Source organism: Eurosta solidaginis, chromosome 1 (genome assembly GCF_040869045.1).
Source record: "Eurosta solidaginis isolate ZX-2024a chromosome 1, ASM4086904v1, whole genome shotgun sequence".
Lineage (NCBI taxonomy): Eukaryota > Metazoa > Arthropoda > Insecta > Diptera > Tephritidae > Eurosta > Eurosta solidaginis.
This window is the reverse complement of record NC_090319.1, coordinates 112431129-112497820: the sequence shown is the minus strand read 5'-3', so window position 1 is coordinate 112497820 and position 66692 is coordinate 112431129. Positions and strand designations below refer to the sequence as shown.

Sequence of the window (66692 nt, the reverse complement as noted above, 5' to 3'; positions counted from 1 at the left end):
GGTCAAAAAGTACCTTAAGATACTTATCACGTTTACGTGACCATTCCCCGTTCTCGTCGTTTGTGAGTCCTGGGGCTATGTGTCCCCTTGCTAGGGCTTCTCTCAATTGAGCTGTTTCTCTTGGAGAACGCTATGTCCTCTTCACGCTGAAAATTCACTCCTATAGATGCCCAAAAAATTCCTTAACTCGTCCCTGCACTCTTCGCTTTCTGAGAGCTTTGTCAGCATGAACATTTCTTTTACCTCTCTTCTAAGAACAGTGAGCTCATTGCTCCACCATAGCGGCTTTGCCTTTTTTCGGATCTTCTTAGAGGGCAAGCTCTGTTTATCGTAGTTATAAGCGTCTTTGTTAGGAAGCCATTGGACTACTCCAGTTTCTCCACACTGGCAACCTCTCTTTCCATTGCCCCAGATTTGTTTCCACATGTTTCTGGATTTTCGCCGAGTTCCTTGACCTAGGGTTTCTAAAGGTTTCTCCCTTCTCGTCCATATTTAGGGGGAAGCTGAAGCTGACATACGCATGGTCGGATAAAGATGGACTAGCAAGAACCATCCAATCAAACCTTAATATATCACGTTCAGAGCTCAATGTAATATCAAGAGCATTGCTGCATGTTGGACCAATTTGTAGGGACACTTCCTCTTGTACTAATATCTTGCAGTACCCCGATGATGCCTTGGCAATATAAGGCATATATATGCCAGGATAAATGCCTTCTCATTCTTCTGCTCTACGGTCACCACTGCGAACTCCCCAGTAGCGTAATTGGGTAGCATATATGAACGCAGCTTTTTCTTTACCATGACTGCAGCTCGCCCCCATTCTTCCGTTTGTGTGAAATAAACGCTAAATCTGCGCGCGCTGAGCCCAGAAACCTTTCCTCCCAATGGAAGCCATGGCTTATAGATCAGCTCAAGGGTTTGTAGGAGTTCACTCGGAGCCACTTGACTGTGTTGGAAGTTTATCTGTAAGACTCGTAGCACCATTAGGCTGTTTGTCCCCCTCCAATACCTTCGTCGTGCCGTCCTCCTTTTTGCCCTTTTGACCTAAGGCTTTAGAGGTCCTCTTCATACTCTCCGCGTTTTGCTTATTATGACTGTTATTCTCGGACTTCTTTTCACAAGGCGTAAATGCTGTATTGGATGTTTCTCTGTGTCACTCGCAGCACTCTTTGGCTGTTCGTCCTACTCTTACACCTTTGTCGTGGCTTTCGAAATCTATTCGATCCGCCCATATGTAGCGTGTTAGGATTGCTGTCTTTGGTAATTCTTTTCCTGAGAAGCATATAAATGTTCCTTGTACCCCGGGACATTTTGCCGCTGCTGCGTGTACAACATATCATCCGCCTGCTTGCTTGTTTGTAAGATGTATCATTGAGCCTCCTCCGTAAGCCGGAATACAGTAAGAACCTTCAAATTTTGTGCTGCTATATTCGAGTTCTGGCTTTACAGAAGGTGCAGCGTATCCTCCGTCTTCATCAAGAAAGGTATCCATACTTTAACTTTTGGTACGGTGGGGATCTGCGCTTTATCCACATCCTCAAGCCGTGCGTTCGTGCTTTGCCTTTGAAAGTTTGGAGCAACTTTCTCCAGCCACCGTTAGCTAGCGATGTTTTCGCACCCTATCATCACCATTTTACCATCCCCCTAATAAATGGTTGGAAGGGCTTACTTAGTTTTTCCCGCATCATCTTGAACATTAAGCTAATAAGCCCCCTTTTAGCAGATCTCCACCTTTCAGTAGTCATCAGTCCGCAAAAATAGCTGCGATCAGCCACCGCTACAGTGAATGACTGCTTTGACACATCACTCATCTTCTCGGGGGCAGCCGGAGTCTTGGCGTTATCTCCCTTTATAACCTCTGAGGAAGCCGGAATCTTAGCGCTATCTCTCTTTTGCGTATATTCTACTTTCGTAGTCCTCTCTCTCCCTTGCAGCTTTCGAAGTATTTATTTATCACCAAGCTATTGGTGCCCATCTGTTCTACAGCTTTAAACCCACTTGTCTTGTCCATGTGGCTACCCTGCCTTTTGGCCCTGGTACTGAGTCCTTCCTGCCTCTTGAAAGCAGGCTTGTCGCCTTAGGGCGAACGTTGACTCCTTATTATGCCGTTCGAAGCTTCTTACTCATCGTATCGATTGCAGTACCGAGGTTTGCTTACATCAAAACTCTTGAGCTGTCTGCGACCTACTTTTACCGCCTCCCAGGCCCATTCCACGCGCTCGCTAAGAAAAATGTTCCCTAAAATTAATGAAAAGTTGTATACAAAGATTATAAACTCTTGCTCATTACATTAATTTTCTTCAATTTAAAGAAATTTGTTTTAGGATATGTTTTCCTCTTTTAAGGTATGTACGTGATTTTTTCTAAGTGTAGAGAGAATTGCTCTAACCGACAAGTTAGGCCTAGTGCTGGTATGAAGAAGAAAAATCGCCTTACGTTTAATGATGAGCTTTATGAACTTTATGCAGATGTAAATATACTGCAACGAATATATGCACAAAAGCTTTGCTGGCTGGATTCTTTCACATTTATGCATGAAGATCTTTCCGGGAAAAGTATATATATCAACTGAGTAGTAGGTGGAGTAACACTTGATCTCCAAAATTGCGTCAGATATCGCAGCCAAAATCATGAAAATTAGTTGTTCACGGTTACCTTAAATTCTTGGAAATCGGTTCATATTTATTGTTAAGTGATTTTCTTAAGCTTTTAATAAATTTTGGTATTTTAGTTCTAATCTAAATCCCATTTTTAGAACCAACAAAATTAGCCCAATACCTTTATGAAACTAGTCTCATTATTAAGTTAAATTTTTGTTTAATCCTAGGTATGTATATCAATTTCTTAAAATAATTTAATATTGCTTTTTAAAATAATCTTAACCTCTAAAGCTTACATTTAATAATTAGTGGTACTCACACCGAGCTTTTTATGACTTGAGCAGATACAATCCATCACAGTCGCAACGCATGCCATCTTCCACTTACAACACGTGCATGGCCGAAAGTGAGACACATAATGACTGATGATAATATTCTTCTATTTAGCAATAAAATTGTAGACTTCATTATCAAAATAATTATAGTTGAAAACCAATTTTTCGCAGATGCGTACTATAAATGTCCGCCAGTTAATTGACGTATGGTATCTGTTTAAGCCATTAGATCGTATACTGGATTTACACAGATATCTCTGTCGCGTTGCTTCGAGTGGCAGATGTGTTCAATGTGTGACCGCACCAATATCTTGCTACAAAAAAGTTTGTCTAGTACAAAGCGACTGACTAAGCGAGAAGCAATTTTTAATTTCATGTACTTTACAAGCTTGAAACATTTCTGGCGCTGTGACAACTTTTAAAATTTTTCATAAAAAGTCATTCTCACTTCCACTCTGTCGTCAGCCTTATGGCCCCATTACTGATACTTAGCATAGACTTGACTTGACTTGGCGTAAACTTGGCAACGCGGTAACAGTTCTATAGCTGTATTTCGTTGCTAACTAGTACAATTAAAACACTAGCTAGCTTACCGAATTGCATGGAAAGTAACAATAAAAAGTAATCGAGTTGAGTTGGCTAAGCGCTTTCAGTTGAAACCGCTTAGGTAATTGTCGACCTGATTGATAGTGTTGTATAATGTTGCATATTCAAAAATAGGGCACTATTGTGAACGAGCGAATGAAATGAACATACGAATGTGCAGATAAACGTCAATAACAAAATAAAGTGAAACAAAATGGAGCAAACGTAAGTAAATATGCGCTAGAGTTTTTTATAAAAAAAATATTAAATTAGCAATTGTTTTATAGATTTCAGGGAAAAAAACGGAGAAAGTGGAGCCGGGAACAAACCGCAAGATACCTTGCACGGAAGGAAGAGTTCCTGCATCCAAAAAAAAGAGGTCTGCCTTCTCAAATGTATTGGAAGAAATGGTGTCCATTGGTATTGGGGTATGTTAAAAAATATATTTAACCAGCATATAAATTACATGGCATATCAAATGAATAAACATTCGTTTTAGGATGCGGATATGACACCATTATGCTTGGAAGCGAAAATGCGTACCTACGTTGCTTAACGCATACAAAGCAGCAAAAGAAAACAACCGCAGAACTGGCGCTACTCCATGCTTTACTACATATATGGAAATTATGGACGAGATATTTGGGAAAAGCCCAATAATTTCTAATACCCACACCGTCCACGTTGGCTGCAGGCCGGTTGGAAAACTGCAACTACCACTATCATCAACGTGTCAGTCGTCGGTAGTTTCACCATCGCCTCCCTCATCAACGCCAGAAGTACTGACAGTGTTGGTGCCATCGCCATCACCTTCTCCATCAGCAATACTATCACCAACACAAACAGCTTCACCAATAATGACATCACCAACGCAAACACCTTCACCGATCATGCCATCATCAACGCAAACACCTCCACCAATTGCATCGCCATCGCTAGTGCCATCTGCGTCAGCTAATACATCATCACGCAAAAAGCGTTCCGCACGGGAGCTGTACTATGAAAAAAAATTTGAGCTGAAGAAAAAAATGGCAGAAGAAAAAGTGAAATCGCGAGACGATTCCCTGCAGTACTACAAAGAGTTGGTGAGGGAAAAATTTGAAAAGGATACGCAGATGAAGCAGAGGAAATTGGAATTAATGGAAAAATGGGTGAATAAGTGAGACCATCTCAAAAACGATATGATATGTCTACATTGAATCTTCTAGGTTATTTTCTGCAATCCACCCGCTTTGTAAATTATTATCATTATTTCTAATTTCGTTTATTTCATTTCTTTCTATTTGTATTCGAATTTATAAAGAAATTTGTGTGATAGGTTTGATACGACTTTGTTCCGAATGAAAATCGGTTATCGTAATAACATGTACAAATACGTAATAAAGTTGATATAAACTTAAGCTCACGATCTTACGCAGAATTTGTATTCGAAATACGCATCTTCAGTAAAATTTAAAAATAAGTCACTAAGAATTTTTAGATTATTTCTCAGTATACAGTTTTTTCAGCTGAGTTGAGTATATTCTTTTGAACTTATTCTCTTTAGAGGGAAGAAGTTGCTCTAACTGAGTGGACAAAAAAGGTGCCAAAAAACAGTAGACTTTTTTTGCATTAGGACTAACAATTTGTCATACTTAAATTCAATAACTAAATACAAAACTGCAAACTCAGAAGAATTATAAAAATTCTTAGTAACAAATTTTAAATTTAACTGAGGATTCGTGTTTATAATTCGAATTTTGCGTAAGATCCATGAGCTTTCGTTTATATCCATTTTATGACGTATGTGTTTGTATATGTTTTTATAAAAAAGTAAAATTAGGTGAAAACCGCAAAAGTCATCCGTTTAAAAAAAAACTCTTAACTTTAATTTTAGAAATTTTTTGAAAACGTTTTTCAATGCTTGGATTGCAATTTTCACCTGTATTCGATTTTTCTCATATCGGCAAACAATTTTCAAATCAAACATTATTTATTAACTTTGAACTTTACTGAAAAAATCGATTTTCAATAGGTCAGATGGGACTAATTAATACTTAAGGAATATTAACTTGAATGGATTAACTTTAATAAATCTATATAAAATGTTTTAGAGTTCTGACTCTTTTTAATTTAGGGTGCGATATATACTGAAAATTGAATGATTGAAGATTTCAACTCAGTTAATCTAAGGTTGTAAGACCTACACATAATCTTCGACACTTTACAGCCCCGCGCATCTCAGCACAGTGTGCCACAGACCCTTCTCCTTCCACTACTTTGGAACCGCCATTTGAGCACCCTTGCGCCAAACGTCCACCTCTATTGTGGCCTTAAGATCTCCCTTGAAGCGCAGATAGGGAATCAGGTAGTCTGTTCGTCTTGTGGTTGACGACGCTATACTACTATGGCCGTATAGTCGGCGCTCACGCTACCCCGATGCACCGAGCCTGGTTGAAATGTAAATGCTATGAGAAAGAGAGAGCGATAAGCCCCACCTACACCCCACCATTCTTTTACATGCATAAAAAGCCGTTGAGGCCTTCTCACGCTCTCCTCCACGTTGAGCTTCCACGACAGCTTACTGTCTAGGATGATTACTAGATATTTTGTGCAAGGCTTCTATTGTAGGGTCACCCCTCCTAACTTAGGCCTGGTCCAATTTGGGATCTTGTACCTCTTTGTAAACAAGACCATATCCCTCTTCTTCTCGTTAGCTTTCAACCATAAATTAGATACCCAGGTATGAATATCCCGAAGCGCCCGATCCATCAAAGAGCTAATCGTTGAAGGCACTTTCCACTTATGACAATTCCAACGCCATCTGCGTTTGCCGTTAGTTTTACGAGTCCCTCATCGGATCGCATAAAGCACCTTGGTAATGAGGGACATTTTCTGGCATCCCATTATACTTACAAGCATTGGTCGAAGGAAAATGAACGTGTTATCTTCAGATTTTTATAATAATTTATTCTTCCAAGTCAAAAGGTTATTTTAAATTAAATTGTGTTGCCTTAAATAATTAAAAAGATTTTCCCTTCTATCTAAGTTGGAATTGGAATTCGACTCCTCTATTTCCTCTTCAATCTCAAAGGAAACTGCATTGTCCATTTCATTTTCTTCAGCGTCACACAAATCGTCATGGGTGATGCAAATATTATGCAAAACACACGCACTGACAACGATGTTGGTAATCGTCTGCAAATCTGTTTGTTCCGTAAACTTCATAAGTCTTCGGAAACGTCCTTTAAAAAGTCCAAACGTATTTTCAACAACCATTCGCGTTGAAGAATGGATTTCGTTAAATTTTCGCTGACTTTGAGTCAAATTTCCGTAGTCTTTATATGGAGACACCAACCAATTCGTCGTCGGATAAGCCGAGTCCCCAATTATAAAATATGAACCTGCAAATATTTGTTCGTGTAGTCTGTCGGCATCGTTAAAGCGTTTGGATCTTCTCAAAACTCTGTAGTCATGAAGTGACCCAGGCTCGCCACAGGTTACATCAATAAACTTTTTATCGGCATCCACTACAGCTTGCAGCACTATACTATAGGTTTTTTTTACGATTGAAGTACATTTCTTTTTGATCCTTCGGGCCTTTAATACCAATGTGCGTACAGTCTATAGCTCCAATAACACCAGGGATACGTTGTTTTTGGTAAAACTTTTTCAGTCGTTTTTTGTAGCTGAATGCTTTCTGGCCACTTGATATATTCATCACTAATAGATACAAAATAGCGAGAAACGCGTTTGACAATGGACCATGCGCTTGATGTGGCTACACCAAACAAATTCCCTAGTTGGCGAAATGTCACGCTGTTGCTAATATACATATACATGTAAATGGATTTCTTGGGTGTGATACGTGATCTTCCAACACCAGACTGGTCAGCAACAAAAGAAGATGTGGAATACCTCGCTAGAGAAATCAAATATTTTTTAGTTTATAAATGTATTTACTAATTAAAAAAGCTTTTGTTATTACTGGTAAGATACACCACTGTTTCACGCTTGAGTCTCATGTGCGCTTTGAAGTCCATCCCGCTCATCGCATCAAGCGTGCCTTCGAAGTTGTTACACCTCTCATGCTGTTCATTTTCGCTTTCCGAATCTTCAGAGGATGAACTGGAGCTAGCATATACGGCCTCCAATATTTCGTTCACCACTTCGCATACATCATTTTGCTGGCCAACGGGCAGGGAAACAAATTAGACAATAAATAAACACTCTTTATTTAATATTTACAATTAAATACAAATATTTACCAATGAATCGACAGGATTACTCATTTTCTTCGTTTTTCTTTTAAAATTTTCACAAACACAACATTTATTTTGACACCTGACACCAGTGCTGTGAAGCAACATAATAAAATTGTTTAGCTAGTTGGAGCGTTTTTTTCGAGCTCGCGTAATAAAAAAAAACCCCTTATGTAAATCCAGCTTTAGCGATTCGTTGTCGGAATTTGAATTAACGATTGCGGTATCGACTGTGCTATGCTTAATTTGAACATCGGTAACGGGATGACCAGTTTGTTTAGTTAAAATGGAATTTTTTTCAGTGGCTTCAAAGATATGACCTTAGAAGCCTTAAAATGTTATGACATTGTTTAGCGGCAATATTTAGCTCATCATAAGGAATATCTATAAAACAAAGCAGCTATTGAATACCAAAATGGTGACGGTTATCGATTCACAAAACAATGGCGAGTTTCGTTAAAAAAGCTAATGAATTAACTACAGTATTTGCTTACGTGCATATTTTTTTTGTTAACTAGGGGGTAACGAGTAACCAATTATAAGGCTGGCAGACTTTATTAATCATCGATAGCAGGTTATTTTTTGGAAACAGCTTACTATTTTTTTTATGTAGTTTTGTTCTCTCAGGCTGGATTTTATTACCTTGTGATTGGTGGTTCAACATTTTCCACACCCGGCCGCTGCTAATTTGTTTTAGAAAACAAATTGCGATACACAATTTCACAGCCAAACCTTAACATTTTAATAAAGTCGCGAGGTCACGAATTACATGACGAGCCAGTGATGAAATGCAGTTACTTTTAGCGATGCTATTTATTCAAATTTTAACTACCGATCTTTCGCTTAGATGACGATTGTGCTATTTACTAACTCAGCTTTAATATGGCTAACGAGTCGACCTTTATTATTATTTTAAATGGAAGATAATAAAATGCCAGCTAATGCCGTTGACATTAAAATTATCTTCTATCATTTGGCGGCAGTAGCTAATAAAACTTAACGAATATATTATATCGATAAAAAGAAGTGGTGACTGAATACCAAAATTGTTATAGTCATCGATTCGCCAGTATATCGATCACGAAAATCGTTAAAACAGTTAATCAATTCCACTACTGGTGTGAGATTCACTATGGAAAAGCTCATACAACATACTAATTTAAGACAGGATTTGGCGTTTCCTTAGCAAAAATACATACTATAGAAACGTCTTCACATTTTTCTTCTGTGATCCAAATAGATATTATTGCTGTTAACTTATGCTTCGCTGCGCAACTATTATAGTTGAAGTTATGATTTATTAACAACACATTAACGTCGATATTTCCATTCCTTCTATCGATGTCCCGAATAGCATCTACTTTCCACGATAAATTTCGATGATACGATCTTGATCTACATATTCAAAGATATGGGGTGCGTCCATTAATATACCAACTGTGCCGGCAGTAGTTACGATGAAAAATATGTATAACTGAAGACGATCAATCACCATGGCAACATATTTCCAGTCTTCCCGAGTCTGTTGGGATAAACGAGTTTTAAATGTTAATCAGGTAAAATTTTAAATATTTTATATATAATAACTAGCAGACCCGTCAGACGTTGTTCTGCACTAAATTTGGTCTCTCTGCATACATTTTAATAAGCTTTTTCCGTCTAACTCTGCCCTCCTCCCTCTATTCACTTTTTCTTAATCCTTTCATTCACTCCTACCTCCATCTTTTTCGCTTCATTTATCTCTATCTTCGTCTCACTCTATGTGTTACTCAGCCTCATTCTCCTTTCCTCTCTTTTCTTCTCTCAAGTTCTTCTCAATCTTCTTCATCCCTTATTGCCAGTTCCAGAGGGTGGTATGTATTTTGTTCCAGTCCCAGTCCCACTCCAAGTCTCAATCCCAGTCCTAGTCCTAATCCCAGTCCCAGTCCGTATCTGGTCTACTTCCCGGAAAAAAGGATCGTAAAAACTGATATAGGCAAATTTATATACCAAATTTGAGGCAAATAGAATAGGACATATATAAATAGGTATGTGGGTATTACTACTTCATGTCTTTATTTCGGCTTCGAATGCATATTTATCAGTTTTGCCAGGTTGATGCAACTAAATCGAATATCACAATGAAAATTACTTTAAAGCTCTCAGCAACAGATTTTATTTGATATCCATATTACACACACATTCTAGGGATCCGGGTCCACGTTTTGGCCTATATCTCGAGACACTAGTCACCAGCGGTATGAAAACGACCCAGTACTAAAGCACTCATCAACAGCTTTCATTTGTTATCTATATTATATAAACACATTCTAGGGGTACCCGGGTCCACGTTTTCGCCTATATCTCGACATCCTAGTAACCCGGGGGTACGAAAAATACACCGTATCAGTGTACTAATAAACAGCTTCCATTTGATACCCATATTGTACAAACACATCCCAGGATTACCCAGGTCCACGTTTTGATCTCAAGACCCTACCTAAAACGTGATAAAAAGTATCCTATATCCGTCTCCTGGTTCCATGCTACCTTTCCACCAATTTTCTTCCAAATCGGTTCATCCGTTCTTGGGTTATAAATAGTGTAACTAACACTGTTTAATGGATGTTATTATACATATAAACCTTCCTCTTCAATCACTCTATCAAAAAAAAACCGCATAAAAATCCGTTGCGTAGTTTTAAAGGTTTAAGCATTCAAAGTGAGTCTAACCCTCTTCTCTCTCTATACCATCCTCGTTTCCAATACTCATCATTTTTCTTCTTATTCCCACCCTTCCATTTCGTGTCGTTGGTATGAGGGCTTAGCCGAACTCCATGGCGCCCGATCATGGAGCTGAGCGGTTTGGGGCCTGCATCAACGTAAAAGTTTTGTAATCTTCTCACTTTCCTTTTTTAAGTCGATGAAAGTGCGTTTTTCAGTAGTGATGAAGGCAGCCTGTTCTATGTACCAAGAGCAACTCGGAATTTTTCCGACCACGGGCTGTCATTTCAGTGTAACCCCATTTAAGATGGGCTACATCAATCACTTCAGTTGTATAAATCCGAATACTGCTCTCGTTATCTAGAATAAATTGTCCTTCACATAATATGTATATAGACGGTAAAACCATAACTTTCGCTTTTAACACGCGAATATTAGCTCCACTTGCGTGTTGTGTATGTACATATATATGCATGTATGTAACTCATTTACATATAATAATAAAAAAATTTACGTATACGCACCGGTACCAATCTTTTCGCATGGTACGGATCAGTGGACGGGCGAGATCAAGTGGCTTTTCCTGCAAAGGGCGCTACTCATAAGAAGCCGCCTATGGTCGGCAAAGCAAAAAAATTGCAGGAAATTTTGTATTTACATATCCATATGTACATATGTACATAACTGAAAATTCCTTGAAAATATATTTAAAATTTCGAGTCAATGTAATATCATAAATCGACTGCTGTGTCGAATATCACCCTATACCGGCAACCAGTTTAAAAACGCCCTATCTCAGAATTTTTTTGCAAATGCCCTATCTATCTCAGAAATCGGCTGAAGAAAGCTCTATATAAGATTTTTTTCATAAAGGCCCTATCTTGCGTCAAAATGTATCATCACTATCACTACACTGAACCAAAAATCGTACGCTATATTAATAAAAACTAGTATCGCCTGTGGTCGAAATTCGACCAATGTGTATTTTTTTCAACTCAGTTTATGCATCAAGTGTTGGAAATACAGAAAACTGGTCTAACTTACTTAACTTTTCCTTTAAAATTTTGAATTTGATCTAAGACTTTGTACTTTTTGATTGTATTTTCTTAAATTTTCTACAAACTTTTCACATGTAATTATAACGTTTTGGTATGGAGTTCCTTACACAAAAATATAAAAATTATGCAAAATCAAATGAAATTGACATAGAATTATGGAGAAATTACTTGAAATTGAATTGAAAAATAGCGTTTTCCACACCACCCGGCAGGTCCCCGTTGCCGCGCTGCCGAAGTTAGTTTTGGGAGCTCGGTTCCCCAGTAGGCTTATATCACCCATATACATATATCGCCCATTTACTTCAATAGTGTCAATTTAGTTAAAAACGAAGAAATTTGCTAAAGGAATTTAACCTATTTCAAGCCACCCGTTTAATTTTGTATAAATACATATCTAATATGTAAGTGTGACACAAAAAAAAAAATTCGAGTAGAGCATACCTTGTCAAGTTGCATTTAAATAATAATAAACCAATTTGAAGTAAGAGAATATATAATAAAATAAAATAAGAAATAAAATACATTAGCATAAAAGGCATATAAAAAATTTAATGTTATATTTTTGTAACTTTTTTTTTTTTTGTTCAGTATAAGACGTTCTTTATCTAAAATGAGGATTAAATCTGCAAATGCAAAAACATTTTCGGGCGAATTTGCCATTAGTTGGTATAAATAAATTAGTTAGTTTCAACAAAAGTTAACTCATTATTTATGATTTCATATCTTTTTGAAAACAACTAAAATAAAAAACAATGAATCTGTTAAATGAAGGCTTATGTATTTACGTGTAAGTGAAATTTGTCACAAAAAATGGGCCGGTCAAAAATTAATTCTATTTAAGATTTTTTGGTATGCTACAAATTATTTTGGAACAATTTTTTAGGATTTTGGTAGAGGCTATTATAGGTAAGTGGCAACAATGGGAAACCATATTTGAATGTAGATGAAACATTTGTGCTTTCGAATTTAGCGGAGACACATAAAGGTTTAGGTCTTTGAAGTTCGCATTAGAACTCTTAGATAATTGTTCCCAAAGATGGCGCTTGTGCACGAAAATGTATTTCGATATTTGTATGAATTGTTCGAATTTACAAATAACTTTTTCTATTAATTATAAACAAATAGAGTAATATTGGTTAACAAAAATAGGCCTATGCATTGCGGCTGATCCATACGAATCGATTCATATAACTTTTATATGATTCTACGTATGCTAAGTATGCGAAACTGCCTGTCAATTGATTGTATGGAAATTTTGTTAGCATATTAATATATATATAGTGGGTAATATACTGCCTATGCAATACGGTCGCTATGATGCCGGTTGCCGCTTTGACCTAAAATCAAAAACTTTTTTGGGACGTTTTTTTGTTTCGTTTAATATACAACATGAAACTTTCCGATTCAGTCAAGTTGCATTTAAATAATAATAAACCAATTTGAAATAAGAGAATATATATTAAAATAAAATAAGAAATAAAATAAATTAGCGTAAAAGGCAATATAAAGAATTTAATGTAATATTTTTGTAACTGTTTTTTTTTTGTTCAGTATAGGATGTTCTTTATCTAAAATGAGGATTACATCTGCAAATCCAAAAACACTTTCGGGCAAGTTTGCCATTAACTGTTATAAATAAATTAGTTAGTTTCAACAAAAGTTAACTCATTATTTGTGATTTCATGTTTTTTTGAAAACAACTAAAATAAAAAACAAAGAATCTGTTAAATAAAGACTTATGTATTTACGTGTAGGTGAAATTTGCCACAAAAAATGGGCCGGTCGAAAATTAACTATATTTAAGATTTTTTGGTACGCTACAAATTATTTTGGAACAATTTTATAGGATTTTGGTAGAGGCTATTATAGGTAAGAGGCAACAATGGGAAACCATGTGTTAATCTTTCACCGTGTAGCGCGGACGCTTATGTAGGTTTGTGTCTTAGAGCACTTACATAATTGGTCCAAAGATGGGGCGCTTTTGTGCAAGAAAGGAAATATCGATATTTGGAGAGATTGTTGGATTTACAAAAAACTTGTTCTATTAATTATAAACAAATAGAGTAATATTTGTTAACAAAAATAGGCCTATGCACTGCGGTTGATCCATACGAATCGATTCATATCACTTTTATATGATTTTACGTATGCTAACTATGCGAAACCGCCTGTCAGTTGTTTGTATGGACATTTTGTTAGCGTATTAATATATAGATGATTTATTGATTGATTGTACATAGTCACAATTAACATTTTATTGTCTGTATTAAGTATTTATTAAATATCTATAAATGCATTTATTATTTTTAATAAACGATTATTAAAAAAGTTTATTAAAAATTTCTGTGGCGTATTCTCTGTCTGTCGCTTGAGATACGTCCTAATAAACCATTTATTGTCAGAATTAAATATTTATTGAATACAATTAATATATTTATTGTTATCATAAATAGCTTAAGTATAAGTAAGTGTTCCAATAAATCTTTAATTGTGAATATAAATAGTTTAATTGTGACAATAAATAGTTTATTAAATGTTATTAATTTCCTTATTAAATCAAATTAACACGCGGTAATGACGAACAATGAGAATAATCCTTGAGTGAAAAGCAAACGAAGCAGCAGGAATCAAAAAAACTGAAATCAAAGTGACAAATTAAATAAAAAAGTTTAAAGTTAAATTAAAATTGAAGCCATAATTTTAATTGTAATAATATATAAAACAAATAACAATAAAGAAGCGTTTGTTTCCTAGTACATTGTTGATAAAATGATTTGTTTCAAATGTGCAAAAAAATTAGTTCATGTGCTCTTCTGTTTTGCATTTTTAGACTTTTCGTGGCTTAAAGCATTTTAACGAAATTCGTTGTGTTCAGCCATCATGTGGGCAATATTTTGATAATTTTTCAACATTTAAAAGGCATCTGTTAAAAGAACATTATTCAATATTGAATAATGAAACTTTAAATCAAAGTAAAGAGGTGCCCTGTTTTCCATTTAGTGCAAATGAAAAAAAGAAAAAGGAAATCCAATTACAAATTTTGCAATTCATTCCGCTAAGGAACTAGAAAATGCTACTGAAGCAGAAACTTTAGATTTGACGTCAGTTTTCTTACAGTCTGCATTAAATTTAAATCTTTCCCTTTATAACCAAAATAGCATGCCAAGAAATGATGTTCTTTTGATTCAAAACAATGTCAACAAATATATTATGGAATCACTTTTAAATGTGTTTGAACAATTTGCACAACAAGTACAATACAAATTGCCATCCGGATATAGACTGGTAAGTGTTTTTATTATATTATTTCCTTTTATGAATATTTTTCTAATAATTTATTTAAATTTATATTATAGATTGAGATAGACTTTACAGTCCTTTTTCCGGCAGCGTCTTCGATTTTAAATACTTGGGACCAACAATAGGTGTATGCCGTATTGATGTCAGAGGGCCATTTAAATAACAAGACTATCAAAGATATGCTGAACGACATCGAAAATTTGAATAAAAGTAAAAAATATGAAAAAACAAAAAAATCTGCATCTTATTTTTTTTATTTTCAGCTAGCCAAGAGGCCTGCCTACTCTGGGCGCTGCACGGTTGCCTTGTGCCGTGGTAAAAAATTATTAGAAAAGGAGTAGACGGCAAAAAAACAAGTAACGCGATTTACAATAAAAGATTCGCAAAATGCGTTTGTTATGATACGTCCATCAATCGAGGCTCTTGCAGAGTCCATCAGAGTTGTAACTGAAGAAAAAACCATATTCAGCCCTTCCTTATCATTATCGGCAAGGATATAAAGAATGTGAATGAGATATTTGTCTATTTCGACGGGATAAAATTTCCTTTTAAAAGTGTAGTAAGAGCTACTGACATGTGTTTTAAAATATTTCATGTTTTTAATTTGGAATACCCAAAATCATGCGAAACATTTTGCAAATGCCTGTAAAGTCAAATTTTCCGAAAGTAAACATTTTATGTTTAGAAGAAAAGTTTTCTAAGCGGGGTCGCCCCTCAGCAGTGTTTGGCAAGCGCTACGAGTGTATTTATGCCATGAAAAGCTCTCAGTGAAACTCATCTGGCTTGCAGATGCTGTTCGGAGTCGGCATAAAACATTTAGGTCCCGCCCGGCCAATTTGTAGGGAAAATCAAGAGGAGCACGACGCAAATTGGAAGAGAAGCTCGGCCTTATATCCCTTCGGAGGTTATCGCGCCTCACATTTATTTATTTTTTTATTATTTTTTAAACATTTTATGTAATGCAATTAAAATTAACAAATAATGTAATAATAATAAATACAAATACAAATAATTACATAGTCGAAAATGCAGTCTTTTTATTTATATATTCTCCAAAAAATATTAATAAAATTTACTGAATTCAATAAAATATTAATAGGCGTAGCGAAGTTTTTATTAAAAATTTATTAAATTTAATGAAAAAATGTATTAAATTCAGTAACATATTAATAGGTGTAGCGAACTTTTTATTAAAAATGTTTTAAATTTAATAAAAACAAGTAAGGAAGGTTAAGTTCGGGTGTAACCGAACATTACATACTCAGTTGAGAGCTATGGTGACAACATAAGGGAAAATAACCATGTAGGAAAATGAACCGAGGGAAACCCTGGAATGTGTTTGTATGACATGTGTATCAAATGAAAGGCATTAAAGAGTATTTTATGAGGGAGTGGGCCATAGTTCTATAGGTGGACGCCATTTAGGGATATAGCCATAAAGGTGGCTCAGGGTTGACTCTAGAATGCGTTTGTAGGATATGGGTATCAAATGAAAGGTATTAATGAGTATTTTAAAAGGGCGTGGACCTAAGTACTATAGATGGACGCCTTTTCGAGATATCGCCGTAAAGATGGACCAGGGGTGACTCCAGAATGCGTTTGTACGATATGGGTATCAAATGAAAGGTGTTAATGAGCATTTTAAAAGGGAGTAATCCTTAGTTCCATAGGTGGACGCCGTTTCGAGATATCGCCATAAAGGTGGACCAGGGGTGAACCTAGAATTTGTTTGCACAATATGGGCATCAAACAAAATGTGTTAATGAGTATTTTAAAAGGGAGTGGGCCTTAGTTCTATAGGTGGACGCCGTTTCGAGGTATCGCCATAAAGGTGGGCCAGGGGTGACTCTAGAATTCGTTTGTGCAATATGGGTATCAAACGAAAGGAGTTAATGAGTATTTTAAGAGGGAGTGGGCCTTAGTTCTATAGGTGGACGCATTTTCGAGGTATCGCAATAAAGGTGGAACCGGGGTGACTCTAGACTTTGTTTGTACGATATGGGTATCAAATGAAAGGTGTTAATGGGTATTTTTAAAAGGGAGTGGGCCTTCGTTTTATAGGTGTTCGCCTTTTCGAGATATCGCCATAAAGGTGGACCAGGGGTGACTTTAGAATTTGTTTGTATGATATGGGTATCAAATGAAAGGTGTTAATGATTATTTTAAAAGGGCGTGGGGCTTAGTTTTATAGGTGGACGCCTTTTCGAGATATCGCCATAAAGGTGGGCCAGGGGTGACTCTAGAATTCGTTTGTGCAATATGGGTATCAAACGAAAGGAGTTAATGAGTATTTTAAGAGGGAGTGGGCCTTAGTTCTATAGGTGGACGCATTTTCGAGGTATCGCAATAAAGGTGGACCAGGGGTGACTCTAGACTTTGTTTGTACGATATGGGTATCAAGTGAAAGGTGTTAATGAGTATTTTTAAAAGGGAGTGGGCCTTCGTTCTATAGGTGTTCGCCTTTTCGAAATATCGCCATAAAGGTGGACCAGGGGTGACTCTAGAATGAGTTTGTACGATATGGGTATCAAATTAAAGGTATTAATGTGAGTTTTAAAAGGGAGTGGTGGTAGTGGTGTATGTGAAGGCGTTTTCCAGATATCGACCAAAATGTGGACCAGGGTGACCCAGAACATCATCTGTTGGATACCGCTAATTTATTTATATATGTAATACCTGCCAAGATTTTAAGGGTTTTTTATTTCGCCCTGCAGAACTTTTTCATTTTCTTCTACTTAATATGGTAGGTGTCACAACCATTTTATAAAGTTTTTTCTAAAGTTATATTTCGCGTCAATAAAACAATCCAATTACCTTACCATATTTCATCCCTTTTTTCGTATTTGGTATAGAATTATGGCATTTTTTAATTTTTCGTAATTTTCGATATGGAAAAAGTGGGCGTGGTCATAGTCGGATTTCGTTCATTTTTCATACCAAGATAAAGTGAGTTCAGATAAGTACGTGAACTGAGTTTAGTAAAGATATATCGATTTTTGCTCAAGTTATCGTGTTAACGGCCATGCGGAAGGACAGACGGACGACTGTGTATAAAAACTGGGCGTGGCATCAACCGATTTCGCCCATTTTCACAAAAAACAGTTAACGCCATAAAATCTATGCCCCTACCAAATTTCAATATGATTGGTTAATTTTTGTTCGACTTATGGCGTTAAAAGTATCCTAGACAAATTAAATGAAAAAGGGCGGAGCCACGCCCATTTTTAAATTTTCTTTTATTTTTGTATTTCGTTGCACCATATCATTACTGGAGTTGGATCTTGACATAATTTACTTATATACTGTAAAGATATTAAATTTTTTGTTAAAATTTTACTTTTAAAAAAATTTTTTTTTAAAAGTGGGCGTAGTCCTTCTCCGATTTTGCTAATTTTTATTAAGCGTACATATAGTAATAAGAGTAACGTTCCTGCCAAATTTCATCATGATATCTTCAACGACTGCCAAATTACAGCTTGCAAAAGTTTTAAATTACCTTATTTTAAAAGTGGGCGGTGCCACGCCCATTGTCCAAAATTTTACTAATTTTCTATTTTGCGTCACAAGTTCAACTCATCTACCAAGTTTTGTCGCTTTATCGGTCTTTTGTAATGAATTATCGCACTTTTTCGGTTTTTCGAAATTTTCGATATCGAAAAAGTAGGCGTGGTTATAGTACGATATCGTTCATTTTAAATAGAGATCTGAGATGAGTGCTCAGGAACCTACATACCAAATTTGATCAAGATACCTCAAAATTTACTCAAGTTATCGTGTTAACGGACGGACGGACGGACATGGCTCAATCAAATTTTTTTTCGATCCTGATTATTTTGATATATGGAAGTCTATATCTATCTCGATTCCTTTATATATGTACAACCAACCGTTATCCAATCAAACTTAATATACTCTGTGAGCTCTGCTCAACTGAGTATAAAAATTAATTAAATTCAATGACATATTAATAGTTGTAGCGAACTTTATATTAAACATTTATTAAATTTAATAAAAAAAGTAATTAAATTCGATAAAATATTAATAGGTGTAGCGAACTTTTTATTGAATCTGTGTGAAAAATTAATTTATTTATTTATTAAAATGAACAAATTGTACGTCCTGCCAATAAATACGTAATAGAATTCAAAAAATAAATTTAATAAATAGTTTTATTAAATTCAATCATCGATGTGTATTGTGACAATTAAATAATTTATTAGCTCATTTTTAATAAAATTTTAATTGTGACAATGTACTTTTTTATTGATATTACGTACCTTTTTGGTTCAGTGTATATAGCATAAAACAAAGTCGGTTTTCTGTCCCTATGTCCCTTTGAATGGTTAAAGCTTTAAAACTACGCAACGGATTTTGATGCGTCTTCTTTTATTGGATAGAGTGATTGAAGGGGAAGGTTCGTATTAATAATAACATCAATTAAATAGTGGAGAAATACTGTTATTTTTGAAGTTTCTAATGTGATATATATGTATAAAAGAAAGTGGTGTTAGTTACACTATTTATAACCCAAGAACGGATGAACCGATTTGGCTGAAAATTGGTGGGAAGGTAGCATAGAACCAGGAGACGGACATAGGTTACTTTTTATCCCGTTCTAGCTAGGGTCTTGAGATCAAAACGTGGACCTGTGTAATCCTGGAATGTGTTTGTACAATATGGGTATCAAATGGAAGCTGTTTATGAGTACTTTGGTACGGGGTATTTTTCGTACCCCTGGGTGACTAGGGTCTCGAGATATAGGCCAAAACGTGGACCCGGATACCCCTAGAATGTGTGCGTAATGTGGATATCAAATGAAAGCTGTTGCTGAGAGCTCTAAAGTAATTTTCATGGTGATATTTTAGTCGCATTAACCTGGCAAAACTGATAAATATGCATGCGAAGCCGTAATAAAAACATGGATACATAATACCCACATACCTATTTACATACGTCCTATTCGATTTGCCTGAAATTTTGATAAATTTGCCTATATTAGTATTTACGATCCTTTTTTCTGGGAAGTAGACCAGAGACGGACTGGGACTGTGATTAGGATTTTTGACTGGGAATGAGACTCGGAGTGGGACTGGGACTCGGAATGGGACTGGAAAAAATACATGCCGCCCTCTGGGACTGGAAACAAGGGATGAAGAAGAATGAGAAGAACTTGAGAGGAGAGAAAAGAGGGAAGGAGAAAGACACTGAGAAAGAGATAGAGTGAGACGAAGATAGAGATAGATGAAGCGAAAAAGACGGGGCATGATTGAATGAAAAGATTAAGAAAAAGTGAATAGGGGGGAGGGCAGAGTTAGACGGAGAAATCTTATTAAAATGTCTACAGATAGACCAAATTTAGGGCAGAACAACTTCTGACGGGTCTGCTAGTTGAACATATAATCACATTTTAAAGGTAGGCAAACCATTTTTCCAGGCAGAAAAAATTCTGCTGGGTACACTAGTTTCTTTACAAATATGTAAATTAACAAATAGGGATATTTTGAACAAATCTTGGATGATCTTGTTTTCTCAACCGCATTGGGGGTTGGGAGGTGGTGCTAAGGCAAGCTCACTACGACAGTACCTATATAATTCTTTTATTATATGTGACGCTCTGCGAGATGAGGCTTTTAACTCAAAAGTTGTTGACTTGATACGGCGAGCAGATGCATAGGTACTCGTATATTATAGGTCGGGTGCACAATTACTGTGCACTTTAACTGCTCATAGCTCAGAAGGTAATAAAGATATCTACCGGTTTTACCAATTTCGAGTTAGGGGTCTTTTCTCGCAGAGAGGTATATGTATATACATTAATACGCCATACCAAAGATGTTTAACTATTTGGCTTGGATCACTCGTATGCTTTAGACTATTTGAATAAATTATGCGCCGATTACAAAGTATTGTATGAGATGACCTCCAACCACCTCCTATCGAGAAGAATTTGGGGTCATCGGAGCCTCGCCTGCTAAATATTGCGCTGCACAAATACTTGAATTCCCTGTGCACTGAGAGGTTCTTTCGCCAATGAAGGTAGCATTTAGTCCCTTATACACTCCGATTTTATGGGGGACGTAGTGGTATTTGACTTAACTCATTTTTTTGTGGAGTGGGGTCCAAATCAGGTATCTGAAAAAATCTGTGCACGCTTCGATAAATTAAGCAAAAGCGTGGACCAGAGTTGCGTGCCTCTGTTGAAAAGAAAGTTATCAGACACAAGTGGTATCACAATAAGCTTTAAGAAAGAAGGTAACTGACGCAGTTTAACGTAGCCAAACATTTCAAAATATAATTCTTCTGACTGAACTTATAGCCAACTAACATACCTGAATGTACAGATCTTCATTTCGTAAATGTTCTGCTATGAATTCCACTGCCTCTGTGGCTTTGCTAGCCTCTGGCGAAAGTAAAATCGAATCGGATGATTCACTTTCACGTCGACATTGTTCGCCAATTCCTAGGTCAGCACCACTGTTAACTTTACGATTTATTTTGCAATTGGGATGATGCAAGTCCGAGAGCTCCATAACTTCCATTTTTGATTGTTTCCCCCCAATTGCGCTAGATATAAATGAAAAATTCATTTCATGCAAAACAATAAAAATAAGTAACTGAGCTTATTGATACCTGATATGTTTGGGCAACTCAGCTGGCGATCCATAAGATGGATGTGGATGCGCTGGCATACTCATACCGGGCATTTCCATCATCCAACGCAATCTTGTTTTACGTGGACGTTTCATCAGCAAAAAGGCGGGAAGATAATGAAGAAATACAGTTCGTATCCACATAGGCATGCGATGAGTGCGAGGACCGCGAAAGTTCCAGTTAATGATAATTACTGTCACCAAAATTGAAACCGTATTCATAATGAATGTGAATAATAAATATTTGGCAATGAGTGGCAGTACTAGCGAAGTTGGCGGAAGAATCTTAGATACGAGCAATAGGAACACAACCAATGACAGTAGAATACTAATTCCTAATGTGACCTGATTTGATTGTAAACAAAAACAGTTTAGTTGTTAATTAGCTTGATTGATTTTAATTGATAGCATTGTGTAAAATATTTACTAACATTTTTACATCCTGAATTTTGCTACATATATATAAACAATGGTTGGATATTACCTTTTCGCCAGCCTCAGCAGGTAGATAAAACACCAAAACGCATAAGAATGAGATGAGGACAGTAGGCAAAATTAAATTCACGGTGTAGAATAAGGTTTTGCGACGTATAATTATGTAAAATGTGATGTCTGTCTCCGTTGGATGATTACCATCGCCTTCATAGACATTCAAATAGGCTGGTACCTCAATGATGTCCCATGTGCCCGATTTCCAATAATCAGAAAGATCAACAAAATTCTTATTGTTGTATAGAGCTAACGACACCTGATCGCCATTAAACGTCCATGAACCAAATTTCATAATACATGTCTGTTGATCGAATGGAAAATAGGTGACGTCGATTGTGCAGGAGCTCTGATAAATCGCTGGTGGTACCCAAAGCACTTCACCCGTAGGATAAATTAATACATTAGACTTGTAACGTACTTCGTAGTTGCCATCCGCACTTGTAAATATGAGTTAATAAAAAACGAATAAATTAGTTTTAAATATAAGTAGATTTGAAAATTGTTCAAATTTTTAGAAATCAAACAAAAATTGTTTGTTATATACATGGCATATTTTCTGATCCTTACTGATGGTTTACTCACTTATTGAATAATACAATATCCGGTTTCCAAACCTTATCGGGGGGCAAACGTAATACACCAATACCACCATAATCGGCTTCATCCCATTGTAATTGATAATCGTACCAAACCAAACGTAACCAAACGTTTGATTTCATAATTTGATTTTTCTCATTCTTGGGTTTTCGATAGTTTTTTGTTTTTAATTTGGTTTCAGATTTTTGTTCGAATACATTTAGACAAGTACATAGTACAAATGTGAAGTATAACAATTTGAGTTTCAGAATTCGTACATAAACGTTGAAGGGGAGGAGTGTTCATTAACAATTGTGAGAAGAGATATGTTAAAGTATCAAGTAAAAAAAAAAAGTTTTCAAAAACGTTGGTGAATGAGTTTAAGTATGTAATGTTGCATGTTATGAATATGTGCATGATTAATTTTTGAGGTTTAACTAATTTTAAAAATAATGTACAAAGTTATATATAATAACCATTTACATTTTCATTTTTTTATCTATGTAAATAATTATTTTATACATGTGTTGCGACTTATGAATTATGATTAAAGCAAACTTAATGTAATTTAGCGGTTTGGTTTTAAATGAGCGGCGTGGAAACAATGAATTGCAACTGAATGTTCTGTCTGTTAACGTTCTGTATGTTGTGTACTATGCTATGTTTATATTTATATATGTACTTTATATCAGTGCTGCAAAATGTAGAAGACTGTTAAGGAACCAGCGAAAACTATGTCAGCCAAGAAACAAAGTAGAATCACTCTTGCCAACAAATATATTTTCGACTAAGCATTGAATTGAAAAAAAGTCTTATATCTATAAGTCTCTACTCACAAGAGCAATATTTATGGTCCATCCCAGTGATGTATATGGCTGGATCTATGAGCTTTACACAGCTATGAACATATTGTAATGAAAAAACAAACCAGGACTTTCTTTTGCTGGGAATGTGTAATGCAAATGGATGAAGACGCTGAGGCCTAAAAAAAATTGTATCACCACACGAATTTGGTAGCAGAGGAAGGGGAAGACCCCCATTGAGTTAGAAGAAACAGGCTGAGGAGCGCTTGATCTTATTTGTTTAACCCAAACGCATGATTATCATGCTTTTCTATGAGATGGCCAAAATCGCCCAGGAGTTAAAGAGCCAATTAATGGTGATGGTGTCAGCGCTGTATTAAGACCTTACTTAACTTTGTACTGAATTCCTAGCAAATTTGATACGGCAGGACCGTTAGAACTGAAAGAAGATAAACAGATTTGCAGGATGAAAAAGCTAATGAAAAAGGTAGCATTCATTTACTGCATATACTGATGATATTGAAAAGAAAAACGGATAAAATGCGAAGAGATCGCTGAGCAGCCTAAAGAAAGGAAATCCCTAGGTGTTTTTTATATTGTAGTATAACCGTATAACAAAAAGGTTTTATTCTCATGGATTCTCCAAACTTATTTAAAATATTGTGACGAATATTAGAAACACTAAGGCATACTATCATCTCTAAGCCGATACTAAGCAGTCACTTGTATCTACATAAACAAACCAGCGGCCCGGAACGTGCTTCGCTACGTATAAAGTGAAATATTAAATCAAACTCATTTATTACAAAAAAAAAAGATATTTTATTAGTGCTAGCTATTTTAACCTAATCCAAAACATTTGGATAAACAATATTTTTTTTCCATTTTGAGCATGAATAAACAACCGGCTGGGGGTACCGACTCTGGAACAGGCAACATAAAGTTGGCCATGTGAAAAACATGATTCCCCCAAACTCACACCACACACGTTAAGTGTTTGCTCTTGGGCTTTGTTGATGGACATCGCAAATGATAAACGCACAGGATATTGTAAACGTTTGAATTCAAATGGCATATCAGTTGGAATCATAGGGATATTAAACAAATGTCTCCTTTTGATTTACCAGTTAAGATCGTAGCTTCAATCAAATTTGGCAATCAATTTTTCACTGCGAGTCTGGTGCCATTACACAGTTTTGGTGGATTAGTACTTCGCAATAATATAATCAAAAAACCCACTTGCAGATTCAAACAATGCGGTGGCATACCAGCCAGTTCTAATGAATTTAAAAATTCAGTTGGATAATTCATTGCCTCATATTGATTTATAGCACTGTCAATTGATTTATATGTCGTGACTACACCTGGGAGTTTTGCTTGAGTTTGAAAATTAATGGCATTGATATGAATGTTCTTCGGTGCTAAAATGGCGCGTTCTCTCAACCAATCATGATTTCTGTAATTCTGAAGAATATTTGGAAAAACACATTCAATCAATTCATCTATCGATTTCGTAATTGTACAAAAATTGTTCGGTACTGTGATCAATCCGTTGGTTCTGTCTATTTGTATTTTGCCATCACCAATTTCTAACAATTATTTTGAAAACTCATGGGTAGCTGGATCATTTTGTAGGTGAATATGCATATTAATGTTCAGTGTCAATTTTTGTACATATCTCCAAAGAACTGATGACTTCAAACAGGTATTTATTTCATCAGCAGGAGTTGATCGAGGAATGACAGGCAATGTTTGTCGAAAATCTCCTGACAGTAATATCAAAGCACCACCAAAAAGCTGTTAATTGCCACGTAAATCTTGCATTGTTCGATTAAATGCTTCTATTCGTCATTGTACACCCATCCCATAAAATAATTGACGTTAATCGCAGAACTTTTGCCATAGCAGAATTTCTTGAAATATTGCAAGTTGGAGTTTCAATCACCTGTACATTCAAAGGCAATTTTAATGCAGAGTGTGCTGTCCGACCACCTTCTAATAATGTAGCAGCAATTCCCGAAGATGCAAGTGCCATGCAATTTTCTGTTCCGATCGAATAGTCGCTAAAATCAGTGATATAACGAACGTTTTGCATGTACCACACGGTGCATCCAAGAAATATAATCCACCTGCATTATTGAAAATGGCTTGCATGATTGTGTCATATACATGTTTTTGCTGAATATTCATTTTGGTTATATTCGATTGTACAAATAAACGCAAATCATTAGAATTGAATTCCTGCTAACGTTGAAATTCACGATCAAACAGATCATGCATCTCACGATTTGATACGATCTTACCCAATTGTACTAATGTTTTATTTGCAATCGTTAGACACATATCTTCAATTATTATCAAAGCTTCGTTGTACATTTCCAAAGTTATCAACAAATCAGGATTTCTTGCATGATGACGCATACAAATTAAAATATCTTCTGCAATATAATGGTTATATTTGTTCCATAATTCAAGTGGCTTTGATGGCATACGTGTTGATAATATAATGGCAAATAGCATTCGTATTTGTTGAGGATAAGCCGAAATAGATGCATCATGAAGTGTTGAATCCCAATGTGCATCATCCTCCAACATCTATATCTCAGGACCATAGTCACGGAGGGGCATATAAAATAATCTATACTATAGCAATCATCAACAGCTCCCATTTGCTACCCATATTGTACAAACACATCCTAAAGTTATCCGGGTCCACGTTTTGGTCTATATCTCGAGACCCTAGTCACGGAGCGGCATGAAAAATATATGTTTGATACCCATATTGTACAAGAATATCCTAGTGTTACCCGGGTCCACGTTTTGGCCTATATCTCGAGACCCTGTTATCCGATTCCTAATTTTTCAAAATACAAACCATCTACTAAATAGTCAGAACAAAGCCTAAAAAATTTGGTTTGGATAGGTGAGCCCGTTCTTGAGTTATAAAATCACAACGAAAAATTGCATTCATTTTTATATATATAGATCAATCATTATGTCTACACATATGTACATATAAGAAGCGGAGAGATATGCACAAACACATGCATTTATCTGAGATACTCACAAAAGTATGCAATCATCGGTGGAATTATCACTCACATATACACGCGCATATGGCTATGCGAGAAGCTATAAACGCGCATCGTAAATTCTAGAAGAAGACACGCCTAGATGTATGCGAATGACACAGCAGAGAGTATAAAAGGAGCAAAAGCTGAGTAAGCAGAATCAGTTTGATTTAAGCAAGCTATTGGTTGTGAAGTATCAGTGTTATTGTGAAGAACTTTAATAAAGGCCATTTTGCATTATTGAATATTAGAGTTATTTATTCAACAGTTTAGCGATACGAACATTAGTAGAAGGTGTAAAATAAGCGGATTTTCCCTAAATTCGTTACAATTGGTTTCAGAAGAGGAATTGTTGAATAAATTCCAGAGTTGCAGAGCACAACAAGGACATGGCGAAGTTAAATGAATTAAGGATCCAGCAACTGAAAAAGGAGTTGGAGAACCGTGGATTGAATACAACAGGCAATAAGATCCAACTTCAAGAACGGCTACGACAGTTTATGAAGTCGGAAGGCATCAATGTGGAGGAGTATGTCCTTCAACCTGATGGGGAAGAGACAACAACAAAAATTGAAGAGAAAAATGAAACATCGCAGACAGTTACGAGCACATACTTGAACATGATATTGGCTGCAATATCTGCACAAACGTCTACAGTAACATCCAAGAAGGAAACTCAACTGGAAGAACAGAAGACATATATGTCATCTCAACTGGAAGAACAGAAAACATATATAGCATCCCAACTGGAATCGCAAGAGACACGCATAACATCCAGGATGGAATCGCAAGAAACGCGTATTTCAGAAATGTCGGCACAGATTACATCCTAGATGGAAACACAGCTAGAAAAACAGAAGACATATATGGCCGAGCAGTTGAAAGCCAAGAGGCTCGCATATCTTCGCAGCTGTCCGAACAGGAAGCAAGGGTATCATCAAAACTGGAAGCGCAGGATGCAAAAATTGCTCAATTTCGGGCAGAAGTCGACGATTTAAAAGGTCGTATGGACCAGTTGCAACTAAATCGCCCAGCAGTTTCAGCGAGTAATCCAAAGGTAAAAACACCATCCTTTGACGGTGTTTAAGCTTCAGTTTGAGAAGACCGCAACAGTGAACAACTGCAATGCTGAAGATGAAGTTGCTGCACTGTTCGTGACATTGAAAGGGCCTGTAGCAGAAATCTTACAGACCATCCGAGAGTACGAACGTAACAGTTGTGAAGCATTGATGGGCACACTAGAGAAGCGATACGGAATCGAGCATAGGATACAGATATACTAAATGGAGTTACTGAACAGCTTCCAGAGGCCTGGTGAAACATTGCAAGAGTTTGCGTTGGATGTTGAAAGGCAGGCACATTTAACGCATGCGGACGCACCCGTGGAATATACCGAAAGGTTAAAAATCCAGAGCTTTATTAATGGAATACGGGATATCGGAACGAAGCGAGCGACATCCAAATTTTGGTGCAGTTGTGAAGGCCCGTACAAAGATGTGCAGAAGATCAGTGATACCATCTACCGCATACAAACCATTGGGAAACCCCGAAATAGAAGGGTGGTTCATTTGGAGATGCTAGCAGCTTTTATATCAGGAAATTGCTCTGATCGGGACGATCGGACTTAGGTGGAGGGCAGTGTGATGAATATTAGCAACACTAAGGCATACTATCATCTATAAGCCGATACTAAGCAGTCACTTGTATCGACATAAACAAATCAACCATTATGTCTACACTTATGTACATACAAGAAGCGGAGAGATATGCACAAAAACATGCATATATCTGAGATACTCACAAAAGTATACAGTCATCGGTGGAAGTATCACTCACATATACACGCGTATATGGCTATGCGAGAAGCTATAAACGTGCATCTGTAGTTTATAGCTTGTGAGTTTATAGCTGGTGAACAAGTAGTAAATTCTAGAAGAAGAAACGCCTAGAAGTATGCGAACGACACAGCACAGAGTATAAAAGGAGTAAAAGTTGAGTAAGCAGAATCAGATTGATTTAAGCAAGCTATTGGTTGTGAAGTATCAGTGTTATTGTAAAGAACTTTAATAAAGACCATTTTGCATTATTGAATATTAGAGTTATTTATTCAACAATTTAGCGATACGAACGTTAGTAGAAGGTAGCCTGGGTCAATTTGTATGGACGAAAGTTAACCTATATCGCGCCATGGATTTTTGGTTAGGATTTGGGCTCAGGAAAAAAAGTTCCACTACGCATACCCAAAAAAATAATCTTTGAGCCTGCAAAAAAATCGATTTCTAAATCTCCATAAAAGAAATTTTTGTTTGCAAAAAAATGCATTTACCAATTTTGCATTTGCCAATGACACGAAAAAAAAAATACATAAAAAATGATTTGGAGCCTTGAAAATGAAAAAAATGCATAAAAAATCGTTGAAATTTTAGCGATATAGGTTAATAAATCGCCTCAGTCTAGTAGAAGGTGTAAAATAAGCGGAGTTTTCCCAAATTCGTTACAATATTAAATTAATTCGGGGGATAATTCTTCTCTCTAGTATGATAGAGCAAATATATAAGATCTACATAAAAGTTAACGTATCTGATTGATGTTTTGATTATTACGATCTTTAATAGACGGAACGAATTAGTAGCCAACAGTGTTGGAATAAAAAACAGTGTTGGTAAGCTTACAATCCCATCTTCTCTTCGTACTCGTACGAACATTTCACAGTGGATAAAAACGATATTTCTGCTTTTTTGCGAAGCCTTTTGTGCTGCCCAAAAGCAGGTCCGATGGGAATTTAATTTAATTTGCTCGCTAGTTTAAAAGTTTTTTCAATTAACGCCGCTAGGCAACCAAAAACACACATTGATGCAGCACTGTCATATATGACCAAATCTACCAAACCGTTGAATTTTGAAAAAAAAAGATTTTTAAAACATGGGGAAATAACCTTCCTTTGTAGTAGACAATTTGGAGTAAATATCGGCGTAGCTCATTTTATTGACCGCCTCGAGGAGTTATAGCCAAAAGATCGAAAATACATGGATAAACTGAAGTTGCAAAGTTGTGCTAAAATTTTTTTTAATTCCATACTTATTATCTTGAAATTACAACATCGTGTTCAAATATATGTGGAGTATATTAAGGCCATTTTTGTTGCTACCCGAAAACTTGCTTCAGAGACATCAGTTAACAATAACAAGTAAGGAAGGCTTAGTTCGGGGGTAACCGAGCATTACATACTCAGCTGAGAGCTTTGGAGACAAAATAAGAGAAGATCACCAAGTAGGAAAATGAACCTAGGGTAACTGGTGTGTTTGTATGACATTGGTATCAAATGGAAGGTAATAAAGAGTAATTTAAAAGGGAGTGGACTATAGTTCTACAGGTGGACGCCTTTTCGAGAAATCGCCATAAAGGTGGACCAGGAGTGACTCTATGTGTGTGTTTGTACGATATGGGTATCAAATGAAAGGTGTTAATGAGTATTTTAAAAGGGAGTGGGCCTTAGTTTTATAGGTGGACGCATTTTCGAGATATCGCCATAAAGGTGGACCAGGATTGACTCTAAAAGGTGTTTGTACGATATGGGTATCAAATTAAAGGTATTAATGAAAGTTTTAAAAGGGAGTGAACCTTAGTTGTATATGTGAAGGCGTTTTCGAGATATCGGACCAGGGTGACCCAGAACATCATCTGTCGGGTACCGCTAATTTATTTATATATATAATACCATGAACAGTATTCCTGTCATGATACCAAGGGCTTTGCATTTCACCCTGCAGAACTTTTTCATTTTCTTCTACTCAATATGGTATGTGTCACACCCATTTTACAAAGTTTTTTCGAAAGTTATATTGTGCGTAAAAAAACAAATCCAATCACCATGTTTCATCCCTTTTTTCGAATTTGGTATCTATTTATGGAATTTTTTTTTTCATTTTTTTTAATTTTCGATATCGAAAAAGTGGGCGTGGTCATAGTCGGATTTCCCCTATTTTTAAGACCAAGATAAAATGAGTTCAGGTAAGTACGCGAACTAAGTTTAGTAAAGATATATCGATTTTTGGTCAAGTTATCGTGTTAACGGCCGAGCAGAAGGACAGACGGTCGATTGGGTACAAAAACCGGGAGTGGCTTCAACCGATTACGCCCATTTTCACAGAAAATAGTTATCGTCACAGAAGCTATGCCCTTACCAAATTTCATAAGGATTGGTAAATTTTTGTTCGACTGATGGCATTAAAAGTATTCTAGACAAATTAAATGAAAAAGGGCAGAGCCACGCACATTTTAAAATTTTCTTTTATTTTTGTATTTTGTTGCACCATATCATTACTGGAGTTGAATGTTGACATAATTTACTTATATACTGTAAAGATATGACATTTGACTTTTAAAATATTTTTTTTTAAAAAGTGGGCGTGTTCGTTACTCGATTTTGCTAATTTTTATTTAGTATACATATAGTAACAGGGGTAACGCTTCTGCCAAATTTCATCATGATATCTTCAACGACTGCCAAATTACAGCTTGCAACACTTTTAAATTACCTTCTTTTAAAATTGGGCGGTGCCACGCCCATTGTCCAAGATTTTACCAATTTTCTATTCTGTGTCATAAAGTCAACCCACCTACCAAATTTCATCGCTTTACCCGTCCTTGGTAATGAATTACCGCAGTTTTCGTGTTTTTCGATATCGAAAAAGTGGGTGTGGTTATAGTCCGATATCGTTCATTTTAAATAGCGATCTGAGATGAGTGCCCAGGAACGAACATACCAAGTTTCATCAAGATACCTCAATATTTACTCAAGTTATCGTCTTTACGGACGGACGGACGGATGGACGGACATGGCTAAATGAATTTCTTTTTTCGGCCAGGCCATTTTGATATATAGAAGTCTATATCTATCTCGAGTAGTTTATGCCGTAACAGGGTACCGTTATGCGAACAAAATTAATATACTCTGTGAGCTCAGCTGAGTATAAAAGCTGACTAGCCGTCAAAATATGTTCAGCTTACAATATGGACACCGAAAAATATTATAATGAATGCTTCAACACACCGTAGTTTTGATATCTGCATAATATTATTATTTTTTTGTTAGGGAACCCCAATGTGTGGGTCTGGGTACAGAGTAAAAAAAATTAATATTTTTCTAAAAACTTTTTGAGTTTTTTTGCGTCATACCAAATTAGTATTTTATTTTATTAGCATGTAAATAAAAATTATTTGCAGTATCCAATGTTATTTTTCCAAGAAGCGACAAATTTATCACATACCAGTATCAATAAAAATCGCTATGTACAATCCTCCAAGTGAAGCTCATGATCAGAGCTGCTCAACTCCATATAGTCGCTGCGCTAATGAAAACAGTTATGTGTGTTTTTCAAATTTTTTTTATTGCATATTTTATCACTATATATGGGGTATTCCATCCCATTTCGACCAATTTTGAACCCGACCCCTTTAGAATTGGCTGAAAGTTTTTCTTCTTTTTCTAGCTTACGAAAGACGTTTTTCAGAAGTTTTTCAAATTTTTTCATCCAACTCAAAAAAAGTTATGAATTTAAAAAAAAACACCGTTCTTGTTTTCAAAATGCTATAACTTTTTCAAAAATTTACCGTTTGAGATCTTTTTTTTTTTTTTAATTTGTTTTTAAATGCACCTTTCGGAAAAAATTCAAAAAAATTTTCAAAGTTTTTTTTTGTAATTTTTCAGTTTTTCGAGATTTTTCGAATTTCGCCTTTTTTGTTTTTTTTTGTTTTTTTTCTGATAAAAACTTCAATCAATTCTGCAATCATCTCCACTAATCCCGGAGTGGGCCGAGAATTTTTTTTTTTTATTTAATTGGAAAAAAACTTTAAAATGTTTTTTGTATTTTTTCCGAAAAGCACATTTAAAAATATATTTAAGAAAAAAAAAAATTATCACAAACGGTCAATTTTTGAAAAAGTTTTTTTCAAAATGCTATATCTTTTTCAAAAATTGACCGGGATCATTTTTTTTTTCTCGGCCCACTCCGAGATTAGTGGGGATGATTGCAGAATTGGTTGAAAGGGCGAAATTCGAAAAATCTCGAAAAACTGAAAAATTACAAAAAAAAAACTTTAAAAATTTTTTGAATTTTTTCCGAAAAGTACATTTAAAAACAAATTTAAAAAAAAAAAAGATCCCAAACGGTCAATTTTGGAAAAAGTTATAGCATTTGGAAAACAAAAACGGTGTTTTTTTTAAATTCATAACTTTTTTTGAGTTGGATGAAAACATTTGAAAAACTTCTGAAAAACGTCTTTCGTAAGCTAGAAAAAGAAGAAAAACTTTCAGCCAATTCTAAAGGGGTCGGGTTCAAAATTGGTCGAAATGGGATGGAATTACCCCATATATATTTCTGCATATGCCGTTTTTATACTCAGTTGAGCAGAGCTCACTATAACCACGCCCACTTTTTCGATATCGAAAATTTCGAAAAAATCGGAAAAGTGCGATAATTCATTACCAAAGACGGATAAAGCGATGAAACTTGGTAGGTGAGTTGAACTTATTATGCAGAATAGGAAACTAGTAAAATTTTGGACAATGGGCGTGGCACCGCCCAGTTTTAAAAGAAGGTAATTTAGAAGTTTTGCAAGCTGTAATTTGGCAGTCGTTGAAGATATCATGATGAAATATGGAAGGAACGTTACTCCTATTACTATATGTATGCCTAATAAAAATTAGCGAAATCGGAGAACGACCACGCCCACTTTAAAAAAAATTTTTTTAGGTCAAATTTTAAAAGAAAAGTTAATATCTTTCCAGTATATAAGTAAATTATGTCAACATTCAATTCCAGTAATGGTAAGGTGCAAAAAAATACAAGAATAAAAGAAAATTTCAAAATGGGCGTGGCTCCGCACTTTTTCATTTAATTTGTCTAGGATACTTTTAATGCCATAAGTCGAACAAAAATTTACCAATCTTTGTGAAATTTGGTAGGGGCTTAGATTCTAGGACGGTGACTGTTTTCTGTGAAAAAGGGTGAAATCGGCTGAAGCCACGCCCAGTTTTTATACACAGTCGGCCGTCTGTCCTTCCGCTCGGCCGTTAACACGATAACTTGAGCGAAAATCGATATATCTTTACTAAACTCAGTTCACGTACTTATCTGAACGCACTTTGTATTGGTGTAAAAAATGACCGAAATCGCACTATGACCACGCCCACTTTTTCGATATCGAAAATTACGAAAAATTAAAAAAATGCCATAATCATATACCAAATACGAAAAAGGGATGAAATATGGTAATTGGATTAGTTTATTGAAGCAAAATATAACTTTAGAGAAAAACTTTGAAAAATGAGTGTGACACATACCATATTAAGTAGAAGAAAATGAAAAAGTTCTGCAGGGCGAAATCAAAAGCCCTTGGAATATTGGCAGGAATACTGTTCGTGGTATTACATATATAAATAAATTAGCGGTACCCGACAGATGATGTTCTGGGTCACTCTGGTCCACATTTTGTTCGATATCTCGAAAACACCTTCACATATACAACTACCACCACTCCCTTTTAAAACCCTCATTAATAACTTTCATCTGAAACCCATATCGTACAAACAAACTCTAGAGTCAGCCTTGGTCCACCTTTATGGCGATATCTCGAAAAGGGATCCACCTATAGAACCAAGGCGCACTCCCTTTTAAAATACTCACTAACACCTTTCATTTGGTACCCACTCCCTTTTAAAATACTCACTAACACCTTTCATTTGGTACCCACCGTACAAACAAATTCTAGAGTCACCCCTGATCCACCGTTATGGCGATATCTCGATAAGGCGTCCACCTATAGAACTAAGGCCCATGCCCTTTTAAAATACTTATTAACACATTTCGTTTGATACCCATATCGTACAAAGAAATTCTAGGGTCACCCCTGGTCCATGTTTATGGCGATATCCCGAAAAGGTATCCACCCATAGAACTAAGGCCCACTCCCTTTTAACATACTCATTAACACCTTTCGTTTGATAACCATATTGTACAAACGCATTCTAGAGACAACCATGGTCCACCTTTATAACCATATCCCGAAAAGGCGTCCACTTATAAAACTAGGGCCCCCTCCCTTTTAAAATTCTCATTAATATCTTTCATTTGATACCCATATCGTACAAACAAATTCTAGAGTCACCCGTCTTTATGGAAATATCTCGAAAAGGCGTCCAGCTATAGAACTAAGGCCCACTCCCTTTTAAAATGCCCATTAACACCTTTCATTTTCTCCCCATATCGTACAAACAAATTCTAGAGTTACCCCTCGTCTACCTTTATGGCGATATCGCGAAAAAGGCGTCCACCCATAGAACTAAGGCCCACTCCCTTTTAAAATACTCATTAACACCTTTCGTTTGATACCCATACTGTACAAACGCATTCTAGAGTCACCCCTGGTCCACGTTTATGGCGATATCTCGAAAAGGCGTCCACCCATAGAACTAAGGTCCACGCCCTTTTAAAATACTCATTAACAACTTTCATTTGATACCCATATCGTACAAACAAATTCTAGAGTCACCCCTGGTCCACCTTTATGGCAATATCTCGAAAAGGCGTTCACTTATAGAACTAAGGCCCACGTCCTTTTAAAATACTCATTAACACCTTTCATTTGATACCCATATCGTACAAACAAATTCTAGAGTCACCCCTGGTCCACCTTTATGGCGATATCTCGAAAAGGCGTCCACCTATAGAACTAAGGACCACGCCCTTTTAAAATACTCATTAACACCTTTCTTTCTTTCTTTTCAGTTTCTTTTAGAAAACATAATAATTGAAATTCAATTATTATAAGCCGGTGTTAAGCTCATGAATAATTAAATATAAGTATAAACTGAACACACAATTAAACATACATAAATATGTAAAACTGAGCCCGAGTTTACAAAGCTTCTCATTCGCAAAGAAGAAGAACTTTACAGAAACAAATCTACATGGCACACAAATTAATATAGAGACAAAATGTCTCAATTGTGTTGTTAGTGTAGAAATGAGAAAAACTGAATTAATCATAAAAACAAATACCAACAGGACAGCCTAGTGGTTAAAGGCAACTGCAGTTTCACCATGTGATTCACGGTTCGAAACCCGTTGAAACCTTTGATAACATTACAAATTTCCTGATGATGAATACGTTGGCGGTTTTCGAAATGGTTCCATCGCAATATGCCAGTAAATGTTTATTTCTTTTCAGTTTCTCTTAGAAAACATAATAATTGAAATTCAATTATTATAAGCCGGTGTTAAGCTCATGAATAATTAAATATAAGTATAAACTGAACACACCATTAAACAACCATACATAAATATGTAAAACTGAGCACGAGTTTACAAAGAAGAACTTTACAAAAACAAATCCACATGGCACACAAATTAATATAGAGACAAAATGTCTCAATTGTGTTGTTAGTGTAGAAATGAGAAAAACTGAATTAAGCATGAAAACAAATACCAGCAGGATAGCCTAGTGGTTAAAGGCAACTGCAGTTTCACCATGTGATTCACTGTTCGAAACCCGGTGAAACCTTTGATAACAATACAAAATTGCCTGATGATGATTACGTTGGCGGTTTTCGAAATGGTGCCATCGCAATATGCCAGTAAATGTTTCTTTCTTTTCAGTTTCTCTTAGAAAACATAATAATTGAAATTCAATTATTATAAGCCGGTGTTAAGCTCATGAATAATTAAATATAAGTATAAACTGAACACACAATTAAACATACATAAATATGTAAAACTGAGCCCGAGTTTACAAAGCTTCTAATTCGCAAAGAAGAAGAACTTTACAGAAACAAATCTACATGGCACACAAATTAATATAGAGACAAAATGTGTCAATTGTGTTGTTAGTGTAGAAATGAGAAAAACTGAATTAATCATGAAAACAAATACCAACAGGACAGCCTAGTGGTTAAAGGCAACTGCAGTTTCACCATGTGATTCACGGTTCGAAACCCGTTGAAACCTTTGATAACATTACAAATTTCCTGATGATGATTACGTTGGCGGTTTTCGAAATGGTTCCATCGCAATATGCCAGTAAATGTTTCTTTCTTTTCAGTTTCTCTTAGAAAACATAATAATTGAAATTCAATTATTATAAGCCGGTGTTAAGCTCATGAATAATTAAATATAAGTATAAACTGAACACACCATTAACCAACCATACATAAATATGTAAAACTGAGCACGAGTTTACAAAGGTTCTCATTCGCAACGAAGAAGAACTTTACAAAAACAAATCCATATGGCACACAAATTAATATAGAGACAAAATGTCTCAATTGTGTTGTTAGTGTAGAAATGAGAAAAACTGAATTAAGCATGAAAACAAATACCAGCAGGATAGCCTAGTGGTTAAAGGCAACTGCAGTTTCACCATGTGACTCACTGTTCGAAACCCGGTGAAACCTTTGATAACATTACAAATTTCCTGATGATGATTACGTTGGCGGTTGTCGAAATGGTTCCATCGCAATATGCCAGTAAATGTTTCTTTCTTTTCAGTTTCTCTTAGAAAACATAATAATTGAAATTCAATTATTATAAGCCGGTGTTAAGCTCATGAATAATTAAATATAAGTATAAACTGAACACACAATTAAACATACATAAATATGTAAAACTGAGCCCGAGTTTACAAAGCTTCTCATTCGCAAAGAAGAAGAACTTTACAGAAACAAATCTACATGGCACACAAATTAATATAGAGACAAAATGTCTCAATTGTGTTGTTAGTGTAGAAATGAGAAAAACTGAATTAATCATAAAAACAAATACCAACAGGACAGCCTAGTGGTTAAAGGCAACTGCAGTTTCACCATATGATTCACGGTTCGAAACCCGTTGAAACCTTTGATAACATTACAAATTTCCTGATGATGATTACGTTGGCGGTTTTCGAAATGTTTCCATCGCAATATGCCCGTAAATGTTTCTTTCTTTTCAGTTTCTCTTAGAAAACATAATAATTGAAATTCAATTATTATAAGCCGGTGTTAAGCTCATGAATAATTAAATATAAGTATAAACTGAACACACCATTAAACAACCATACATAAATATGTAAAACTGAGCACGAGTTTACAAAGAAGAACTTTACAAAAACAAATCCACATGGCACACAAATTAATATAGAGACAAAATGTCTCAATTGTGTTGTTAGTGTAGAAATGTGAAAAACTGAATTAAGCATGAAAACAAATACCAGCAGGATAGCCTAGTGGTTAAAGGCAACTGCAGTTTCACCATGTGATTCACTGTTCGAAACCCGGTGAAACCTTTGATAACAATACAAAATTGCCTGATGATGATTACGTTGGCGGTTTTCGAAATGGTGCCATCGCAATATGCCAGTAAATGTTTCTTTCTTTTCAGTTTCTCTTAGAAAACATAATAATTAAAATTCAATTATTATAAGCCGGTGTTAAGCTCATGAATAATTAAATATAAGTATAAACTTAACACACCATTAAACAAACGTGCATAAATATGTAAAACTGAGCCCGAGTTTACAAAGCTTCTCATTCGTAACGAAGAAGAACTTTACAAAAACAAATCTACATGGCACACAAATTAATATAGAGACAAAATGTCTCAATTGTGTTGTAAGTGTAAAAATGAGAAAAACTGAATTAAGCATGAAAACAAATACCAGCAGAATAGCCTAGTGGTTAAAGGCAACTGCAGTTTCACCATGTAATTCACGGTTCGAAACCCGGTGAAACCTTTGATAACATTACAAAATTGCCTGATGATGATTACGTTGGTAGTTTTCGAAATGGTTCCATCGCAATATGCCAGTAAATGTTTCTTTCTTTTCAGTTTCTCTTAGAAAACATAATAATTGAAATTCAATTATTATAAAACGGTATTAAGCTCATGAATAATTAAAGATTAACACCTTTCATTTGATACCCATATCGTACAAACAAATTCTAGAGTCAGCCCTGGTCTACCTTTATGGCAGTATCCTTAAATGGCGTCCACCTATAGAACTATGGCCCACTCCAACTTAAAATACTCTTTAATACCTTCCATTTGAAACACATGTCATACAAACGCATTCCAGGGTTACCCTAGGTTCATTTTCCTACATAGTGATTTTCCCTTACTTTGTCTCCGTAGCTCTCAACTGAGTATGTAATGTTCGGTTACACCCGAACTTAGCCTTCCTTACTTATTTATATCTCTTTTGGTTTAGAAGTGATCGAAAACAGCTATGTGCTCGCAGTACTATAAATACTCTGGAAAACGGTTATGTACTTACTAGCTTATAATTTTTTTTTAATCGCTAGCGAAAGTGCTTTGATTTCAATGTAAAAATAATTACAAACCATCTCGCTTCCCAAGGCAGCCGGTTCTATAAACCGGAGCGACTCGGGATTTTTCCCGACCAAGTGCCGTCATTTCAGTGTAACCCCATTTAACTTGTTGCGTCCCTCCTACAAATGTTCATCCTCCCAGCAGATCCTTGCAGCGGGACTGCGCCATATTCTCCTGTTCCGGGAGGGTATCGAATTCAATCCGGGACCTGTACCTGACCCCGGTCTAAAGAGATGCTTTTGTTGCATCTGCCGGAAAAGTATCTTTATAGGACAGTCACACTCTTGTCAGTGTGTCACGTGCAAGGGATGATTGAATCGGACAGGATGTCCTGAGCTAGACACCAAAACACGACTTCCTCGTATATTTTATAAATCTTTTGTGGCTGCTTGATGTTCTCGCCCAAGGGCGTCCCGTAGTCTGCGCCTTAGCGCCCTCACTACCTTCTATCAGCCCCATTGCTCAGCAAGACGCAACAAGTGCCCGCTGCTTCTCGCGCCCTACGGAGCCACCAACTCATACGGCCATTCCTACTCATAAGTACAATCTCCGTAGTAGAGTCGGCAGCAATGCCAAGCATCAGCCCCCACCCCGTTTGCTTCTCACCCTCTGCTCGATATTAGCATTCGAGTAGGTCAGGAAAACAGACTCTTAGTCCCTACCACCATTTGCCAGCACAGAATATATATATTTGCGACATCTGATCAATGCGCCTCCAGCCTTGGACGGTGCCACATTCCTAGATGTCGTGGTCTCAGCGACAGCAACCCCCGAAGGGTTTCATAGCGCCATGCTGTCAGGCCGTAAACCCAACTACACCGGGTACCCAAATGCTTACCCAGGAACATCCAGTGCCAGGGCCACAACAGAAATTTCGTCTTGGCCTCCCTAAACTCAGGCGTAGTCGTATATCGCTTACCCGTTACTCTTCAGAATTCTGCAGTTAAACTGTAATGGGTTAACTGGGAAGATCACGGAGATAGTTGATTTAATGAAACGGTATAACATCCGCATTACAGCGATCCAAGGGACCAAACACACAGCAAGATCTGCTCTGCAGACCTGCTCTGGACATATAGTCCACAGAAAAGATCGCGAGAGCGGAAATGCAGGCGGTCTCGCCACCACTCAGTGCAATATAATCTATTTGATCCCGACATCGGCATCACGCTACCGACTGCCTTACACCCTAAAATCTTGGGCGTGACGTTCGATGAGGCTCTAGATTTTGGAGAGCGTGCAACCGCAATTGTATCGAAAATCCAGAGCCGTAATAAAATCCTCAAATCTCTTGCCGGCAGCACTTGGGGTAAAGAGAAACAAACGCTCATTACTACTTACAAAGTATTTGGCCGGCCGATTGCATGCTACGCGTCCCCGATGTGGTCGCCAAGCCTAAAGGTTATACTCACTGGAAGAAAATACAGGCCTGCAAAAATTCTTCCCTCAGAACCGCTACGGGCTGTCTTCTTATGTCCCCCGCACACCATGTACACAATGAGGCGAGAGTACTCCCTATTAAGGAGAGGAATGAAATGCTAAACAAACAGTTTCTGTTGAATACCCAGAAACCTGGGCACCCCAACAAACATCTGGTTGATGAAGCTACACCTTCCAGTGGCTTAAGGAGTCATCTCCGTAAGCATTATGAGGAAATACGGCAAAAATTTCATACATTTCCCTACCGCCAGAAGCAAATTTGAATCGTGTTTGAAAGCAGCTATGCGCTATAAAACGGCGCAAATATTTATCACGTCGTAATGGGTTAAAAAATATGATATTTTCCTCCACACATCAGTAACATACTTTCCATAGAATATTACAAAAATACGACATTTGCAAAATTTTGCAAATGGACACCAGAAATAAGTTTTTTTCATCTCCTGAAAAGTTACTGAAAAACGCATAACTGTTTTTGTGAGCGCAGCGACGATATACACTTGTACCACTTTTGTTTTTGTTTTGCCTTGAATCATAGGCACAGATTCAAGTTTACACTTTGAATATAAAAAAATTTTCATAGTACTCCCATATGCCCTCACATATAATTTCAAATCATATGAAAATGCTTGAATTTCTTACGAATGTGCCAAAAAAAGCACTCCCGTATGAAGCTCAGGCACTTGGGTATGATAAAAAAAGTTTACACTAATAAATTGACAACTAAAAATTATTCAAAAACATTATAGCACTGAAAAAAATGTGTAATCAAAATTAATTCATAAATTAAAAATTAAAATAGATAGTTGACCGCGGAGCTGGAATATATGGGCCTTATAACCAAAGAATGTAAGTAAAACTGTATGAAAACAAGAGGAGCCTATTCTAACTTCATATGATATTAGTTTAATTACTCTCAAGGGAAGTCAGTAACAGTGATACAACATTCTGGTTCAGAACTAGACCTAGAGTGCCAAATAAGTATTAGTTCGTTAATAGCTAGATATTCAGTTATAAAATCGAAAAAAAAACAAGTAAGGAAGGCTAAGTTCGGGTGTAACCGAACATTACATACTCAGTTGAGAGCTATAGAGACAAAATAAGGAAAATCACCATGTAGGAAAATGAACCTAGGGTAACCCTGGAATGTGGTTGTATGACATGTGTATCAAATGGAAGATATTAAAGAGTATTTTAAGAGAGAGTAGGCCATAGTTCTATGGATGGACGCCATTTAGGGATATCGCCATAAAGGTGGACCAGGGCTGAATCTAGAATTGGTTTGTACGATATGGGTATCAAATGAAAGGTGTTATTGAGCATTTTAAGAGGGAGCGGGCCTTAGGTCTATCGGTGGACGCCTTTTCGACATATCGCCATTAAGGTGGGCCAGGGGTGACTCTGGAATGTGTTTGTACGATATGGGTATCAAATGAAAGGTGGTAATAAGTATTTTAAAAGGGAATGGGCTTTAGTTCTATAGGTGAACGCCATTTCGAGAAATCGCCATAAAGGTGGACCAGGGGTGACTCTAGAATATGTTTGTACGATATGGATATCAAATGAAAGGTGTTAATGAGTATTTTCAAAGGGAGTGATCCTTAGTTCCATAAGTGGACGCCGTTTCGAGATATCGCCATAAAGGTGGACCAGGGGTGACTCTAGAATGTGTTTGTACGATATGGGAATCAAATGAAAGGTGTTACTGAGATTTTAAGAGGGAGTGGGCATTAGGTCTATAGGTGGACGCCTTTTCGAGATGTCGCCATTAGGGTGGGCCAGGGGTGACTCTAGAATGTTTGTACGATATGGGTATCAAACGAAAGGTGTTACTGAGCATTTTAAAAGGGAGTGGGCATTAGGTCTATAGGTGAACGCCTTTTCGAAATATCGCCATTAGGGTGGGCCAGGGGTGACTCTAGAATGTGTTTGTACGATATGGGTATCAAATGAAAGGTGGTAATGAGTATTTTAAAAGGGAGTAATCCTTAGTTCTATAGGTGGAAGCCTTTTCGAGATATCGCCATAAAGGTGGACCAAGGGTGACTCTAGAATGTTTGTATCAAACGAAAGGTGTTACTTTTTCATTTTCTTCTACTTAATATGGTAGGTGTCACACCCATTTTACAAAGTTTTTTCCAAAGTTATATTTTGCGTCAATAAACCAATCCAATTACCATGTTTCATCCCTTTTTTCGTATTTGGTATAGAATTATGGCTTTTTTTTCATTTTTCGTAATTTTCGATATCGATAAAGTGGGCGTGGTTATTGTCGGATTTCGGCCATTTTTAATACCAAGATAAAGTGGCCTAAGTTTAATAAAGATATATCGGTTTTTGCTCAAGTTATTGTGTTAACGGCCGAGCGAAAGGCCAGACGGTGGACTGTGTATAAAAACTGGGCGTGGCTTCCACCGATTTCGCCCATTTTCACAGAAACAGTTACCGTCATAGAATCTATGCCACTGCCAAATTTAAGAAGGATTGGTAAATTTTTGTTCGACTTATGGCATTAAAAGTATTCTAGACAAACTAAATGAAAATGGGCGGAGCCACGCCCATTTTGAAATTTTCTTTTATTTTTGTATTTTGTTGCATCATATCATTACTGGAGTTGAATTTTGACCTAATTTACTTATATACAGTAAAGATATTAAATTTTTTGTTAAAATTTAAAATTTAAAAAATTTTTTTTTTAAAAAGTGGGCGTGTTCTTCATCCAATTTTGCTAATTTTTATTTGGCACATATATAGTTATAGTAGTAACGTTCCTGCAACATTTCATCATGATATCTTCAACGACTGCCAAATTACAGCTTGCAAAACTTTTAAATTACCTTCTTGTAAAAGTGGGCGGTGCCACGCCCATTGTCCCAAATCTTACTAATTTTCTATTCTGCGTCATAACGTCAACCCATCTACCAAGTTTCATCGCTTTATCCGACTTTGGCAATGAATTATCGCATTTTTTCGGTTTTTCGAAATTTTCGATATCAAAAAAATGGGCGTGGTTATAGTCCGATATCGTTCATTTTAAATAGTGATCTGAGATGAGTGCCCAGGAATCTACATACCGAATTTCATCAAGATACCTCAAAATTTACTCAAGTTATCGTGTTAACGGACAGACGGACGGACGGACGGACATGGCTCAATCAAATTTTTTTTCGATACTGATGATTTTGATATATGGAAGTCTATATCTATCTTGATTCGTTTATACCTGTAAAACCAACCGTTATCCAATCAAAGTTAATATACTCTGTGAGCTCTGCTCAACTGAGTATAAAAACTGCTACCAGCTTTAACGAACTGCGGCTACACATGAGTATGCTTCTTTCTCAACACTAATCCACCAGTACGTAACTATCGAAAAATGACCAAAAAGAAATTTGTATATACATAGTTAGGAACTAGTGAAAATTAAAGCAGCGGGGACAATTTCCACAGCCTAAGCCATCGCCATGTTAAATTCGCCAGTCGAAAACATGTAAAAAGATAGATGGCGAACTACACTAGTTTACAGCCAAAATGCACCAGAGACGCCATTATGAAATTCCTATGTAAAATCACCCCCTTATTCCGAAAATCAAGGTTATTTTTAATTCTATGGTAACGTTTTTGAGATATTTACGAATAACGGTTTTTTCCAAAAAAAAAAAAAAAAATTGGGTCCACTTTATCATATTTATCTCTAGAACGAATTGAGCAATTCCAAAATGGTTTGAAGCTTTGAAAAGGTGATAAAATTTTCTATAAACTACGCATACAATACTTTTCGCTAGGCCCTACAGATTCAAAGATAACGAACAATCATTACGGATTTTTTAAATTTTTTTTGTCCAAATATAAAAAAAATTGTATTTTGCGAAGAAGGATCTCGAAAACTTTTTATTTCTTTGCACATTTTTTTTCTCTCTAAGCTCTGTTTTATTACAAAAAAATAAGCTTTCATTCAACAAAATCGATGGACTAATACAAAAGTTATAAGCGTTCAAGTAAATATATCCATTTAATACTTAAGTACCCTACTGGTACATATGTGTTAGTATTCGTATATCAGTTAGTTAGCAGGTAGATTTTCGAAGGGTTATTACATACAAAAAACTGTTAGTGTCGTTTTCTCAAACCCAGATACATTTCAAGCAAGCGCATATTTTCAAGGCAGGTAGTGTTTTCTTTGTAGTTAGGCTTGAATTTTTACTTGATCTAAGTATAAATAATAGTACATGCGCCTTGTTTCTTCATAATATCTGCAAGGCTCGCCGGATACTCTTCAGTTTATAATTGCAGTTTATAAACCATCATTTACTTAAAAATATAATATGAATAAAAGGGCGTGAGAGTTTGAGTGCACAAATGATCCAGATATATTCTGTTTCATCTGCGGTCAATTTATCGTTAAAAGGATGCGACGTGTGTTTTCAAATCCTTTGAAAGTTACATACTATAAGTATTTTGAAATTGAACAATGAAAAACCATGGACACCGAATACTGTGTGCATCACATGTCGAGTCGAATTGATTTTTTCGGAAACCGGAACAAAAAGGTGCGTTGTAAAAATTAGGAATTTGCTCCCTTTAATGCATAGCTGACTAATTTCTGAAACTATCTATTTAGGCGACATATGAAATTTATTACACCAATGAAGTGGAGGGAACCAACTTGCCATTCAGCGGACTGCTATATTTGTACTACAAAAGTTCGAAAGTCAAGAAAAGTAAACTATGCGAGCGTACCTACAGTGTCATTACCAGAACTAAATTCAACGGAAGCTACATTGCCAGAATCAAATTTAACTTTAGTTCCGGCTTCAGTTTCATTGTCAACAGCAGTATCTGATTACGCTGCATCATGTTATACTGGATTTCAAACGGAAAACGAAAAAAACTCTTTGTCACAAGCACAACTCAATTATTGGATAAGGGATTTGGAATTGTTAAAGGAAAATGCCGAACTACACGCCTCTCTATGCAACAATTTAAATTTGATTCATCCGATGTTAAGGTAACATATTATAGAACTCGTCACGAACAATTTTCCAAGTACTATACGAAGGAGGACAGTGTTTGTTACTGCAAAGACACTGCTGGTCTATTCAAATAGTTTGGTGAACCATATGATTCAAAAGAGTGGCGATTGTTCATAGACGGCAATAAATTAAGGTTAAAGGCCGTATTATTGTATATTGGCAACCAAAAGCAAAAATTGCTCAAATTAATCAAATACGAAGAACATGATTGGAAAATATGTGCCGATCTTAAAGTCGTTGATGCGGAATGCTATATGTCTACAAAGTGGATACAAAAAATATTTTTGCTTTCTATGCAAATGGGATAGCCGAGCTCGTCAAGACCACTACATCATTAAGGATTGGCCAGAACGAATCGAGTTTCAAGTTGGGGTGGATAACATAAAATACTCCCCACTTATAAAGAAGCAAAAAAATAATTCTACCTCCGCTCCATATCAAGCTCGGCCTTATCAGAAACTTTGTCAAGGCTTTGGACAAAGAAGGCGAAGCTTTTCAACATTTGAGGACAATCTTTCCAGAGATTTCAGAAGCAAAAATAAAGGAAGTTATTTTTGTGGGACCGCAAATAAGGAAAATTATGACCAATAACCATTTCAAAAAACTGTTGTCACCAGTGGGGGCAGTAGCGTGGGATTCTTTTGAAAAGGTCGTTACTTCTTTTTTAGGCAAACACTAAAGTCTTAACTACGAGATGATAGTGAACGACTTGATCAAAAACTATGCTGAAATGGGTAAATAAACATATTTCAGACCATTTTCTCAGTTAACTTTAAAACGTATCTGCCCGATAAACAAAAAATTGTATGAAATTTTTAAATTTACATGAGAATATACAGCCCTAAATCTGAATCCATCATCCAGTTCCGAACAAACAAGAACGAGAAAAATGTAAACAAAAAATTTGTTCTGAATTGAAAGATAAATACAGCATAAGAAAATTATATACTTATGTATTTATCTAATATACTTTTTTATTTTCTTTCAGGAGTAAATATGTTTTTAAAAATTCATTTTCTACACTCCCATTTAAATTTTTTCCCGCAAAATCTTGGCGACGAAAGTGACGAGCATGGCGAAAGGTTTCACCAGCAAATGAAAATGATTGAAAGTCGGTATCAAGGATTCTGGGATGTCGCTATGATGGGTGACTACTGTTGGTTTCTCATAAGAGAAACCGATCCTAATCTAAAAAAGCGTCAAAACAAGACACATAACTTTTTCAATTATAAAGTGAGATCATAGAGTTTTATCGTATTTAATAAATACGAAAATAACGTTCTTTATTTTTTAACAACTCCTTAATAATTAAAATTTATTTAGAGAGAAAATATTTTTTTCATTTTGATATTTTACAAAAAGATATATTAAAAAAATGTTTGATAAAGTTAAAATAAACAATTCGTTTTTTAACAAGTGCATGTCCTACAGAGTTAAGACAGAATCATATGAACATATGCTATTATTTGTAGGGTACTTAAGTTTTACTATATGGATATATTTATTTGAATGCTTATAACTTTTGTATTAGTTCATCGATTTTGTTGAATGAAAGCTTATTTTTTTTTTTGTAATAAATCCGAGCTTAGAGAGAAAAGAAAATCTGAAAACAAAAATAAAAAGTTTTCGAGATCCTTCCTCGCAAATTACAAATTTTTTTATATATTTCTACAAAAAAATTGAAAAAATCCTTAATGATTGTTCGTTACCCTTAAATCTGCAGGGCCTAGCAAAAAGTATTGTATGCACAGTTTATAGCAAATTTTATTACCTTTTAAAAGCTTCAAACCGTTTGGAATTGCTCAATTCGTTCTTGAGATATATATGATTAAGTGGACGCAATTTTTTTTTTTGGAAAAAACCGTTATTCGTAAATATTTCAAAAACTTTACCATAGAATTAAAAATAACCTTGATTTTCGTAATCAGGCTGTGATTTTACATAGGAATTTCATATTGGCGTCTCTGGTGCAGAAAAAAATTGGAATTTGTGATCCAGTGCTATTAGTGGTTCAGAATGCAGCAAAAATTAACTTATTATGAGCCAGAAATTCTCATTACGGGGTAGGTTCGCTGACTTTTTATTTCAATTCGGTATATTATTTTTCTTTGTTATGAGACATTTTTTGACTGGAGCTGGGGGGAACCGTAAAATAACCATCCCTATCATATACTTGTTTAACATTTTATTAAATTGAAATGGTATTTCAGCACCACAGTAATCTCTGTTGCTAATATATGTATGTATGTAAATTTGAACACAAATTTAAAACAAACTGACCGGAGCCCTCTAATTAACCATTTCAAAAGTTTTCAAATTCAATTTCCAATGCAACATTCGCGGAAATCTCTACATTCATTATACACAGCGTGCTTTGCACACAGAGTATATTAACGTTGATTGGATAACGGTTGGTTGTACAGGTATAAAGGAATCGAGATAGATATAGACTTCCATATATCAAAATCATCAGTATCGAAAAAAAAATTTGATTGAGCCATGTCCGTCCGTCCGTCCGTCGGTCCGTCTGTCCGTTAACACGATAACTTGAGTAAATGTTGAGATATCTTCACCAGATTTGGTACACGCGCTTATCTGGACCCAGAAAAGAGTGATATTGAAAATGAGCGAAATCGGATAATAACCACGCCCACTCTTTACATATATAACATTTTGGAAAACACAAAAAACCTGATTTTTAAGTAAATAATACACCAAGAACGTTGAAACTTGACGTGTGGACTAATATTGAGACTGTTGATAAAAATTTGAAAAAAATTTTAAAATGGGCGTGGCACCGCCCACTTGTGATAAAATCAATTTTACAAATATTATCATAATAATATCATAAATAAAAAACCGTTAAACCTATCGTAACAAAATTCGGCAGAGAAGTTGCCTTTACTATATGGAATGCTTTGAAGAAAAATTAACGAAATCGGTTAAGGATCACGCCCACTTCTATATAAAAGGTTTTTAAAAGGGTCGTGCACGAATAAAATAAGATATATCTTTGCAAAAAAGAGCTTTATATCAACGGTATTGCATTTCACAGGTGGATTTATAACAATAAATAGGAAAAACTTCAAATTTAAAAAAGTGGGCGTGGCACCGCCCCTTTTATGACTAAGCAATTTTATATGTTTCGGGAGTCATAACTCGAAGAAACATTTACATATCGTAACAAAATTAGGTGCACATATTTTCCTTATAGAAGGAAATATTTCTAGTAAAAATGGACGGGATCGGTTAAAGACCACATCAACTTATATATAAAACAAGTTTAAAAGGGTCGTAGGCTATAATTATAAGCTATAACTTAGCAAAAAAGAGTTTTGAATCAATGATATTTCACTTATCAAGTTTTACTGTAAGAGGGAAATAGGGAGACATTTTTCTTTTAAACGGGCGGTGCCACGTGTTATGTAGAAAAGTAATTTATCTGAAATAAAATGTACAATTGAAGCTCACGCTGAGTATATAATGTTCGGTTACACCCGAACTTAGACACCTTTACTTATTTTTAGTATGATTCCGATGATATATGTATATACGTGGAATATGTTCCCACAAAACTTGAGGTTAGAGGTCAATGTAATTTTTCGCTACTTTCAAAATTAAATTTATTGGCTCCTGTATGTTGATGATATAACTACCGACCTCAAACAATTAACATTTTTTAAATATATTTTTCAAATATAAAAAAAGTTTCAGTGCACTTACAATTTTGTACATGTATTGTGATCCGCACTTCCATATAAAAAATTTTGAGCAGCACTGCTCATGATACTGAAATATTGTAATGGAGAAGAAAAAACTTAACTTTACAATTACTTATAGATTTTTTTTTAAAAAAGTTCACGATCTACGCGTGAAAAAGTGTGAAAAAACCTCTCAAAATACTTTTTATCAACTTTTTTCGTCATAAAATTCGCCAGGTCCCAGAATAACATCTGTGGAACAGAAACGTTAAAGGTTTGATTTATTTGGCCATAGACATAAGTACACAGTAGTCTAAGTTTCAAATACATATGAGTTTTTTCCGACTGTGTAAAGATTTTGGTTATCTGTTGTGATTTGTGGAGTAGAGGTTTCATGTAGTTTGTATGGATGTAGTAATGCACACTTACGACATTGATTAGCTGTACGAACGCCAAACCAAATCTTACTCCAACTTTTTGTGTCATATTCTGAACGGGTCGTATAAGTTTGTTATACCCACGAAAAAGATCACGTACCAAGCGTTCTTCATCTTCGGATGCACTTACTAAGAGATACGAGCAAATAATATTTTTTTTTTATAAAACGTATGATGCAAAGTAAAAGAATATGTAGTCTCGTTAAATGTTAAATGCACAACGCCACAGATAGACAGACAAATATGTATGAATATGATTTGTTATGTATGTATGTAGATATAATGTGTGGTAGATATACAGAGAGATATACGTATGGGGTGATAGAGGATGGATAATAATTTTTGTTTTGAGATTTTTTGGTGCAGTAGGGGTTATGCTTAATAATTAGAAACTAAAATTTTAGCTTTGAATTTAGATTTATGAGCGGCAGTATGTAATGTGTTATAAAGGACAAAAGGACATTAACTAAATTTGTTGACATAGTTAAATAAAATCCCAAATTCATAATTGTCTAAAAAAGATTTTCTTGACATTATAACTAAACTATACTACTAAGGCCCGTGTTGTTATATTATTCATATAACATCGCTGACACTTCGTGATCGTCGTTTTTGCTCGCGTCATAGAAGTACAGGTCCATACCATAAAAATCACACATACTTTTGATACGGTACTTTGAAGTACGATGACAGCTTGGTCATAGCAACTAGCGCTGCGCCGGGGGTTTTACTGCATAATTTGATTCCGTTTACCATTGATAATCCGGTTAAATATTATTCTCAAACTGGCCTTATGTTACTATACGTTTCAGAACTACTTACTATCATCCAAAAAGGGACCGGCGAATTTGCACCTGGGCAACAGCAAATAGCTGGCGTGACCCTTAGGACTAGGCGGCTCATAGATAAAGCATCCAAAGACCGGGTTAAAATCAAATCCTGCGGCGTTCTTCTACCACCGCATGACCCATACCAAGCGCTCACTATCCAGGTCTGTTCGGTCGATCGCTGCTTCAAAGAGCTAGACGATTTTTAATGCTGCACGGTACTTTGGGATAGCTCTCTTACTCCATCTTATCCGTACCCTTCTCTAATTTTCTTCTCTGATTGGATTCACCCTACGTTCCATCACGGAGCCCCTTGAATTTCGGGTAATTTTTCCGAGTCCGACGTATCGCTTGTATCCCTTTTTTTCTCTCACTATTCTCACTCTCACCTCCTTTTTATCAACACAAGATATTGGGGGAAGGTTGCATTAATATTCAGCCGGGTGAACCCTCTGATTGCAAATCAGCAAACAGACACAGTTCCTGGTCATAAAAATCCCATCGCCCCCTATGAGACAGAACGAGGGCACAACAGCATACAAGCAACTTCTTTGCGCGCTGTCAAAGGCTTATTTGAAGTCGACAAAAAGATGATGACCTTCAATTGCGTTGAAATACAGCTGAATATACCCTCTGGCACTAAATTGACTTAGAATTGATAATTAGGAAGCTATTGAAAAACTTGGGGCCTGTTGTTTAGGAAATTTTTGATTGGCTGAATTTTTTTTCCCAAATTATGTATTGTGTTACGAAGGACGATGTAAAAACGAAAAACTTATACAAAGATATTTTCGATGTTATTTTCAATTGAATTCAAAAATTTGTTGCTATCTTGGACCTTAAAGTTAAGTTATAAGTTTAACCTAATCATTTTAAAATAATCACATTTCACTGACAACCAAAGTTAGGCACACAAATCAAGCTTATAAAGAAATGAATCCATGGAAATGAAGAGAGGGTTACAACTTCACATTTATCCATTTTTAAAAAGAACGTACATGCGAGCCACATATTTTTATAAAAACATTTCACAAATTTATAGTACATAGTACTTAATACTAGGAAATGTTGTGGTACAGGAATCGATTTTTAAAAAGTGAGATTTATACAAAGATCCTCTTAAATAGCCATAGTGACAAATGTATTAGTTTTATATGAAAATACTTTGCGTTGGACTACATATTGCGGTGCGTTCTGAAAAATACACAGTATCGAATACTCAAAGTTTATTTCTTCTAAATCGGAGGGTAAAATTCACACATAAGAAGAGAAACTTGGTAACGTTGAAAAAGCTCATACCTTTTATAAGGGTTGTATCTCACCGAGCTCATTAATAAATTCGATTTTTGGGACTTTTGCGAAGCATCTAAATCCGCAAACTATACTAATTTTCATAGTATAGAAACAAATTAAATTTAATTGGTAGACTAAATAAATTTTCATAATGGAATATTCGTATGCTTGTAAAATACAAAAAAAAAAAATAGTGCTTGGTTTTCACTATGTTAAATTTGACCACAAACTTGGCATTATAAATGAAAACGGCCTGTCATATAAAGTGAAAATTGAATTGATTAATAAGTAAGTAATAATAAGTAAATTTGATTTTCAGGTTTTATTTGCTAAAAGATTGGCTATTTATTTTCCATTGCAAACAGGCGTCACATCAACAAATAATGCCAAGGCGTGTGAAACAACGGGAAACAATTAAATTGGTTGTGTAATAAATGAACCCAAAATTTTAGCCTTTCGCCTAGAGGCAGTTCTTGATGTTAGTCACCTAATGAAAACCATGCATAAATATAATTTCGGGGTACCATAAAAATCTAACAAAGTACAGCTATTTTTTAGAATGAAATCTTAGTTCCGCGAAAAATGCAAAAATTGTAGACGCACCAACGCCAACGTCAAAAGGAATCATCCATCCTCATAAAATATATGTAGATATAAAAAGCCATAAACGGCACGTCTGCAAAATTAAAATTAATAACTATACGAGTCGGACCCGTGCGCATCTTGCGTAACCAATTTAAAAGTATCTTATCAAATATCAACAAAAATCACCTGTCTCTCAATCAATTCAAACTTACAGCTTGCGCTGCCATCTAGCGTATGGTAGCAACTGCCAGTAATGCAGTGCAAATATTCAAAATAGTGCCATAGTACAAATAGATTTCTTTGTGTACTCACAGTCGTTTATTTTTAACAAATTATTTTAATAAAATATAGCTCAACAAAAGCTCTACGACCAAAATTGCCCAAAGCTCGCTAATAGCCCGAATCTCCTCCATCTTTACAACCAAAACTTTATTTGTAGATTTGGTTTCCAAATAAGAGCGAAACAGCGACCCGTACATAGAAATAGCAATTAGAAATAATATATATGATGATATGCAATTGATTTGAGGATTAATAGCCAATATTTCCAACTTTGTTTGTGTTTTATAGGCCTATTGCTTTGCACGAGCACGGAACGAGGCTGAGCAAAACTTTTTGTCATTATTAAGGCCCCAACACATTCGATTATTGCGTCGTTTTGGCGCTTACGATGCATCAGTAGCTGACTTTGAACACACACGTAGGGTGAACATGCGTTCCGGAAATCCGGAACATATCCCGGATTTTACTAAATTCGAAGTAAGACGAGAAAAAACCGAAAATGTATTGACATCCACAACGTGTAAAAAAAACGGAAAATAATGAAACCGGTTGTGAAATAAATAGCGCGGGTTTTGACCTACTGCTTTATCGGCTTCGAGTTATTAATACGACAAAATGGAAACGCCTTTGGTCTCAACTAACCAGCTGGTCAGCTTGAGGCAGTTTTTGACAGCATCCGTTTTGACCTAGTCAAAACCAAGCATTAATCATGACCTCTCCTGAGCAAATGACTGCACTAAAAAAATTGTACATTTATTTGTGTCAGTATGTATATACTAAGTAGTTTTCCTTTTTTGATTAAACGCAAATACCACAACATTTGCTAATAGCATTATTTGTCTGTTTAATTAAGTATGATTATAAACCAATTACTATGCTATTTCTATTTATTAATTTTGAACATAAATTTGCATGCACGATATGTTTATATTTTTTTGCAATGAAACACATATTTATATACAAGTAGATAAATATTAAAATAAAGTTATTTTCTTCAGATTTCAAAGATTCAAAGAGGGAGATAAAAATAAGTTGTGATGTATGATGAAAACTAAAGTGAAGGATATCGAAAGATAGTTTGGAAACAGGAAGTGTATAAGCAAATAGAAATACACGTATAAATTTTTGTTGGTTAGGATGGATTTTACCAACGATTTTGATGTTAGTCGTTGTTTTCGCCGTGAAACATCGCAACTAAATACGCCTCTTGAAGAGTTTTATAAGGGTGTGTACAGAACTGAGAGAGAGAGAGAGAGAAATAGTCAGAATAGAGGAAAGGAAAAAGTATGGATGTATGTTGATTTAATGGTTAGCCGAGTGGATTAATTTGAGGAAATATTGGTTGTTGTTTGATTTTTTGTTGCAAAGCTACGGAAGTCAAAGTTAGGTGAATCCAATGCTGGATTAATTTGTTTTTTTGTTTGAATGTGCTGCATGTAGATTGGCGTTGATGTTTTATATTTGCATTATAATGTTTTGAATATTTCCAATCAATAGAGTTTAGTTTGTTGTGTGATTTGATGGGTGCTTGCACTCAGCATTAACCCTTCACGCTCTCTTAAGCCTATTTGATATTTTTTTATTGGTTCTGAAAATGCTCGATTTCAGAAGGAGTATGAATTAAGATTCGGCAGTTGATACAGAAATCTTTTGTATTTCAATAATTGCAATGCATTTCATATATATATAAAGATTTTTTTTCTTCAGCAGTTTGCCACTGACGAAATAAAGATTAAGTACTGTAACAAAATTATTTATTGGCAGCGTGCGGGTGGCTGTAGAGGGAGATAAACAGATACTTTAAAGTTAGATGCACACAAATATGTATGTAATTTTATATGTAAGTATGTAATATGTATCTTGACGTGGATGGCGTTGTTTCGAACGGATGTATTAACATTTTAATGTTGCTTTTATCCTTGTTTTTTGTTGTTTGTGGTTTGCTTAAAATTACGCTTCTTTACTTCCCAATGAAAATAAAAAATTATGATACGCACCCATATTTAAGTATGTAATTATTTTAGAGATCTGAGTAGCGCTTATGTATGTATGTATAAATATGAATGATATGCACATATGCACATACAAGTATGAATATGTACATATGTATATAAATATATATGATAATACTTACACTAATTGTAAGTAATGATAACATGGCTTATAAAAACTTGGACATATAAGATGCACTTACTTTAAGCGTTATAAAAACAAAATTTGTATAAATTTTGCAATAAATTATAATTTTACTGTCTCTTTAAAATTTGCACTACTAAAATGTCTAATAAGATGTAAATAATTTTTTTTTATTGTAGTTTAACGTACTGGATTTTTATTTCTTTAACTTTGTTGTTTTTTTTTTACCTTCTTTCTATGTATGCAGTTATGTACATTTACTTATATATGTACATACACATGTATGTAGAACCAAAAAAAAAACTATGCATACGAAATCATGATATACACTGATTAAACACAATTGGTGATGAATGAAATGGCAGCAAAGGAACATGACCTATTCTTGCATTCCTATGACATGTCCGCACTACTTTTTTTAAATTTTATTTTGTTGACCTTCAGCTGCTCTAGAGGGGTATTAGGCTTATACTTGGAAATTTTTGAGGGAAATATAGTTTTGGCAAATTTTTAAAATTCTCTCCATCCTTTGCTCGTTAAAATTTTAAAAATTTGTCAAAACTTTTGTTCGCATATAATTAGAAAAAAATCAAATCATTCGCACCATACTTGTTACATAAAGCTATAATAAAATATTTATTTGTTTTAAATAGGCACTTTACTAGTGGGTATCACATATGTATGTATGTATATGTATATTTTTGTTGTAAAATTCTTATGCAATAATGCCATACAGTTTTTATTCCATACTATTCATTTATATACATTTATACTTTGTAAGTATGTACAAGTATTTGTATGTACTTTTGCAAACTTACCTCCTCGAGAATTTCCAAAAAACAAGAGTAGCAGTATGGTCAATCCTAGGGATTTGCCTAGCCAATAAGTCGATTGTTTGAACTCCATTATTTTTAAAAAGTTAATTATTTTATGCTTCTGGTACTTTCCTGCGAACTTTTCAGGAATACATCGAAGTTAATTGATTTAAACTCCACCTGGTTACGCCCTTGGAAAAGAAAACAAGTTAAGCTCCAATACTGATATTTTTTCAATAAATTTTAACCTCATTTTTCAATATTAGTTTTCACAATTTTAATTTGACCTTAACTTAGTTAAATTTTTTTTACACATTTTTCCTTGCAAAAATTAAGATGAAACAATTTTTCTACAGCAAATAGGTGCAAGTCCGCTGATAAAGAATGCTGGATAAAATCAATTTAGAAAATTCTTCTTTATAACAAATTTTTCGTGCGCACGCGCTCATGTGAGTTATTGACTCTCGCTAGGCTGTGAGCTATCGCTCTCAGGCATGCGCTGTATGCGCTTCTCCCATTTACAAAACATTTTGTTTTGTTTACATTCAATTGTTTGTTATGTTTTCCCTAGGAAACTTGAAAATGTATGAATCAGCTGATTGAAACTGTTTACAAACAGCTACTTGTTTGTAGGGTAAACACCACTAAGTTCGCCGTATTATGGGCAATGCGACGTGATTAATAGCCAAAACTGTATATAAGAAATCGGTAAAAAGAAATATGTATGTATGACATTTGAAACAGATACATATGTTGATAGTAATTTTCGAAGTTCATAAATGTAATTAGCATTTTTATACTAATACATACTCGTTTATGCGCGTTTCTGAAAAATAAACAAGTAAAGACGGGACTGTCTTCGGCTGTGCCGAAGAGCTCATACCTTTCATGAATGGGGCTGAACAATAATCTTATCCCGTTCGTCATCTAAATAATCGGATGTATAAGATAAGAAATATATAGTGAACAGATGTACATACCTAAACGATTTTTAAGATAAATATAAAATAAAAAATAGGTAGGTACTTTGTGTGAGGATGCAAAGTTTCAGGTTTTTTGTGGTCTGCGTGTAAAAACTATGGCTACGAATTAGAGATATACGCCGCCGATAAACGCCGCCGCCGCCGCCGATTTTAGTCGTTTTTCGCACGCCGCCGCCGAAGTTCAAAAATATAGGCGCGGCGGCGGCGGCGGCGTCCGGCGCGTTACTATATTTTCTACTGTTGTTGTTGTTGTAGCAGTGCTTCGCCCCACCTAACAGCCGCGACCGATCACAAATTGTCACCAATATCCTCTAACGGGAGTCCAAGGAAACTTGCTGTTTCAGCAGGGGTGGACCATAAGGAAAGGGGTGTTAGAGGCGTTGGTTGCACATTACAATTAAAGAGATGGTTGGTGTCATGTGGGGACACATTGCAAGCGGGGCATACATTTTGTATGTCGGGGTTGATTCTGGATAGGTAAGAGTTTAACCTGTTACAGTATCCAGAACGAAGTTGAGCAAGAGAGACACGCGTTTCCCTGGGGAGTATGCGTTCCTCTTCCGCGAGTTTTGGATATTTTTTTTGAGTACTGGATTCACCGGGCAATTCCCGGCATAAAGGTCCTACGCCTGTTTGTGGAGTTCACCAAGGACCTGCTTGTGTTTTTTCGCTTCATACGGCTGTGTTCTCAAGTGCTGTATTTCCTCAAAATGCTTACGGAGATGACTCCTTAAGCCCCTAGGCGGTGCTGGTTCATCAATCAGATGTCTGTTGGGATGCTCAGGTTTCTGGGTATTCAACAGGAACTGTTTGGTCAGCATCTCATTTCTCTCCCTGATGGGGAGTATTCCCGCCTCATTTTGGCAGGCCTGTAGCTTCTTCCAGTGGGTAACTTTTAGGCTTGGCGACCATATGGGGGACGCGTAGCACGTAATCGGCTGGCTAATTGCTTTGTATGTAGTCATGAGCGTTTATTTTTCTTTTCCCCAGGTACTGCCAGCGAGGGATTTGAGGATTTTGCTACGGCTCTAAATTCTCGGAACAATTGCGGCTGCGTGCTCACCAAAATGTAAATCCTGATCAAACGTCACACCCAAGATTTTGGGGTGTAGGACAGTCGGTAGCGTAGTGCCATCAAAATGTTGGATGTTCAAAATGGTCGACATTTGGGACGTCCATATTGTAAATAAGGTCGCGGAAGATTTAGTCGGTGATAATGCCAGGTTTCGCGAGGCGAAAAAACTGGAGAGATCAGGGAGGTAGCCGTTTATTTTATTGCATAGCTCATCGATCTTTGGGCCTGGGCCTGTGGCCATTATTGTGCAGTCATCGGCGTAGGAAACGATTGTGACTCCTTCCGGTGGTGAAGGTAGCTTAGATATGTAGAAATTAAACAAAAGTGGGGATAGGACACCACCCTGTGGCACCCCTTGTTTAATTCTCCTTGGTTTTGATGTTTCGTTTCTAAATTGCACCGATGCCTGCCGACCACCCAGATAATTTGCGGTCCACCTTTTAAGACATGGGGGAAGGGTAGACCCTTCCAGGTCTTGCAGTAACTAACGAGCCATGGTTGACCGTATCAAAAGCTTTTGATAGGTCTACCGCTACGAGTACTGTTCTATGGTGGGGGTATTGATTTAAACCGCAATTTATCTGGGTGCTAATGGCATTTAGCGCGGTGGTAGTGCTATGGAGTTTTCTGAAGCCATGCTGATGAGAGGCTAGCTGCAAATTTGCTTGGAAATAAGGGAGCAAAATGCCGTCAAGCGTTTTTCCTACTGGCGATAGGAGAGATATTGGACGATACGACTCTCCTATGTTAGCTGGTTTCCCAGGCTTTAGTAGCGGGGCCACCTTAGCCTTTTTCCATTTCTCGGTTATGACAAAGGTGGAAAGAGACAGGTTGAAGACATGCGCTAAATATTTGAAGCCCTCTTTCCCTAGGTTTTTAAGCATCGGCATGGCTATGCCGTCGGGGCCCACTGCTTTGGATGGTTTAGCGCGACCAATGGCGTCCTCAACCTATTTAGCGGTGATGGTGATTGGTGACGCGCTGAATTTGTGTTTATGTCCGTGTCTGTTGGCCCTTTTGTGTTTTTTTTTTTTTTTTTTTTTTGTGTGTTGCGGTGAGGCTGAAAAATGCCTAATGCACCATAATTGCTGCCGTCGCAGCAACCGTGTGTCCGTAGACTAAAAAACAGCCCAGTTCTGGAACCGTCGCCCACCCCGGCACCACTTTCGCATTACTTCAGGGTGGCGTTCCATATTTCTCATTTTTTAAGAGCCTACTGTTGTCCCTGCATCCAGGTTCCCGCTATTTGCTCTGAGTGTCCATTTAATCGCCACTGCTTCGCATGCGCATTTCTCTGCGCTCCCTCTCAGCATCCATCAGGCGTGTCATTACTATAAATGCCACTTTGGTAATTTTCTCCCCCACCGCTCTGAAGTGCTCTTTGAAAGTTAACTTAGAGTCAATGTGCACTCCTAAGTATTTTAAGGAATCCTTTGAGGTGATTTGATGATCCCCGACAGTTAAGACTAACTCGTTCGCCGACCGTGTGGAGCTTACTAATACCACTTCCGTCTTTTGGCTAGCCAACTCCAGTCCTGTATTGGTCAGCCATTCCTTTATTCTTGCTACGGCGTCATTACATAATGCTTGAAGCAGGTCCAGTTTCTTGGCCACTACTACCACTGCAATATCATCAGCATATCCCACAATTTGCGTGTTTTCTGGTAGATCAATCTTTAGCACCCCGTCATACATTACATTCCAAAGCGTTGGACCGAGAACAGATCCCTGTGGGACGCCTCCTGTGATTTTGTACTCTTTTGCTCCTTGATCCGTGTCAAAAAGAAGTACTCTGTCTTTAAGATAGCTACCTATAATTCTGCGTAAGTAAGCTGGAGTGCCGAAGCTTTGCAGCGCTGCCATTATCTGCATCCTGTTCGCAGTGTTAAAAGCATTCTTGATGTCCAACATAATCAGTGCACAGAACTTCCTTTTATTTTGGCCTCCAGAGATAGCTTCTCTAGCTATATTGACGACTGTTTGTATTGCATCTACGGTGGATCTTGATTTGCGAAATCCATATTGACTATTCGATAAGCCACCTGGTCTTTCTAGAGTCAGCTGTAGGCGCTCACTAATTATACGCTCGAAAATCTTCCCTAGGGAATCCAGCATAAAAAGTGGCCTATATGAGGATGATTGGTCCGGCTGTTTACCACGTTTCAGCAATAGGACAAGTCTTTGTCGTTTCCACGGGCGAGGCAACACGCCTTCTTGCATACATGCATTAAAAAGATCAGTAAATTATGTAGCCCTAGATGTAATCGCGGCTTTAAGGGCTATGTTTGGTACTTCGTCGGGCCCTGGGGATTTGTTATCAGCAACTCTTTTTGCAGCGTCCAGCACCTCTTGCTCTGTAATTTGCGGAATTTCCGTACTTTCTAGATCCTCGCTTGGATAAGTCCAGCGATCTTGCGCCGGGAAAAGTGTTTCAACAATAATATTCATCAGTATCGGGCACGTAGGTTGCTGTGATATCGGTCCTTTAACTTTGGCCATCACAGTTCTGTAGGCTGATCCCCAAGGATCTAGGTCGACATTATCCAGCAGTTCCCTAAAGCATAACTTCTTGCTCTTTTTTATGGCATTTTTAAGTGCCTTTCTTTGTGCGACATAGGTGCTGTGTAGCTCTGCATATCGTGGTGATGAGCGTGCCCTCTGCGCTATTCTTCGTGCTTTGTGGCATTTTCTACGCTCTTCCGCAATTTCGTCATTCCACCAATATACCGGAGTGCGCTGTGCTTTTCCGCGACTTCTGGGCATGGCAGCATCACATGCCATACATAGCAACTTAGTGATTTGAACCGACTGGTCTTCCGCATGCGATTCTCGTACTATGGCGTCCTTCCAGATAATGTCAAATATTTGTGGGTCGAAAAGGTGCTGTTTCCATTTCCTACTTTGTCGATGTCTTGCTGCTACCGTTCGTGGAGTTTCGAGCAGCTCTACGCTAATAGCTTTATGGTCGCTGTGTGTGTAGACGTTGCTTATGGACCATTTTGCCCGTCTTGCTATTTCGCTGCTAGCGAAGGTGAGATCTATAATGTATCGTCTGGTACCTGTATCGAAGGTATATATCCCTGGTTCATTTAGGAGTTCTAGCCTCAAAGAAGTAAGACTTTCGAGGGGAACTCCCCCTCTTTCGTTGGTTCGTCTACTTCCCCACACAGATGACCATGCATTGAAGTCTCCACACACTAAAAGCGGGTGTTTACCTCGTGCTTCAATGGTGATCCCGTATATCATGTCTTCGAACTCGGCGATGGTCATGCCCGGAGGGGCATAGCAACTGAAGACGTATATACCGTTGATTTTTGCCTACGTGAATCCTGCTACCGTTGGCGTTATAATTTCCTGTGGGAGAAATTTCCCTGGTGCCCAAATTGAGGCTTTCCCTGCTGAATCTGAGAGCCAACCCTGCTCCTGGTGATTTTTGTATTGTTCAGAGAGTACCACTATGTCATATCCTCCTTCATAGACTGTTTGGGATAATAGCTCTTGGGCTGCCTCGCAATGGTTTAAATTGAGCTGCAATACCCTCATGAGACAGTCATTTTGCTGCCCTCTCGTTGTGGGCATTTAAAACTGCCTGCTGAATGTTGTCCCCCACATAGCGCGCATTACGGTGCATTTTCGCAACTTGCAGCCTTATGACCTTCCTGGCCGCATTTCCTGCATAGGCTAGACCTATCTACAGTCTCCTTACATTTCTGAGCTATATGCCCGTAGCCCCAGTACCTATAACATCGTTTTTCTTGCTTGAGCTCTCTAATTCGGCAGGAAACCCATCCTACCCGGATTCTTTGCGTATTAAGAACCGCCTTGGCATCATCCGCTGTAAGGCTTATAAGTGCCGACTTCGTGCCACTGTACCCTGTGCGTATGCTTTTTATGGCAGCCACATCTGGAAGTTTGATGTTGCATTGCTGGTGGAGGGCGTTGCAAATCTCCTCGGGCGTAGTAATCTCATCGAGATCTCTGCACTGTAGCGTGACCATTTGGGACTTTGTTATAACTTTAGCCGAGTCCTTTAGTACCGCTTCAATTTCTGCTTGGTACGCGCTTGTTTTCCCATCTTGCGATTTTTTCAGCTCTAGTAACAGCTCTCCTTTCGCCGTTCTTCTAATCGTTTTGACGTCATCACCCAGGGATTTTAATTCGTCGCATCTTCTCACTTTACGCAATATGTCGGCGTACGTCGCATCCCCCGCCTTGGAAATGATGATTGCATCCGGCCTAGCCTTAAGTGATTTTTTCTTGCTCTTCTTTTTGGCTAACTGCCACTCTCCCGTCTTTTGGGCTGCAGTTTCCTCTTTCCGCTCCGTCTTCTCTTGCGTTTCTTACCGTCGTTTGTGACCACCCACGTGCCCTGGTAAGACATCTTTTAGAGTAGTAGTGAGTTTTACCACGTTGTTCTCCTTGGTCGAGTACGAATTATTCCTCGGTCGCTTTCCTGGGGGTGATGGAATTCTATCCTTGGCGCATTCGCTTGCACGCAATTTATGTTCTAAATTCTTTACCTCTAGGGCCGACTCGATGTACAGCACTTTTATTACGGAGGCCAAGCGCTTGATTTCCGCGTGTATATTATTACGCCCTATGAAGAACTGCATCAAGTCCTCAATCGCCTTGCCTAGCTTGGTCATCTTTTTTTCTCCAGGGGGGTTTTGCTGATTTAACGCAGCTGACGTCTGCTTAATTAGCTCACTTAATAATGGTGTGCCCGTTTGTGCCTTGCTGTCGGAGTTCTTTTTGCAAAGCTTCGGTGTAGCACCCGGCGACAACGCTCCTTGCTTGCTTTCGGCCTCCGCTCCTTTGGGTTTCGTTACCACTTGCGACGAAATGTTAAGGCCCCAGCCGATGGGCCACGCCCTTCTGGAGAGCGAGCTAGCTTCCTTCCTACAAATGGATTGAACGCCATTTCATTCTCCTGTGTTTGGTTTTTTATTTTAGTATTGTTGTTGCTCATCATTTATTTAATTGGGTCCCCACTTGAGGCCGCTATCTTGGTCCGAGTGTGCAGTTACCTATATAGATCCCGTGGTTGTCTATGCGAAGGCAGGAAGGCCACGTGAAGGTTGACGCAGTCCCTCATGAAGACTGCGTTCAGAGCCAGATCAGTATTAATCGGGAGGATCTCAACCGAACCTGCACCACCAACTTAATGATGATGGACTTTGAACGTACCCCAAGGCCTGCCAAGGTTTTAACGGGACGGAGACGAATGGGACATTAACCGGAAAGTCATTTCGACGGTGTGTCAAGCCGTGTACTGAGATTTCCGAATGCCACATTCGCCAGCCCTTAACAAACATATCCGAGTCGTTGATTCCAGTATACCTTAATTAAGACCTTACTGGGCTCAGTCTTAATGTGACAATCACCTTAAATTTACAAATAATTTACCTCTTTACCTTCCTGAGTGTGTATCCCACGTCGGATAGTTGCCTCCCTATCTTGGGTAGGTATTCCCTCGAAGCAACCCCGCACTAGGCTGTGGATGCTTAATTCAGGGCGGCATCTACTCGCCCTGCCACTGGAGGTTCTCAGGGTGCTTTAGGCCTTTTAAGCCAAACCCTCCTCACCAGCCGCTCTTGGTCGAGGGCTGCTTATTTGATATTCGCAGCTAACCTAATTAATAGGCCGTTCACTGTCCGCCAGCAGTGACCCCCTTGGCCTGAGTTGGCCCTCCGTCTATCTTTGTCGACCGTAGAATGCATTATATATTGTCGGCAGAAAGCGCTCGCGCATTTTTTCGCATCCGACAGCACTTTGTCGCCAAAGGCGATGGAAACTTTGTCTTTGTGCTTAGTTGGATTCGATAGGGACTTTACGGTTGACCAAAGTTTACCCACACCGGTAGAGAGGTTACAACCTCTTGTGTTCATCCACAAGCAATCTGATGCGTTGGTTTATATCCCTTATTTGGGGATCGCCTAGATTAAGCTTTCTTATAAGGTTACGTTCTCTCGCTAAATTTGCGGCCTCCGCCGGGAAGTGGGGCCGGATTTCGGGAATTCTCCCGGCGGAAATAAAACGTGCCGAGGCGGATTCAATGACCTTGCGGAAGGCACGCCCCCTTGCCGGGCATCAGTCGGCATAGGGAGGACAACAAAGAGGTTGTCTGTAAAAGATTTATATTCTTCCCACTTTCCTTTTTTGAAGTTTATGAAAGTGCGTTTTTCGGTGACGATGAAGTCGGCGGTACGCTCGAGCGAAATTAATAGCATGACCGTGTTGACAAATAACTCTCTCACTGAGTCTTTGCTAAAAGGTAATACGACTGAACATAATAATGTCAGAGACATACATTTGCCGAATAATAATACCCAGCCGTGTATTTCAAAGGGTACAGATAATAAACTTGGTGTGAACCGTACTAACTCTAGTCCGACTCTGAAGGGTTGTAAGAAAAATAAAAATAAACCAGTATTAACGAATGCTTCCGCTGCTTCGGTGCCACTTTCTACTGCCTCTGTGTCTATCAACACTAGTACCTCTTCTACTACTTGTGCCAGTGGTACTAATACTTCGTTGCCAATGAGTTTCGCTACGGTGATAGCCCAAAATAATGACCCATCAACTGCAATTGTTGGACTGCGGGATGCTCATACTGTGAGTAACATGCAGAATAATGATAATGTTCCTGGACCTTTACCGGTAGGGAGAAGTTTCAAGAAGAATCTAAGTAAGCCACTGGTTCTTGGGTAAATACCAACTCGGAACTGTGTGTAGCTTCGAGTATGAAGTGGCTGCACGTCTCATCGGTCTTGCCCAAAGTGACCGAGGATGATATTTTAAGCTATGTCACGAAACATTCTGGTATTGATAAAACTTATTTGAAATGCGACAAGCTCGTAAAAAGTGGTATCAATCTCTCTGAACTAAGGCGAGTCAGTTTTAAACTAGGCGTATCGATATCTTATTACAATAAAGTTATTGATGCCAACATCTGGCCTGTTAATGTAATTATACGGCCGTTCCGTTTTTTTTCAAGGGGCGGTGCAACTCAACAAGTGGTGTAGCAACATCCCTGAATGTCAAACCGAACTCTTTGCCGTTTAGTATATATTATGAAAATGCTTCTGGGCTTTGAACTAAGTCTAAAGCAGTATATGAATTTAGTTCACTTTTGGGTTATGATGTTTACGTTTTCGTGGAAACCTGGCTAAATGAAAATTCGTATGACAACGAATATTTTGATCCCGAAATGTACAACGTATATAGAAAAGATCGAGATACGTTAAAAACTGGCCTGTCTCGAGAAGGTGGTACTTTAATTGCTGTTCGGTGTAAATAGCACTCATCATCTATTTCGCTGCAGAATGAGGACACGCGGTTGGATCAACTGTGTGTATGTGTCAATGGGTCGTCGACACTCTTTATATGCGTATCTTACATTCCGCGTGGTAGTATTGACAATTTGTATAAAGCACATACTGATAATCTTATAGACTTAGTTTCTACGAAATCAGAGTGTAATTTCTGTATTTTAGGTGATTTCAATATAGGAGATGTGAGCTGGGTGCCAGTGGGTGAGAGTTTAACTTTGTACCCCAACAATGTAACTAGCTTTTCCGAAACGTATGTTGTTGACAACTTATTAAGCGTCAATCTTACCCAAATTAATGCACTTTTAAATAAGCTGTTTAAAACATTAGATCTAATTTTTTTAAGTGAAGATATGAGTGAAGAATGTCTCGAATCTCTGTCATGCCCCGGCTTGCATCATGTTCTTTTTGTCCTGCAACTGGAGTTTTACGAATTTAGAAATGTCGACTTAGATTTGCTACCGGATAATTACTGTTTCAAAAATTTCAACTTTAATGCCATTAGCGACAGAATCAATTTGCAAAGTCGTGTGCAAGTATCCCATCTCAAGTTTCTTATAATGGAAACTCTGCGTATTTCCTCGGCGAAGCTGTCAACCTCTTTGCTGATTTTTTCCGGGCGAATTTTGAGACTGGGACGTTTCTCACCGAGGAACTAGATATGGAAAATGACACCCCTATTAATTTTGGTCAATTGTCCCTGACTCTTGAAGATGTCATTTGTGACATCTCGGTGATCAAGTCGTAAGTGCAAATGGATGTAGATGGGTTCTGTCCTTTTTTGTTTAAAAATATTACAGCAGTTGCGTATCCAATCTTATTAATTTTTTATAAATCTCTCAGGAGTGGAGACTTCATAAACGCTTGGAAGGTAACGTCTATTACCCCAATATTCAAGAGTGGTAATAAAATCAATGTTGCCAACTACCGTCCTATTTCTAAACTTTCCACTGTCTCGAAATTGTTTGAAATTGTAGTTAAGAATAAAATATTCTTCGCAGTAAAGACCTTGATTTCACCTAATCAGCATGGATTCATGCGTGGCAGATCAACTGTAACTAATCTAGCAGTATTTTCTGAATACTGTATTTCTTCATTTAATAGGAGGGCACAAGTTGATACTATCTATACCGATTTTTCGAAGGCTTTTGACAAAGTCAACCATTCATTACTAATATCTAAACTTGCTGGCTTGGGCTTCCATTCTAGTATGCTATCTTGGGTGAGATCTTACTTGGCAGATCGTAGCTGTGTTGTTGTGCTAGATGGTATTTGTTCACGGTCGTTTACTGCCACTTCTGGTCTACCCCAAGGGAGTGTGTTGGATCCCTTATTATTTGTTATCTTTATTAATGACATACGTCATTGCTTCAGTTATGCTGAATTCTTATTCAATGAAAATGCTTCACGACTCAATCTGAGTCCTCTATGCTCCAAGCTGATCTTGATAACGTAATGGACTGTGTAGACGGAATCGTCTGCTTTTAAATATAAGTAAATGTTTTAGTATTACCTTTGCTAAAACTCGAAATGTCCTTCCTGTTTCTTATCACATTGGGGACTCTACGCTGAGGGTTGTTGATGAAATATCAGATCTTGGTGTAGTCTTTGATGCGAAGTTTCTATTCCACAGTCAGATTAATTATGTCATTGCACACTCTTATTCCACACTCGCGTTCATTCGACGTTTCAGTATGGATTTTAGTGATCCTTAAACTTTAAAACTTTTATTTACAACCCTAGTGCGGTCTAAACTAGAATATGCTGTTTTCATTTGGAGGCCGTACCATGCCTGCCATATAGACCGACTTGAGCGTATTCAAAAAATATTTTTGCGATTTGCCCTTCGGTCGTTGCGTTTTCGCGACCCTGTTCCAACATGCAGTTCAGTTTTAATTAACCTTAAATCTTTAGTGGGTAGAAGATCAATGCTTTCATTGACATTTTTATATGATATCATCAATGGGAGGGT

General features: G+C 36.9%; 1 protein-coding gene and 1 pseudogene across 2 annotated transcripts; both read right to left on the bottom strand.

The window, feature by feature from the left end:
• Positions 1 to 6446: 6446 nt before the first annotated feature.
• Positions 6447 to 7615, bottom strand: LOC137236732 (putative nuclease HARBI1; annotated as a pseudogene).
• A 105-nt stretch (positions 7616 to 7720) lies between these two features.
• On the bottom strand, positions 7721 to 55727 carry nAChRbeta1 (nicotinic acetylcholine receptor beta1). Of its 2 annotated transcripts, XM_067759699.1 has the most exons (8): positions 55335 to 55727; positions 53494 to 53617; positions 49386 to 49522; positions 22550 to 22704; positions 21960 to 22404; positions 21456 to 21820; positions 21155 to 21389; positions 7721 to 9286 (listed from the first exon to the last, which is right to left on the bottom strand). In XM_067759699.1, the coding sequence occupies exons 3-8, from the start codon at positions 49440 to 49442 to the stop codon at positions 9122 to 9124; spliced, it is 1422 nt and encodes a 473-aa protein (XP_067615800.1). In that variant the 5' UTR covers positions 49443 to 49522; positions 53494 to 53617; positions 55335 to 55727; the 3' UTR covers positions 7721 to 9121. The 2 variants fall into 2 exon arrangements, with proteins under 2 accessions (XP_067615800.1, XP_067615799.1); XM_067759698.1 differs by lacking the exon at positions 53494 to 53617.
• Positions 55728 to 66692: the final 10965 nt, after the last annotated feature.

Excerpts from the sequence above, each read along its gene's own strand:
- nAChRbeta1 (XM_067759698.1), bottom strand. The coding sequence starts at position 55,422 with ATGGAGTTCAAACAATCGACTTATTGGCTAGGCAAATCCCTAGGATTG. Across the intron at positions 21,821-21,959 it reads CTGCTGAGGCTGGCGAAAAG|GTCACATTAGGAATTAGTAT; the intron begins GTAATATCCAAC and ends CAATCAAATCAG. Across the intron at positions 9,287-21,154 it reads ATGAAGATCTGTACATTCAG|ACTCGGGAAGACTGGAAATA; the intron begins GTATGTTAGTTG and ends TTATCCCAACAG.